At 40.1% G+C, this 72,089-nt stretch overlaps 1 long non-coding RNA gene across 1 annotated transcript; it reads right to left on the bottom strand.

Annotated features, from left to right (window-relative positions):
* Positions 1-995: 995 nt before the first annotated feature.
* On the bottom strand, positions 996-18,729 carry LOC138893341 (uncharacterized). Its single transcript, XR_011408675.1, has 2 exons — positions 18,454-18,729; positions 996-2,221 (listed from the first exon to the last, which is right to left on the bottom strand). It is a non-coding gene; the product is annotated as an uncharacterized lncRNA (long non-coding RNA).
* Between the last annotated feature and the right edge of the window lie 53,360 nt (positions 18,730-72,089).

A 72,089-nucleotide genomic window follows, 5' to 3' on the forward strand; every position in this document is an offset into this window, starting at 1 on the left:
GTTTGGTTTTGAATACCACATTACTGGAAAATAGGCCTATAGCGACGGTCAGTAAACCGTTGCCATAGATTTATTGGAACGGTACAGCAACCGTTCCACCAGGCCACATGCCAATAGAGCTAGAGGAACGGTTCTTGGAATGATTCACGATATCATTGCTATAGTACTAGCTATCACAACGGTTCTTCCTCTGTCTGAAGCAACGAGTATTCTCTTCCATTAGGCCGCGTGCCAATAGAGCTAGATGAACGGTTCTTGGAGCGGTTCACCATATCGTTGCTATAGTACTAGCTATCACAACAGTTCTTCCTCTGTCTGAACCAACGAGTATTCTTTTCTACTGCAATGGTTGAAAACGGTTGCCATATATATAATACAACGGTTTAAAGCTGTTACCATATAATTTACTGCAACGGTTGAAAACCGTTACCATATAATTTACTGCAACGATTTTGTAAGCTATTACCACGACGACTAAGAGATATTCAAATAGTTTTATCATGCTATCGTAACGGTTTTATTTCCTATTGCAACGGTGGTGGAGGATCACCTAATCACCTCATATGGTGGAGGATCCAAAGATGAATACGTGAACAGAGAAAACATAGAGCTGCCAATTTCTGTATTGCGCTGACAATATTTAACAGAAAATCAAGGGAAAAGCACCTAGAACACCCTTGTTTTTGTATTGTGCTGGCAGTTACTTTCACAGCAGCAATATTCATCACCTAGCAGCAAATTCATTAATTCTTTCATATCAATTATTCTCCAAGAATATCCAAATATAATAATTCACCAACATCTCCTCCAATTAACACCATCGTCACAATACAGAAAATCGCAAAGGGTGTACACTTGACAATCTCAATTTCCAAATCAGAAATCAAATTATTTTAAAGGAAACCCAAGTGGAAATGAAAAAGACCCAAAATAATCTAGTATCTTTGGACTTTTTCTCAAAATAATCTTGTTTCTTTTACATGGAGCACTAATAGTAAAATTCTAAAGGAAAAATAAATAAAATATTATTACAAAGATATAAACAAGAGTAATTATAAAATATTCATAAAAAGTATTATAACTCACTCAAAATAGAATATATTTAAAAGAATTTCAGAAGTTTTTCTTTAATCATCTGCTTCCATCCAGTCCCAATCAATATCATCAAGCTCATCCTCCTCTTTCGATGTTTCTATAATTGTATCACGTGAATGTTGTACATTAGATGGGATATCAACTATATCAACGGGTACATCATCTCTTGATCATCCAACGTCAACATAAACTAATCCATTTAAGGAACCAATGTCATCATTTGGCTCCCTCCAAAATGCGTCTTCAATATTGGGGCAATTCTCTTCCTCTAAATCATACAAATCAACATGGACTTTATTCCTTGCATAATAAACATATTTCTCAACTGGATCCTCCACAAAAAAAACTTGATAAACTTGTGAAGCCAATACAAAAGGATCATCTATGCAATATAATTTCTTAAAGTATGCACGAGTTAACCCATATTCATCTATTTCATGATGAAATCAATCACATCTAAATAGTACAACGCTAAAACAAAGGAAAATCTATTTCATAATGAAGATTCAAATCTTTTATCATGTTTCTAGCCTTGTTGAAAGACTCTGGCAGCTGGGCAAAGGAAAATGCCTCTTTTAACAATTCTAACATGTCTGAAAAAGCCACATTACTCAATCCATGCAACGATTTCAACAAGTACAACCGGATGGTGAAACTCAGTTTAGTGAAGTTTTCACACCCCAGATACAATTCTTGTTTTTCTTCCTCTAATAATTTAAAAAATCTCTTAGCATCTTTAGATAAAGCCTCTCTCATCCCTTCTCCTTGCTTTGACTCGTCTTCTACATTTCTAAATGTATCATGAAGTAATCCATCAATATCATCACGCATGTTAGAATTTTCATCATCGTTGCGTTGATGAGGTATATTTCTAGAGGAAAATCCTTCCCCATGGAAAACCCATTTGGTGTAACCATCAACAAAGCTATTAACAACTAAGTGATCCTCCACCACATTTCTATAATGCCAATAGCGATTAATACATTTTTTACAAGGGTATAATATTTTATTTCCTTGGAAAGCTCGTTCAAATGCCTTATCAAGAAAATCATTCACTCTAGGGATATACTCATCCGTCCATTTTAGGCGATTCATCCAATTTTTATCTGCATTATCCATTAAAATCCTATACGACAAAAGTAAATCACCAAAATTAACCAAAATAAACCAAGGTTCATATTAATTTAACATTCAACAAAGGATAAACTTTAATAATAATGGTTTAATACAACTAATTTCCTAGGCATAGTACTTCTAGGAGCCAACAAACAAAATTAACTCATCAAAAGTCCAAAATGAATAGAGCTTTTCAGTGTTCTTTCTGAATTAAACTTCACTCTCTCTCCTCTCTGAAAGATGAAAAACTAATATTTTGCTTTGTCACGTAGTTTATGTTTTTGTTAGTCCTTTAGAACATCCTGTTTTAATAATCTCATACTTTAGTTCATTATTTGTATTTGATCAGACGCTTACATGTTTATTGTTTCCAAAATTTATCCCTTAGAATCATGCTTACATCTGATACTTAAGTTCATACCTATTGGTCATACCTAAGGGTTGCGTTTTTCTTTTACTTCTAAAAGAAGAATTAGTATTAGAATTGGATCATGTAAATTTTAAGATTTCCATCAGTAGATTGAAAATGACTGCCATTTTGGGATAAATCATTGTGCTTACTATGTTTGACTCAAATTGTATTATTAAGTCTTTTATATCTGGATATAATATGCATCTAACAGAAGTATGCTTCAGCTCCTTTTGTTTACACATAAATGCCCTTGTGTTCCTCCCCCACAAATAATGAAAGAGAAAATCAGAATAAGCAGTGAATGATCTTTTAATCATCTATCACCTTCGATACCACCCGAGAAAGGTTTTGCAGTTCAACAATTCTACTACTATTTAGTTTCGAGAAAACCAGACTTGGGAAAGAGTAATTTACTTAATTTTTCCATAGAATTCTATAGTTTAATGATTTCTACAAATCCACTGTCACGACCCAAACAAACCCCTGTAGTGATGGCGCCTATAGTGGAACTAGGCAAACCGACTCATTTCCAAAACAAACCGATATTTTCATTTCAAAGATAATTTTAGTGCTATTTAACATAAAAATCTTCGCAAAGGAGTTCAAATCAAAACAAAAGTGTGGAAGAAAAAGCCCGACATCGGGGTGTCACTAGTCATGAGCATCTACTACAATCTGTCTAACAATATCAAGGCTAACTCAGCCTAGAAAATAGCTAAATACAACTAGAGGAAGATAAGAGGGAGAAGAGCAGGGGCTGCAGTCGCCAAGCAGCTACCTTGCTATCCCCGAGAAAATCTGCAACCAAAATAATTAACAACCGCTACCGTGTTCAGCTACACCTGGATCTGCACACAAGGTGCAGGGAGTAACGTGAGTACGCCAACTCAGTAAGTAACAATAATAAATAAAGACTAAGCAGTAGTGACGGGCAATAAAGCATATAACATTCATATCAGAAAATCTCGGTAAAATACCACATGCTTTTAAAATCAGGATTTAAATCAAAATATCTCGTTTAAACCCAGTTCCAGTAAAACTCATTTAAAGATATTTTTCAACAGTTTTCAAACAGAGGAAAAATGCAAAGGTGAGCAAAAATGATGAGATCATAAATAGCCCCTCGGGCAAAACATCACTCATATACAGCCCCTCGGGCAAACCTTACAGTCACTCGTGCCACTCGGGCATACCTCACCATCACTCTTGCCACTCGGGCATACCTCACAATCACTCATGCCTTCCAGTCACTCAGAACTCAGCACTCGTACTCAGTAGGTACCTGCGCTCACTGGGGGTGTGTACAAACTCCGAAGGGGCTCCTTCAGCCCAAGCGCTATAATCTGCACGGACAACTCACGTGCTGCACGGACAACTCACGTGCTATAATAATAATAAAGTATGCTGCAGACGGACAGCCCCGATCCACACTCATCCTCATAATCAGTCCCTCAACCGATATCAACATGCTGCGGCGTGCAACCCGATCCCATAAATATCCTCACAAATCAGGCCCTCGGCCTCACTCAGTCATAAACCTCTGAAGCCCCTCGGGTATTTTAGTAAAACAGGGTATTCGGCCCAAAACATTTATATGCATCAAAATAGAGTCATAAAACTGAGTTATGCGGTAAACAAGTATAAACATGACTGAGTATTGATTTTTCAATCGAAAACAATGAGAGGATAGTAAGAAAAAAACCCCTAAGGGTCCAAACAACACTAGCGCAAGGCCCAAACATGGCATTCAGCCCAATTTACAGAAACTCTTTCTAAAACATATAAGTATCATATAGTTTCAATAAAGTATGCAACTTTACAGTTGCTATGGGACGGACCAAGTCACAATCCCCAACAGTGCACGCCCACACGCCCGTCACCTAGCATGTGCGTCACTAAAAATAGTAGAATGATATAAAATCTGGGATTTCGTACCCTCAGGACTAGATTTACAATCGTTACTTACCTCAAACCGGTCAAATCTCTACCCAACAATGCTCTTGCCTCAGGACTCGGCCTCCAAATGCTCCAAATCTATTCACAATCAGTACAATACTATCAATATATGCTAATGGAATGAATTCCAATGGAAAAGCTACAAAATTGGACCAAAACCCGAAATTGGCTCAAACTCGGCCCACGTCTCGAAATCTGACAAAATTTACAAAACTAGAAAGCTCATTCACTCACAAATCTAACCATACTAAATTCATCAAAATCCGATATCGTTTGATCCTTCAAATCCTTAAATTAAACTCCTAAAAATTCCAAGCCCTAACCCCCTACTTTCACTCCAAAATCCTACTAATTAATGATGAACAAGGCCATAGATTCATGAAATTTATACCATTATGGGTTATAATCACTTACCCCGACGTTTCTCCTTGAAAACCTTCGAAAAATCGCCTCTCTCCCAAGTTTCTCAAATCCAAAAATGGAAAATGAAGACATAACACACGAGCTGGGGCTTTTCTGCCCAGCACAGTCGCACCTGCGGCCATATGTCCGCTCCTGCCGAACCGCAACTGCGGTCGAATTCTCACACCTGCGAGAACCACTTAAGCCCTCAATTCCGCACCTGCGACCCCAGGTTTCGTACCTGCGGTTGCGCACCTGCGTAACATTTCTGCTTCTGCGGAACCGGCCCAACTCTTCCTTTCCGCATCTGCGCTCAAGGCCTCGCACCTGCGGGTGCGCAGATGCGGCCAATACTTCGCACCTGCGTTCCTAGCCTTGGCCTTCCATTTCCGCATCTGCGGCTTCCCCAAACGCACCAGCGGCCTCGTACCTACGACTCTTTCTTCCGCAGGTGCAAAAATAGCAGTAGCAGCAGCTTCAACTGCATTTTCCAACTTCGACAAATCCGTTAACCACCCGGAATCACCCCGAGGCCCTCGGGACCTCAACCAAAAATATCAACAAGTCATATATCAACATACAAACTTAGTCGAACCTTCGAATCACTGAAAACAACATCAAATCATCAAATTACCCTTGGATTCAAGCCTTAGAACTTCTAAATTTCCAAATTCGACAACCGATGCCGAAACCAACCGAACCACGTCCGAATGACCTCAAATTTTGTACACACATCACAAATGACACTATGAACCTACTCTAACTTCCGGAATTCCATTCCGACCCCGATATCAAATTTTTCACTGCCGACCAAAATTGCCAAATTTCCAATTTCGCCAATTCAAGCCTAATTCTACCACGGACCTCCAAATCACATTCTGGACGCGCTCCTAAGTCCAAAATCACCTAACGGAGCTAACGAAACTATCAGAATTCAAATCCTAGATCATTTACATATAGGTCAACATCCGGTTGACTTTTCCAACTTAAGGTTCTAAATAAGAGACTAAGTGTCTCATTCCACTCCGAAACCACTCCGGGCCCGAACCAACTAACCCTGTTGTCATGCCCCAAAATTGAGGAGCGCGACCGGTGCTCAACCGAGTGAACCCGACCGAGCAAGCCTGTTAGATTCCTTCTACCTAAATTCATTCGTGAATAAATAGGAGATGTACTCCGTTAATCAAATACTGAAGAGATTTCATTAACCGCTTCCATTTCATTCCCATTAATAGCATCATTCAATATTTACAAAATAGTATGACTTTATAGATTTAATGAAAAACATGTTGCCAAATACCAACAGTTCTAATACAATTCCCAACATCAAATACCACCCACAACCTATCTACGGAGCCTCTAGGTACAACTGAAGAGTAATATGAAAATGCCGGATACAAGGCCCCGGCTATACCTCAACCACAAAGTACATGAGAAACAAAAGATACCTGACCCCGAAATGAAGTGGGGCTCACCAAATCGGCTGAAAGGAGTGTACTGCTATTACTGATCAATGCCACCTGCTGTAGAACCACCTGCATCCATTAAAGATGCAACGCCCCCGGCAAAAAGGGACGTTAGTACTGTCCAATAGCACTAGTATGTATAGCTAGAAATCCTCTTTCAAAATAGAATGCCCATATGATCTATACGTGGAACACATAATATAATGTAATTGAAATAACCTGTACAAACAAGGACAACAAAAGGGGCACCTATTGTCTGCATTAATAATGTGTCTTATTAGACCGTCCTTAGTGTTCATTCATACCGTACATCTATACCTCTTATACACAATGCACCTATGTGTTTCATAGACCATCCACAGGATTTCATATCACAATGGATTTCATAACACAATGTACCTATGCGTTCATAGACCGTCCACAGGATTTCATATCGCACTGTACATATGTGTTCATAGACCGTCCACAGGATTTCATAACACAATGTACATATGCATTTCATAGACCGTCCACAGGATTTCATAACACAATATACCTATGCATTTCATAGACCGTCCATAGGGTTTAATAACACAATATACCTATGCGTTTCATAAACCGTCCATAGGGTTTCATAACACAATATACCTATGCGTTTCATAGACCGTCCGGTTTCATAACACAATATACCTATGCATTTCATAGACCGTCCATAGGGTTTTATAACACATTGGAAACAAAAGTACAAATACGTACATCTCATAACCTTTCACACCACATATCACCTAATCCGTACTTTCAACCACTTACAACATTAATATTTCATTGGCTCTCTTGGCCATACATATGATTCTTTATTCATGGTGCAATGGCCGTATTTCATATTCCACACTCTCATTTCTTCCCTTTCATAGATCATCATCATAATTATCAACAAGTAGAATATTCCGGAAATCACAACTTTAAATTCATTAGTAATGAAGGCTTTAAACACAATCGATTTCTTTCCAATAAATTGAGTAAAATGATTGGCAATCGAAGTACAAGTTAAAATCATACACAATTTCCACTTACGAATATGTAAGAACGCAAAACACATTGAAAATTACTTACAAAGCATAGCATTAGCTAAAACAGCCACATATGGGCATCACTTGAGTTTATAAACTTTTAGCCGATTATATTGTCGAAGTCAATTTTGGAATAGTTGAGTCAAAGCTTATTTCATAATCTTTCTCACATTATTTTATTTCATTGACATCATTGGTCACAAGTATAACTTTCACTATTGGCACGTTGGCCACACTTTTTATTCCCAATTTACTGATTTCACTTCCAACCATCTTTATAAGTTATTAACAATAAGACATTCCCAATCAAGACTTTAGGTACACTTATGAGCAATTAAGAGTCTTAAGAATATTGAGATTTTCTCACACAATTTGGCATACTAGCTTTCATTTGAAATACGATTCAAGCCACCACATTTTAATACGCAACCTATACTTTGAAACTCACAGAAACATTATGGAATTCAATTCCAAGAGAGAAAGTTTAGCCAACATACCTCAATTAAGCTTTCCTTAAATTACTACAACGTTCTGAAAATTCTAGCAATCACAATCTCTTAGATGAAGAACTTGTGGGTTTTTCCTTGTTAATCTTCTAAGATTTGAGCAAGACTTGATGAATAATTAGCCTAGGGTTTTCTCTCTCTCTAAAACACTCTCCTTTCTCTCTAAAACATCAGAATATTTGCTCAAAAATGACCCTTTGCGTGTATTTAACGAAGTAGGGTCAGATTTTAAAAACCAAAAAATGAAGCTCCGAAATAGGTTCTGCGGTCGCATATGCGACCACATAATGGTTATGCGGACCGCATAATTGGTGTCCATAATAACCAAAAATCTGCCTGAGTCTGCGGTCACTATGCGGTCCGCATAAATGTTCTGCTGTCGCATAGTACACCGCATAATAGTTATGCGGTCGCATAGTCGATCGCATAATTGCCTCCAACTGACCCATTTAACTGCCTCAGTCTGCGTCCATTATGCGGTCCGTAGAGTGATTCTACGGTCTCATAATGGACAGCAGAAATGCACTTTTCCGCAAAAAAAAGTTTCCTTTACTTTCCCGTGCATTGTTCACGTAATCCTAGTCCGGCACCATGAAATATTATTTTCTTTGCAAATTTTACCGGGCTTTACACTTAAGTTCTTCAATTTTTTTTCCGGGGTGTTACACCGATAAGATCATAAAGGAAACAGAAATGGGGGAAATGAGGCTATAACTCCCGAAACGACCGGCCGAGTCGTTACATCCTCCCCACTTAAACATACGTTCGTCCTCGAACGTGCCAAGAGTTGTTCCAAAAGCCAAGAAATGGCTATGTAACTTTCCCATGCACATATCCGGGGGTGATCCCACGTCACCCTATCCCATACAGGTATGATAGCATAGCATAACTGAAGTTTCTCAGTTCAACCTAGCCCACAAACCTTCGAATCAAATTTCCAACATCCGAAATTTCCTATAAGATCAGAGGTCCGCATCTACATACCGTATAAGTCTGAACAAGCTGTACCAAAAGCCGTAACCATAACTCAAATACTCAAATTCAAATACCGCATAGCTCGAATGCTCGAAGCAATGATTTCAAATCACAATATCGACTCAAATCAACCCAGTGCTAGTAATAAACCTCATATCAGACAAAACCTCATTCTAAAACCTTCGTACACTGCCGATGGTGAAAGAAACACACAGAATTCATAACCATTCATTAGAGCAATAGGTCATGGAGCTCCCGTTCCTTCTACAAGAACTATAGCCAATTTCAAAGCCGACTTCCGATATTATCCTCCCAATTATCCCACAATCAAATCAGATAGCATCCATTCTAGGCCCAATGACCTCGTCTCATCCAACACGACCACTCTAGTGACATGACACGTCAATATAATCTAAAGCCACAACTCGTGCAATCCGTGCACCAGATAGCAACATTCCAAATGTACCAAATCGTAACAATGACCCAAACAGGAGAACCGTTTCGCAAGCTCGACGAGTACCACCCCGACGCAATGCTAAGAACCCATCACACACCGCAGGACCATAACACACAAATCTTACATGAGGGATCATATTTTCACATAACTCTGCTGCAATACGCGATCCTATCCAAATACTGGTCCATATGAAACACCTCAAGCCACCCTACTAAAATCAATAACCATGCGCAATTCGACATCAAGTACCCAAAGTGCATTACCATAACCACGGAGAAGCAAACGACACCATGCCACATAAAACCTGAAAGAACATAACCAATACGTCATCAACCAAGCAATATCCAATACTCTTCTCGCTCAAATTCCGCTATAAGGCCACAATAGAACCGCACCATATGTGCATATAACCAACGAATCACAACTCCTCGTAGCATAGAAGAGTAACTCACAGATTATTTTAGAACATAAATAAGCTTCACATCAATCGAATGGCATATCCTTCAATAATAGCAGTATAAAGCCAATCAATCCGGCTCGGTGTAGAATACACATCCTAATTGGGCCTACCAATGGGCCCCAAATCAACTATAGTTAGCCACTAATAGATAAACAACCTCCGAAAGTCCACAATGACGAAATCATAACACCTTCTATCATCTGGCTAGCTCCGGCCACAACTTCTCAGTCCACAACCATGAAACAATCTGCTCCTGAGAGCTCCCAATATCTAATTCCATAGAACACATGAATCACCATATTTGATTCCACCTCCACCGCCCGAATGCTTAACACCTCTCTCATACACAATCATCCCACAAGAAATACTTTAAAAATTCTTCCGTGCCACCTGGCAAAAATTTGAATATCAATAGTCGATCAACCAGGAGAGTGCCGCAATACCAGCGAAGTACCCATAAATCAAAACACACTGCCCCTTCTGAAATGTACACTCTCATCAAGCTATACCAAATAGTAATATCATTTACCTGGTCATCGGAAACCGTTTATGCTGCCTAAGAATTTATGTCCTTCCCTTCAAAACTGAACTGTGACCTTGTACATGTAAATCCTATTCCCGCACAACACACCACATCTATTATGCCATCATGTGACAAGCATAAGAATTCCATTATCAACTCTGAGTCACTAGCAAATTACATACCTTATTAGTCAGAAACCTCTTTCTTGATTCTTTCTAGGAGGAAATCATAACACACAACACGTTTCGTACATTGGTAGAAAATATCCGGTTCAAACCATGGTAGAACCCATCATGAACACTTTAAAATCCATTCGCACATAACCAAGCTGTCCTATTTCTCCAAGTTCTTTCTAAATTGCCTTCAAATTGCTACTTTTTCCTTGTTAGAACACTACTATCCTTAACTAAAACTTACCCCACAAACTCTAGCATAGAATCATGCCGCCCTAAGGCTTATAAGCCGCCGAATTCCCTTTTTATGTATCCCAAAGGTTCCATAACCAAAAATGCTTACTCCGAACAGACTTTATGTGAACCTAAAACTGTTTTCTCCACCTTCTTGATACTGAAATGCATAATTCACAATGATATAAGATGCCACGAGTCTCAACACCATTCAATGCAACTCCCAGATTTCTAGCCATATTTATAAATCTTGAATCCATTGGAACCATTCTCGAGATTCTTCCACTCTACTCAAATCTCGAATAAACCGACCAAACGGACCGAAACGACCTGTGCCCCATTAGCACACCAACACCCTAGGGAATAAAGAGTTACCCACACTCCTACGCAACCGAGCAAATTCCCGCTCCATGTACACTACATTCTCTGTGAATAACCACTCAATTATTTTATGGTCCTCCTATAACCATAGAGTGTAATACAACTTGTGTCCAGAAATTCCTTTACCTGAGTCATCCTTGATCTCGACCTCTGCAAGTCATAACTGATTCACCAGTATACCCCAAACCGAAACTAATATGACCCATAACCAAGCAATCAACTCGTCGATAGCAGACTCCCCCACTTAGCCTTAAGCTGCAATTATATAAATTTAGAACCCGTAAGGATTTCTCCTTCTCAATTACCAAGGTCTCGCACTGTTAACCTGCCAGACTTCTCGAAGTCTTTTATTAAGCCTTTCATGAACATTCTGAATCTCTAGCCTAAATCACACACGCGACCTCCTACCGGGTAGCAAGTAATATTCCTCGCAAAAGCTTTATCAACATCATGCCACCGCTAGCTGCACACAGGAGATAACCCATATGCGGAATTCCTTACCGACATCTTCCAATGACACTGCACTGAGTGCAACAACCACTAAATCCGTAAATTCTCCTGAGTTCATGCTCGCCCACCATTTGTATAAGTCTGCACTTTCCCTATTGACATCAACTGTACGTCAACAATACCTTCCAAACTCAAGTCATATTGCACCTGACACAATAATCATATCTTCACGCCTCTATTCATTTCAAACACACTCATTTCTGCCATATTCAATTTTCCTTTGTACACTAATCATCACTCCAAATAGAGTCTGCAGGCCGATTCACATACTAACACGATTCCAAACCATTCTACACTTTCTCAAGGCGCACGACTACCCTACTAGTGAATTCATATGCTAATCTGCCACTCTTACTTCGGTTAAATCATCTCCTTTAAGAAATTTTTCAACCTCTACTTCTCCTACTTGACCTGCTAGTACTTCAACCACCGCGAAACACTTCCCGTCATGTCTTCCCTCATACTTTGCTACCCAACTGCTGCATCAAATCGAAATGTATCTCTGTCGCACCTGAACCAATAAAATGTTACCGACTCTAAGTCTCTCCGAAAAATCATCTTTCTCGAGCCATCAACATCAAAAATACCCATTCGCAACCATAATTACTACACAATCACTTACTCTTCTTGAGTCCAAACTCATTGACAAGACATGAGAATTTAATTTGCCCCAAAATTTAATAACGTGAAAGATCCTTCAAAACATTCACACTCGAGACCGTACGTCACATATAAACAAAAATCAAGCGCCCAATGGCCTTCCTTTACATTTCAAGGACACACTTCTTGTCACATTCAAATCATCTTAACACATCCCGCAGTTACATCATACTCATCACAAAGCCATTCCACCGCTCATCGAGCCACGAATTCCACTCGTAGCGGCATTACTGGACATATGAGTCCAAATGTACAGGTTGCAACTGAAGCTACCGAGCCAAAACTATGATTTAAACCTGGCCTCAAGTCCTCCAGACTAGCCCATCACCAAAACACATAATACACATATCGAACCTCGTTCATAGAATCACAAGTCGGCGATGCACAACTGATATCGAGTGCTCATGTGCGCATACGAATGCGTGGAAGGAATTCAAAGAGTTATGTTTCAAGCTGAATCAATTTCGCACGATAGAATACAAGAAAGTAAAATTTTCCTAAGGGTTCTGTAGCCTCTCGAAGATAAGTACAGACGTCTCCATACCGATCCGCAAGGCTCTACTAAACCCGCTCATGACTCGTGAAACCTATGTAACCTAGGCTCTGATACCAATCTATCACGACCCAAACAAACCCCTGTCGTGATGGCGCCTATCGTGGAACTAGGCAAGCCGATTCATTTCCAAAACAAACAGATATTTTCATTTCAAAGATAATTTCAGTGCTATTTAACATAAAAACCTTCGCAAAGGAGTCCAAATCAAAACAAAAGTGCGGAAGGAAAAGCCCGACATCGGGGTGTCACTAGTCATGAGCATCTACTACAATCTGTCTAACAATATCAAGGCTAACTCAGCCTGGAAAATAGCTAAATACAACTATAGGAAGATAAGAGGGAGAAGAGCAGGGGCTGCGGTCGCCAAGCAGCTACCTTGCTATCCCCGAGAAAATCTGCAACCAAAATAATCAACAACCACTACCATGTCCAGCTACACCTAGATCTGCACACAAGGTGCATGGAATAACGTGAGTACGCCAACTCAGTAAGTAACAACAATAAATAAAGACTGAGCAGTAGTGACGAGCAATAAAGCATATAACGTTCATATCAGAAAATCTCAGTAAAATATCACATGCTTTTAAAATCAGGGTTTGAATCAAAATATCTCGTTTAAACCCAGTTCCAGTAAAAATTATTTAAAGATATTTTTCAACAGTTTTCAAATAGAGGAAAAATGCAAAGGTGAGCAAAAATGATGAGATCATAAACAGCCCCTCGGGCAAAACATCACTCATATACAGCCCCTCGGGCAAACCTCACAGTCACTCATGCCACTCGGGCATACCTCACCATCACTCTTGCCACTCGGGTATACCTCACAATCACTCATGCCTCCCAGTCACTTAGCACTCGGCACTCGCACTCAGTAGGTACCTGTGCTCACTAGGAGTGTGTACAGACTCCGGAGGGGCTCCTTCAGCCCAAGCGCTATAATCTGCACGGACAACTCACTTGTTGCACTGACAACTCACGTGCTATAATAATAAAGTATTCTGCAGGTGGGCAGCTCCGATCCACACTCATCCTCAAAATCAGGCCCTTGGCCGATATCAACATGCTGCGGCGTGCAGCCCAATCCCATAAATATCCTCACAAACCAAGCCCTCGGCCTCACTCAGTCATAAACCTCTCAAGCCCCTCGGGCATTTCAGTAAAACAGGGCATTCGGCCCAAAACATTTATATGCATCAAAATAGAGTCATAAAACTGAGTTATGCGATAAACAAGTATAAACATGACTGAGTATAGATTTTTCAATCGAAAACACTGAGAGGATAGTAAGAAAAAAACCCCTAAGGGTCCAAACAGTACTGGGGCAAAGCCCAAACATGGCATTCAACCCAATTTACAGAAACTCTTTCTAAAACATATAAGTATCATATAGTTTCAACAAAGTATGCAACTTTACAGTTGCTACGGGACGGACCAAGTCACAATCCCCAACAGTGCACGCCCACATGCCCGTTACCTAGCATGTGTGTCACTAAAAATAGTAGAATGATACAAAATCTGGGGTTTCGTACCTTCAGGACTAGATTTACAATCGTTACTTACCTCAAACCGGTCAAATCTCTACCCCGCAATGCTCTTGCCTCAGGACTCGGCTTCCAAATGCTCCAAATCTATTGACAATCAGTACAATACCATCAATATACGCTAATGGAATGAATTCTAATGGAAAAGCTACAAAATTAGAACAAAATCCGAAATTGGCTCAAACTCGGCCCCCGGGCCCACGTCTCGAAATCTGACAAAATTTACAAAACTAGAAAGCTCATTCACTCACGAATATAACCATACCAAATTCATCAAAATCCGACATCGTTTGATCCTTCAAATCCTTAAATTAAACTCTTAAAAATTCCAAACCCTAACCCCCTACTTTCACTCCAAATTTCTACTAATTAATGATGAACAAGGCCATAGATTCACGAAATTTATACCATTATGGGCTAGAATCACTTACCCCGACGTTGCTCCTTGAAAACCTTCGAAAAATCGCCTCTCACCCCAGTTTCTCAAATCCAAAAATGGAAAATGAAGATAAAACACACGAGCTCGGGATTTTCTGCCCATTACAGTCGCACCTGCGGCCATATGTCCGCTCCCGCGGAACCACACCTTCGGTCAAATCCTCGCACCTCTGAGAACCACTTAAGCCCTCAATTCCGCACATACGACCCCAGGTTCCGCACCTGCGTAACATTTCCACTTCTGCGGAACCGGCCCAACTCTTCATTTCCGCGTCTGTGCTAAAGGCCTCGCACCTGCGGGTGCGCAAATGCGGCCAATTCTTCGCACCTGCATTTCCAGCCTTGGCCTTCTATTTACGCATCTGCGGCTTCCCTAAACGCACCAACGGCCTCGCACCTGCTACTCTTTCTTCCGTAGGTGCGAAAATAGCAGTAGCAGCAGCTTCAGCTGCATTTTCCAACTTCGACAAATCCGTTAACCACCCGGAATCACCCTGAGGACCTCGGGACCTCAACAAAAAATATCAACAAGTCATATATCAACATACAAACTTAGTCGAACCTTCGAATCACTGAAAACAACATCAAATCATCAAATTACCCTCGGATTCAAGCCTAAGAACTTCTAAATTTCTAAATTCGGCAACCGATACCGAAACCAACTGAACCACGTCCGAATGACTTCAAATTTTGCACACACATCATAAATGACACTACGAACCTACTCTAACTTTTGAAATTCCATTCTGACCCCGATATCAAATTTTTCACTACTGGCCGAAATCGCCAAATTTCTAATTTTGCCAATTCAAGCCTAATTCTACCACGGACCTCCAAATCACATTTCGGACGCGCTCCTAAGTCCAAAATCACCTAACGGAGCTTACGGAATAATCAAAATTCAAATCCAAGATTGTTTACACATAGGTCAACATCCGATTGACTTTTTCAACTTAAGATTCTAAATAAGAGTCTAAGTGTCTCATTCCACTCCGAAACTACTCCGGGCCCGAACCAACTAACCTGGTATATCATAATATAGCTTAAGAGCATAAAGGAAACAGAAATGGAGGAAAAGGGGCTATAACTTCCGAAACGACCGGCCGAGTCGTTACATCTACAAGCTACAGCTCAATAACAGCTCTAATGTATACCGCAAACATGGAAGAAAATAATTCTATAGTTGTACAAACTATAATTCAATAGTATAATTTTATTATTTTTAAACTACAACTCAATCAGCGAACTGCTCTTTACTCGGATCGAAATCCAAGATTTATTACTAAAAATAATTGTTGACTTTAGCCAGAGAACCTCAAAGGGCTCTATTTATATCCAAATTTATAGCTTCTAATAAACACTCACAAATAGACCTCTCTTTTAATTATACTGTTTCAATTTATTTTCTCCCCAATTTTATCCCAACAAATCAAATCAGCAATGGCCAAGATTAAACTAATTTTGTCATAGGTATGAAAACAAACTTGGACCCAAACTACCCAGATTAATAGCTCATGCAACAGGAAATTCAACGTAACTTTCCAGAGAAATTTAGTTCAAAGTATGGCTGTCCAACGGGACGGGACGGGACGGGACAACATTTAATCAGAACGGTGGCGGGACAGGAAGGGACAAACGGGATAAAATGGTAGGTCCATCCCGTCCCGCTAACAAATGGGATGGGACGGGTTTGCGGGCCTTAAGTGCCGTTTTAAAAAAAATAAAAATTATTTAAGCATTAAATTTGGCAACGGCTAGTTTTTTGACAATGGCTAAGTTTTTAAAGTTTGCAACGGCTAGTTTTTTGACTTATTTAATAAACTTAAAAGTTAAACGAAAATTAGAAAACTAAGTAAAGAATTATAAAATATTAAAATAAAAGACTTGTAATGAAATATTCTAGTAATTATAAATTTATAATAGAGTTATAACTTATTTAATATAATTTCAAGACATTAAGTAACTAAGTAAGAGTGTAAGACAATTCATAAAAAAAATTCAACGCTTAGAGCTTTTTATTTTATTAATAGAACTTTCAAATCTCACATACAAATATAATTCTTTTGAATAGCACCTAATCTACACAGCCACCTTCTAGGAAGGGTTCTGTTTGAACTAGGCCTCTTAGTAGCCAATTACAAATTATCATACTAATATTTGTAAGCTCCTATATAACTTCGTTGTAACTTATCTATAATTTCTCTTGGACATTGTTCTGGAATTGGCAATGTTGATTAATGTTCCATGAGTTCCATGCCGTCATCGCTCCAGATCGAGATTGACTCTGAGTTAGAGCTTGTGTTGCGGGACTAGTGGGTGTTTCATCTAATTCTTCTTCCTCATTTTCTTCATCCTCATTTTCTTCGTTCTCAACAAAAATATTATTGCCAAATTATCTTTGTAAAGTTTCATGATCTAATTGTGCTCCAAAATTAATATTATAACATGCGATGGGTTGGAAAAATGAAGTTTCATCAATATGAGTCATTTCATCTATATGTTTTCTAATTCTAGAAGAAGGGTTAGGATTAGGACTAGGATTAGGATTACTACTACTTTCACCTTTATTGCTTTTTTTTACTAATTTTTTTAAATACGTCAAATACATTTTTAAGTGCCATAATTTAAATACGAAATTAAATTAAAAAAGTTAATATAAAAATTAAACACACAAATGAAATAAAAAAATAGAACACGTAAAGTAAACACAAAAATTAAGCACTAAAATGATGCGCAAAAAATATATATTAAAATTAGGAGATGGAACGAGTGCACTGTGATTAAATATTGAAACTTGAAGAAATTGCCCAAACTATTGCTCCAAATATTTGACGAATTAATTTGAAGCTTGAAAGTTGCTCCAAATATTTGCCCAAATACTTGAAACTTATCACTTGATTTTGAGAAAATTGAGAGAATAATATAGATAGAATGTAAGAGATTTGAGAGAGAATGATTGACTTTTGTGGGAAAAAATGAAAAAGGATGAAGGTATTTATAGTAGAAAATAAGGCCAAAGTATAATTTAATAAACTTAGTGGTTATATTAAAAGTTTGGGGGGGGGGGGGGGGGGGGGAGGGCCAAATATGGCTGTTTTTGGCCGTTGGGAACGACTATTTTTACAATTGAAGTCGTTGCCCAACGGCTATAATTAAAAAAAAGAAAGAATGCGGGACAAGCGGGACGAGACGGGATAAATGGGACGAAATGGGATAAGATAAACGAGACGAAATGGCCATCCCGTCCCATCCCGTATTCCGTTTAACATGGGTCGATCCCGTTTAGAATTAAGTGGGCCGGGCCGGGCCGGACGGGACGCCCCGTCCCGTTGGACGGCCTTAGTTCAGAGAAGAATTCACAATATTTACCGAAAGAAATTTTGACCCACGTTATCCATACGCAAATGAAAATTAAACCCAAATAATTTGGGTTCAAAACGTCAACAGAACGAAAGAAATCATATACACTGCTCACACCATAAAGCTTAAAGAAAAAAAGAGCGGTTAACGAAGAAAATTCCCAAATTAGAAAAGAAAAATTACCTGAAGTTGATTTATCACAGATTGCCTTTTGGGTCGAAAATTTCTCGCGATTGAAATATTTTTTTCACATGTAATCGCTTCCTTTAAATTATTCCTCTGTTCTTTATCTCCTTCGCGTAAAACAAATGGATTTTGGGACTTTGGGGATTTGGGAGTTTTGGGTTAGCAATCGATTTGTGTACTTGGGAATTTAGGGTTAGCCACTGAAAAGAGATGATGATTTTTCAAAGTAAAATGGGTATTTGAGAGCTTTGGAGGTGTCGACAGTAGTGTGAGTTTTGTGGGGGAGATGGATGGAATCTTTTATTATTTACATTAATAAAATATATAAGAAATAAAAGGAAATAGGGGTTATGTTGGCGGGTTTAGCAAAATTCGGGGGGGGGGGGGGGGGACGAGGAGGCAACAAATACCCGTTCCGATATAAAAGAATTTTCTAAAACTGGTACTAGAAATAGATCTATTGGGACAGTTTATAAAACCGTTCCTATTAAAAAAAATCTATGGTAACGGTTAAGTGTCAATTGGAACGATTTAATATTTAAAGTGTGTTGATTTCATCCAAATGCAATTGTAACGGTTATAACCGTTACAGTATCTACTCTATCGCCATGGTTTTATAACCGTTGCCAGAACAATTATTTCCATAGGCCTATTTTCCAGTAGTGCCCCTAGCTTAAAGCCAACTAGGGGAGTCTACCGTCGATGATTGGGTCATATGATCATATGTTTTTATAGTTTCTGGATTTCGATACGTTGGCGAATTAGTTATGACTTGAGTAGGAGGACATCAGGGGTAACTTGAAACGAATTTGATAGATGTGTGTTACATTTTGCCTTATCGATTTATGGGGGGAGGGGGGGGTAGTAGGACGACTCAGATTTGATATTCCTTTGTGGATGTGATGTGCAAGGGAAATGATTCATTTAGTAATTTGGAGTATTCATGTGCTAATGGAGCACTAGTCATTTTGGATTGTTTGACTATATATTGGGACTAGGTTAGAGTGGGCGACTCTTAAGGATGATTCTGGTGGGTTCAAGATTAAGGTGTGATGCCTACGGATTTTTGGGTTTGTTGCGTGGCTAAAGATTGAGTTTTGTAGCGGATTTTGAAAACGATTTGGAGTATTTCTATATCAATATCTGGTATGCATGTAGTGTTATATAGATTATATAGATATTAGTAGTATTTCTATACCTATTTTGGTATGATCTGAATCAGTTTGGAGGTCCACTAGTAGGCCTAAGGTGAAGGTGAATTCTACAATAGCTCGAATCTATTTATTCAGAGCAGCATTTGTCCATGAAGGAGTCATCGAGTATAATGGATGTTATACATGTCATCATCTGTTTCATGCGTTAACCTTTTATGCTATGTGAGTTGTCAGGCGACTTGATTATTTACATGCGTGTTGTGCTCCTATGTAGGCTTTGTGGTGTTATATGAGCGAGGTGGCTTTTGATGCTTATTTGTTTATTGCACCTTAGTCGTGCTTGGCGTTTTCCATAATGCTTTATGCTATCCGTCTCCCCATGGTTATGTTTATGCACTTGGTGTATTTATTATTGATGTACATGTGTCTAGTGAGTGTGAGCATTTTAGCTAGATGGGTATTCCTATGAAGAGTTTTATATGTGAATCGGGTGGCACGCCATCACGAGTATGATGTTCGGATCGGGTTTTACACCGGAATAACAACATGTGTGGATCTGGTTGCACGTCGCTATAGTGAGATGTTGGGTACGTGTCACGACCTAAGATCCACGTGACCGACACTCGGCATACTACCCGACCCGAACGAACCAAACCCATATATAAATGCTCTCCTTTATGCATGCGGAAGCCTTTTGAAATATAAATATGTTAAACAATAAAATCCATGCATGAAAATTAACCTTTAAAATAATTCTCTTCATTAAACAAAATACAAAAATGTAATTGTTCATTCATGCATGCCATATGAGTAACTATAGTATACAACTCAAAAGAATAAACTAATATTATCTATAGAATCTCTATGACACAGAATGAATGTAGTCGACCGAGATAGACCCCGACGATCCAAAAGCATAAAGCAAATGTTACACCACGACAGTAAGGGTGGAGCCTCACCAAAAGTATCAACTGGAAATGTGGAGTTGTCCTATCTACGAGGCTCGCACTGCTTAGAACCGGTGTCTAAAAACAGAAATGAAAATTTGGCTGAAGGGCCTAAGCTCCACATGCCTAGCATGAATCATGAACCGTTTCCCCAAAGAGTGGGACAAGATAAAAAAAGAAGATCAAGAGATATGCAAAGCATTGATATAACAAGGAAGCATTTATATCAATTCATAAGTTAAACAAGGAGATGAAACAATATTGTAAAACATAATTCAAAGTCATCTCCTTTAGCATTTAAATTCAACCAAAATCATGTGAGGTTTTACCTTTAGTGAGATCCCTATACCGATACCGATATAATAGAAATAACACTTGGTAATCAACCTAGCCACAAATATTTGATCTTACTTGTCCAGGAGGCTTCCCGTAGTACCGTACGAGTCGACTTAACTTCATTATATTTAGTAATGACCATTTGCTCATAAATTAGTGGACTTTATCCCACAAACCTCGGCTCAACCTTGGAATGTGTCCCTACACCAGTACATGTAGTTCCATAGTAACGAATTCAAAATTCAAACCAATCTCGGTGGTTTCCACTAGTAACTCCCCAAATATTTGACTTTTCTAAAATAGATTCATAGCTTATAAGCCTCAAAGAAATCTACTTCAAATCAATTTACTTTGTTCATAACCGATCCAACCATTTGAACAAAAATCAAATAAAAATCTTCGTCAATTTCATGTAAAAAGGAATTAACAAAATGAGAATTTATTTTTTATTTCAACAAGTTCCACTCCAACATGTAAAGATATTTCAAAAATTTTACACTTTATATTTTTCGTAAAATAACTCATGAATAATACTTAACCATTTGTAATGCAAGAAATGGTGTAATTCCAACCCGCTCATCCCTAAGAGCTAGGATCCACAACTAGAAGCCAAGTTCTAAACTATTTTACAATATGCGATTTGGAGGAAAAACTCCATGAAGTAGTAGGTTTCAACGTACCTCAATATGCTCCCAAAACTTTACCACAAGTATCCAAGGTATTCAACCAATCACAATCTACACAATTATATCCAACATGAGTCAAGAGTTATTCAACAATACCTAACAAGACCCATTTAGGCCTTTACTATAGGTACTTAGGTTCATCTTTCCTACCAAATGTGTTCATCCACTCTTAACAATCTCGTTTATAGTATTTAATAGTTCATTAGGGTTATAAACAACTAAACAATCTCATTTAATATCATGAATACCGTATATACACTCATTTATATCTCATAAATGAGGTTGGAGTAGAAGAATTTACCTTTTGAAGGAAACCCTAGAAAATCTCGTCTTTGGTGTTCTTGGTGATTCTTCCCGATTCAAGTGAATTTTTATGGATTGGATCCATGTATGTGTTAGTTCTAACATATAATGATGTTATAACATCATAGATGTACCAAGAAATCATACCTTGAAGTATATTAGATGTGGGTGTTGACCCTTTCTCTCTCTAAAATATCAAAGCTTCAAAAACCTTGCTCAAATTTTCTCTTCCCGCCTCCTTCTATTAATAGAAAATGGGGTGCGTAGCTACGCACTATAGCTATGCATCTGAAGCCCCTCTTGTCTTCCCTCTAGTTTTATCTACGCATGCTAGCGTAACTACACACCCTAGCTACGCTTGGCTTGCGTAGCTACGCTCCCTAGCTATGCACAACTCAAGCTTCTCCATTTCCTCTTCTATTCTTCCCGGTTTTATCTACGCATGCTAGCGTAGCTACACATCCTAGCTATGCCTGGCTACAAGAACTCTCTTCCCCCTTGATTTGTGATGAGCTCGAAATACATACTTAAATTATACTTGCTAGTCAAAGATAGTATAGTATAATATCGTATCTACATGGATTGGAGTTAAACAGTATTTTCGCAGTTTCTAGATTGATTGCTATCTAGGAGAATCAACAATTGAGATTTATATGATTAATAACTAAAATTAACTAAGAATCTAAAGCTATTGACTAATGAGTATCGCAACAAAGGTAAGTAAGGAAGTTATCAGTGGGAGAAAAATAGGGGTTGATAGGATAGGTGCAAGATAATTATTTGTGATATAACTCTAGATAATTCACTTCTAATGTTTAAGTGAGTCTCTCGAATTCACTCAATTATTAGTTCAAACGTTTAGCAGAAACTCCTCTCTCGATTAAGTCTCAACTTCTAAAGATGAACCAATTTAAGCACGTGAAGATATGCAAGAATACGTAGTGGATTGGTCTTTAGGAAAATCTTTTTCGATTATTCTCCTAACTAGGTTTAATCAATGATTCAACTAGCTTCTTTCGATTACTAAGAAGAATTAATGAACTCAACCAACAAGATAATGTAAAGATATCATAAGTTAAGCCTCTCTCGATTACATGAACAAGTAAATATAGATGCAACAGTTAAATCATCCAAAATGCTTCAATACATAAAACTAGAGTTATAATCCAGAAACAATCATCAATATACCAAATCCATTAAACCATAAAGAGAACTACTCCATAGATATGGAGTAATTCATCATAAATATAATTAAAGTATAGGAAAACATAAATTCAAACCAAACTCGGGTCTTGAGCGAGGAAGGAATGATGAAATTCTTGTGCTTTTTCTCCTCCAACTCCTCCTTAGCTTCCTTAGGTCTAAAGTATGTCAAAAGTTCTGAAAATAATATTTTTCTATGTATTTATACCAACTAGGGTCTAGCCCAAACGAAATCACCCTTTCCTAGCTGAAATAGAAAAACTTGCAAACTTATTGCTTTTCATGCGTCGCACTGTGCGTGGCAGGGTGCGTAGCATTAGTGTTTTTTCCTGACAGATCACAAAAACCCAGTCTCTGAACCTTGTCAATTTCTGACATATTTTTACCTTGATGTGTCGCACTGTGCATCGCCCAGTGCGCCGCACTAGTGTATTTCTTCAGCAGTTGCTTCTTCCTTGAATTTTGACGTCCATAAGTGATCCTTAACCCCCGAACACGATCTTGGCTTAATCCTTTGGGCTTTTACTCAGACTTCAAATCTCCAAATAGCTCGAATTAGTTCCACAACATCTACATAACTCGAAATCACTTCTACAGGGCATAAAATATACAATAAGTGCAAAACACTAATAATTAAAGCTCGCAACGAATAAAGTGCAGTAAATTGGAGTGCAATAAGCGACTAAAATACGAGATTATAGCCTACTATCAATTTGCTAATCCATGCATTTAGCCACTCAACCTAGGGACCTCCGACCCTTATGACCTTATGCTCAAGTATCCCAATGACCCCGCTACCCTCGCATGGGTCTGTACATACTTCGAAGTCTCACTAGTTATTCTCTTAAGCTTGAATTAGGCTCAATCGTATTAGAAAGCTTCTGAGGCTTTAGAAACATTCATCCTCGAATGTCAAACCGAAGCCATAATTAAGTTCAAATATCCAACCATAACCATCCTAGACATCGACACCAAATAACCTCTTATTAGTCATCCTTTTTGACTAACTCTCCAACTTCTCAAAAAATTCGATAGGGTCTCCTTTATAAATAGGACTATCCCAAGATTTTTACATTTTAGATGAGCACAAAATATTTTTATATAGATATATATATATATCAAGGTGGCCCAATACGGCTCGCATTCAATACATTGTATCCCTATGTTCCAACAAAGCAATCACAAGTGATTACAATGAAAGTCTTAAAATAAAATTGTGATGACCCAAAATATCATCTTTAAATTTAATAAGTAAATATGTATTCTAAGACCTCGAAAAGCACCATTTATCATTTCTCGACTTGTGTGCACAGTTCGTATAATTTTTCAGAAAGTTTTTATGTAAAAAATAGATTAAAATGTGAAATAAAGCTTTAAAACTCAATTGAGTTGACTTTGGTCAACATTTTTAGCAACAAGATCCGGATCAGTGTTTTGACAATTCCAGTAGCTCCATATCGTGATTTGGGACTTGGGCGTATGCCCGGAATTTAATTTGGAGGTCCCTAGCTCAAGTTATGACCATTTAACGAAACTAGCAATTTAAAGGCTAAAGATTTCCAAGTGTGACCACGGGGTTGACTTTTTGATATCGGAGCCGGAATCCGATTCTGAAATTTTGAACAGCTCCGTTATGTCATTTATGACATGGGTGCCAAATTTGACGTCATTCTGGATTCATTTAATATGTTTTGACACGAGATTTGCAAATTGAAAGTTTAAAACTCAAAGTTTGAATCGGGGTGTGAATTGTAATTTCAGCGTTGTTTGGCGTGATACGAGACTCCGAGTAAGTCCGTATTATGTTATTGGACTTGTTGGTATATTTGTACGGGGTCCCGAGTACCCCGAGAGTGATACGGATTGAAATCGGATCAAGAATTGGACTTAAGCAAAATCTGTATTTTTCCTTCTGCTGTAATCGCAACTGCAGATTTTTCTCGCAGGTGCGAGCTCACATAAGAGAGCCTTCGATCGCAGATGCGCTTGGGCGTGGCTGGGCAAAAGTCCGCAGGTGCAAAAACCTGCACGCACCCGCGCGTCCGCAGAAGTGGACCAAATGATCGCAGAAGCGAAGGCAGCGCAAGTGCGCATTTTTCCTCCGCAGGTGCGAGGCCTCGCCTGGCAGCCCCATTTCGCAGATGCGAGATTTTTCTCGCAGATGCGAGCTCGCATGTGCGAGCCCAGGCACCGCAGGTGCGGAAATGCCTGGGCAGTGTATATATCGAAGAGTTCGATATTGATTATATTTCATGATTCCATACTCGTTTATATCATGAATCCGTGAATTTATGAAAGAAAATTAGATTTTTCTAAAATCTTCCAAAAAATAAAAAATTTAGATTTGAAGGTCCATTTGATATCGGAATTGGACAATTTTTGTATGGTTGAACTCGTATCAGAACAGATGATCGGATTTCGTGAGTGTTTTCGGGATTTGAGACGTGGGTCCCACTGTCGAATATTTAAATAAATTTTGAATTTTTATCCAGAAAATTTGTAAATTCATATGGAATTAATTCCTATGATTAGTATTGAATATATCGAATTATTTGTGAATAAATTTGAAGCTTTTGGAGACAAATTTAAAAGGGAAAGCTGTGGTTGAGTAATTGATTGAATTTGCAAATCGAGGTAAGTGTCGTGGTTAACCTTGACTTGAGGGAATAGAACTCTTAAATTATTTGTTATGTAAAAAGCATCTGAACGACGTATAGAAGAGGTGACGAGTGTCTATACGTCGTGAAATTAATTGTTTGCGTGTTTACCTGAAAAATCATAAATTATTTTAAATCATAAATTAATTATTATAATAATTGTTTCTCTCCTATTCTTTGTCATATATTAATTCTTGAATTCCTGCATTAATTGTTACATGCTATTTGAATTATGTGATTTAATTGTTATTTAATATTTAGCAATTTAAATATTAAATTACCTATTTTCTCCCTGATTTTCATAATAATTTGCTATTTGTCATTGTTTGTTTCATAATTAAATCATAATTATTGAATGCTTGTTGTCCTATAATTTTATATTAATTGCTGCATTTATTGGAAAAATTTCTTCTATAAGAATTGATTGAAATGGATATATTGGAGGATCGGGTTGCACGCCGCAACAGACTTATTAAAAACTCCATATTGGAGGATCGGGTTGCACGCCGCAACAGACTTATTAAAAAGTTTATATTGGAGGATCGGGTTGCACGCCGCAACAGACTTATTAAAAAGTCCATATTGGAGGATCGGGTTGCACACCGCAGCAGACTTATTAAAAAGTCAATATTGGGGGATCGGATCGCACGCCGCAATAGACTTATTTAAAAGTCCATATTGGGGGATCGGATTGCACGCCGCAACAGACTTATTTAAAAGTCTATATATATACTTGATTGAAATAAATATATGACAGACTTGATTAAAAGGAATATATCAGGAGAGCGGGTTGCACGCTGCAACAGAATTGAATATGAATATATTGTGAGAGCGGGTTGCACGCTGCAACAGAATTGGTTGAAATAATAATGTATTATGACTGCTGAGTTGGCTTCAATTATTAAAAATGAGTTACCTGATTAATTTCTATTATTTGTTGTTGTTATTAATAAAGCGTACATGTTAATGTAAGTGAACCGCCTTAGCCTCGTCACTACTTCGTCGAGGTTAGACTCAGCACTTACTAGTACATGGGGTCGGTTGTACTGATACTACACTCTACACTTTTTGTACAGATTTTGGAGTTGGTCCCAACGACGTACCATAGACTTGCTCGGATTTCAGCTACCAGAGGAGACTTGAGGTATAACTGCATGGCGTCCGCAGTTCTGAAGTCCCCGTCTATTTTACTTTAGTTGTGTGTTTATTTTCAGACAACTTTATTTTATTCAGACCTTTATTTGTATTTATTCTAGAAGCTCGTGCACTTGTGACACCAATTCTGGGATGGTATTTAGGCACCATTATTTTTGTGGATTATTTCACTATATTTCAAACTTTGCTTCCGCTTTTGGTTCCTTGATTATTAATTATGTAAAGATTATTTAAAAATTGGTTAATATTATTCTAACGTTGGCTTGCCTAGCAAGTGAAATGTTAGGCGCCATCACGGTCCGAAGGTGGGAATTTCGGGTCGTGACAGTTGGTATCAGAGCACTAGGTTACATAGGTCTCACGAGTTACGAGCAAGCTTAGTAGAGTCTGAAGGATCAGTTTGGAGATGTCTGTACTTATCTCTCAGAGGCTATTAAGTTTAGGAACAATATCACTTCTTTCTTATTCTGTCATGCGATTTTATTCTATCATCGATGATTGAACCATTCTACTCTTATTCTCTCGCAGATGGTGAGAACATGTAATACCTCTACCGATGGACAGGGACCAGAACCCCCGATGGCAACTATGGCCAGGGGTAGAGGTCGAGGCCGAGGTCGTGCTAGAGGCCGAGGAAGTGGCCGAGGTAGAGCTCAGTCCAGAGCTCGAGCAGCTGCACCTGTTGAAGAACCTCAGGTGGACCTTCAGGAGGAGGTTCCAGTTCAGAATGTACCAGTTGGACCAGTTCAGGTCCCTGAAAGATTCATAGCCACTCCAGTACTTTAGGACGCTTTAGTCCGTTTGGTAAGTCTTATGGAGGGCGTGGCCCAGAATGGTACATTTCTAGTGGCACCAACCATCTCACAGGCTGGGGGAGGAGCACAAACTCCCACTACTTCCGCTCTGGAGCAGATGGCTCTCCAGAATCAGGCTCCAGCAGCCCTGCCAGTTGGGGTAGTTCAACCAGTTGTTACGGCAAAGATCGATGATAGGACCGCCATGGCTTTTGAGGCCTTATTGAGACTGGATAAGTTTACTAAGCTCTTTCTAATTCACTTCAGTGGTACACCTTCTGAGGACCCACAGGATTATCTTGAACGCTGCCATGAGGTGTTGCGGAACATGGGTATAGTTGAGAACAATGGGGTCGATTTTGCTGTATTTCAGATGACGGGTTCCGCCAATAGGTGGTGGAGAGATTATACATTGACCCGACCAGTCGGATCTCCTGCACTCACATGTGAGCAGTTCTCTCAGCTATTTCTGGAAAAGTTCCTCCCTATCACCCTGAGAGAGGAATTCCGCAAGCAATTTGAGCATCTACAGCAAGGCAGTATGACTGTTACTCAGTATGAGTCCTGTTTTGTGGATTTGGCCCGTCATACTCTCCTTTTACTACCTATGGAGGGATATAGAGTGAGGAGGTTCATTGAAGGACTCACTCACCCTATCAGACTTCAGATGGCCAAGGAAATCGGAAGTGAGATTTCTTTTCTGGCGGCTGCTAATGTCGTAAGGAGAATTGATATAGTTCTTGCACAGGAGAGAGGGCAGAGGTCTGATAAGAGGCCTCGTCAGTTTGGTGGTTACAGTGGTGCCTCGTCTGGAGGCAGAGGTAATTTTGGTAGGGGTCATCCTCCCAAACCGTTTCATTCAGCACTTCATGCATCTCCCGGTGCTTCAGGGAGTCACGGTCCTATTATGCCTTACTCTAGACAGCCAGCATTCAGTGCACATTCAGCTTCTATCAGTGCACTACCAGTACGGAGTTACTACAACGGTTATCCGACCCATTTAGGTCAGCTTCAGCTTCAGCAGCCACAACATCAGGATAGGTGTTATGAGTGTGAGAGCATTGGTCACATTAGGAGGTATTGCCCTAGATTGGCAAGTAACAGATCTCGGCAAGATTCTCATGCCATTATACCGGCACCGGTTGCTTTACCGCCTACTCAGCCAGCTAGAGGAAGGGGTCAGGCAGCTAGAGGTAGAGGTCAGGCCGTTAGAGGTGGAGGCCAGCCAGTTAGAGGCCATCCGAGAGACGTAGTTCAGAGTGGTGGGGCCCAACCCCGATTTTATGCTTTTCCAGCTAGGCCTGAGGCCGAGTCATCTGATGCTGTGATCACAGGTATTATTCCAGTTTGCCATAGAGATGTTGTTTGATCCAGGATCTACTTATTCCTATATGTCCTCCTATTTTGCTTCATATTTGGTTGTGCCTTGTGATTCTCTGAGTTCTTCTGTGTGTGTATCTACACCAGTGGGAGACTCTGTTATTGTAGATCATGTCTATCGTTCGTGTGTGGTAACTATTGGTAATCTTGAGACTAGAGTGGATCTTCTACTTCTTGATATGGTAGATTTTGATGTCATCTTGGGTATGGATTGGATGTCTCCTTATCATGCTATATTGGATTTTCATGCCAAGACAGTGACCCTAGCTATGCCGGGGTTACCTCGGTTAGAGTGGAAAGGAACTCCTGGCCATTCTGCCAGCAGGGTTATTTATTATATGAAAGCTCGACGTATGGTAGAGAAAGGGTTTTTAGCCTATTTGGCTTATATTCGCGATCCCAGTGCGGATGTCCCTTCTATGGACTCAGTACCAGTTGTTCGTGAATTTTCAGAAGTATTTCCTGCAGATCTGCCGGGGATGCCACCCGACAGAGATATTGAATTCTGTATTGATTTGGCTCCGGGCACTCAACCCATTTCTATTCCACCATACCGTATGGCCCCGCCAGAGTTGAAAAAATTGAAAGAGCAGTTACAAGACTTGCTTGACCAGGGATTCATTAGGCCCAGTGTCTTGCCCTGGGTGCACCATTATTATTTGTAAAGAAGAAAGATGGCTCTATGAGGATGTGTATAGACTATCGGCAGTTGAACAAGGCCATTATCAAAAACAAATATCCGCTGCCAAGAATTGATGACTTATTTGATCAACTTCAGGGTGCCAAGGTATTTTCGAAGATCAATTTGAGGTCTGGTTACCATCAGTTAAAGATTAGGGCTTCTGATGTCCCTAAAACAACTTTTCGAACTCGGTATGGGCATTACGAATTCATAGTGATGTCATTTGGGTTGACAAATGCCCCAGCGGCATTTATGGATTTGATGAATCGGGTGTTCAAGCCTTATTTGGACTCTTTTGTGGTTGTATTCATTGATGATATCTTAATTTACTCCAGTAGTCGAGAGGAGCATGAGCAACATCTTCTAAATGTGCTTCACACTTTGAAGAATAATCAGTTATATGCCAAGTTTTCAAAATGTGAGTTTTGGTTAGACTCAGTTGCCTTTTGGGGCATGTGGTATCGGCAGAAGGCATAAAGGTGGATCTTACGAAAATTGAGGCTGTTCAGAATTGGCCTAGACCTACTTCAGTTACATAGATTCGGAGTTTTTTGGGTTTAGCAGGTTATTATCGTCGGTTCGTGGAAGGGTTTTCATCTATAGCAAGCACTCTGACCAGATTAACCCAGAAAGGTGTCCCATTCAGATGGTTAGACGAGTGTGAGTTGAGCTTTTAGAAGCTCAAGACCGCTTTGACTACGGCGCCAGTGTTGGTATTACCCACATGTTCAGGATCGTATACGGTATATTGTGACGCATCTCATATTGGGCTTGGTGCAGTATTAATGCAAGATGGCAAGGTAATTGCATATGAGTCGCGGCAATTTGAAAGTTCACGAGAAGAATTATCTTGTTCATGACTTAGAATTGGCAGCCATTGTTCATGCGCTGAAGATTTGGAGGCATTACCTCTATGATGTCTCGTGTGAGGTATTTACTGATTATCGCAGCCTTCAATAAATGTTCAAACAAAAAGATCTTAATTTGAGGCAAAGAAAATGGTTGGAGTTGTTGAAAGACTATGATATCACCATTTTGTATCACCCCGGAAAGGCCAATGTGGTGACCGATGCTTTGAGTAGAAAGGCTATGAGTATGGGCAGTCTTGCGTATATTCCGGTTGGTGAGAGGCCATTAGCTGCCGATGTTCAGACTTTGGCTAATCAGTTCGTGGGGTTAGATGTTTCAGAACCCAGTCGGGCTGGGTTCTAGCTTGCACAGTCGCTCGGTCTTCTTTATATGAGCGCATTAGAGAGAGGCAGTATGATGATCCTCACTTACTTGTCCTTAAGGACACGGTGCGGCACGGTAATGCCAAATAAGTTGTTATGGGGGAAGATGGGGTTCTACGAATGCAGAGTCGTATTTGTGTGCCTAATGTGGATGTGCTTCGTGAATTAATTCTTGAAGAAGCACACAGTTTCAGGTATTCTATTCATCCAGGTACCGCCAAAATGTATCAAGATTTGCGGCAACATTATTGGTGGAGGAGAATGAAAAAGGATATAGTTGCATATGTATCTCGGTGTCTGAATTGTCAGCAAGTTAAGTACGAGTATCATAGACCTGGTGGTTTGCTTCAGAACTTAGAAATTCCTGAGTGGAAGTGGGAGCGTATCACTATGGATTTTGTTGTTGGGCTCCCATGGACTCTGAGAAAATTTGACGCAGTTTGGGTCATTGTGGACAGGTTGACCAAGTCAGCACATTTCATTCTAGTGGCAGTTACCTATTCTTCAGAGAGGTTAGCTGAAATTTACATTTGTGAGATTGTCTGCCTTCACGGTGTGCCCGTGTCTATTATTTCAGATCGAGGTACGCTGTTTACCTCACATTTCTGGAGGGCTGTACAGTGTGAGTTAGGCACGCAGGTGGAATTGAGTACAACATTTTATCCACAGACAGACGGATAGTCAGAGCGCACTATTCAGATACTGGAAGATATGCTCCGCGCTTGTGTTATAGACTTTGGAGGTTCTTGGGATCATTTCTTGCCACTTACGGAGTTTGCTTATAATAATAGCTACCAGTCGAGCATTCAAATGGCTCCATATGAGGCATTATACAGAAGGCGATGTCGATCGCCAGTTGGTTGGTTTGAACTGGGAGAGGCTCGGTTGTTGGGTAGCGATTTGGTACAGGATGCCTTGGATAAGGTCAAGATTATTCAGGATCGACTTTGCACAGCTCAGTCTAGGCAAAAGAGTTATGCCGACCGTAAAGTTTGTGTTATTGCATTCATGGTTGGAGAAAGAATATTGCTCCGGGTTTCACCTATGAAAGGTATAATGAGGTTCAGAAAGAAGGGCAAGTTGATCCCTAGGTATATCGGACCCTTTGAAATTCTTGAAAGGGTGGGTGAAGTAGCCTACAGGCTTGCATTACCACCTAGTTTATCAGCGGTTCATCCGGTGTTCCATGTGTCTATGCTCCAGAAATATCATGGTGACCCGTCCCACGTGTTAAATTTCAGCTCTGTCCAATTGGACAAGGATTTGACTTATGAGGAGGAGCCGGTAGCCATTCTAGACCGGCAGGTCCAACAGTTGAGGTCTACGAGTTATCCTTCAGTTCGGATGCAATGGAGAGGTCAGCCGGTAGAGGCATCTACCTGGGAGTCCAAGTCGGACATGCGGAGTAAATATCCACACCTTTTCTCCAGCTCAAGTACTTTTTCTAACTCCGTTCGAAGACGAACGTTTGTTTTAGAGGTGGAGAATGTAATGACCCAAAATGTCATCTTTAAATTTAATAAGTAATTCTGTGTTCTAAGACCTCGAAAAGCACCACTTATCATTCTTCGACTTGCGTGCGCAGTCCGTACAATTTTTCGGAAAGGTTTTATATGAAAAATGGATTAAAATATGAAATAAAGCTTTAAAACTCAATTGAGTTGACTTTGGTCAACATTTTTAGTAAACAGATCCGGATCATTGTTTTGACAGTTCTGGTAGCTCCGTATCGTGATTTGGGACTTGGGCGTATGCCCGAAATTTAATTTGGAGGTCCCTAGCTCAAGTTATGACCATTTAACGAAACTAGCAATTTAAAGGCTAAAGATTTCCAAGTTTGACCATGGGTTTGACTTTTTGATATCGGAGTCGGAATCCGATTCTGGAAATTTGAACTGCTCCGTTATGTCATTTATGACTTGGGTTCCAAATTTAAAGTCATTCCGGATTCATTTAATATGTTTTGACACGAGATTTGCAAATTGAAAGTTTAAAACTCAAAGTTTGAATCGGGGTGTGAATTGTAATTTCAGCATTGTTTGGCGTGATACGAGACCCCGAGTAAGTTCGTATTATGTTATTGGACTTGTTGGTATATTCGTATGGGGTCCCGAGTACCCCAAGAGTGATACAGATTGAAATCGGATCAAGAACTGGACTTAAGCAAAATCTGTATTTTTCCTTATGCTATAATCGCACCTGCAGATTTTTCCCGCAGGTGCGAGCTCGCAAAAGCGAGCCTTTGATCGCAGATGCGCCCGGGCGTGGCTGGGCAAAAGTCCGCAGGTGCGGAAACCTGTAGGCACCCGCGCGTCCGCAGAAGCAGACCAAATGATCGCAGAAGCGAAGGCAGCGCAAGTGCGCATTTTTCCTCCGCAGGTGCGAGGCCTTGCCTGGCAGCCCCATTTCGCAGATGCGAGCCCAGGCACCGCACGTGCGGAATTGCCTGGGCAGTGTATATATCGAAGAGTCCGATATTGATTATATTTCATGATTCCATACTCGTTTATATCATGAATCCGTGAATTTATGGAAGAAGAATTAGATTTTTCTAAAATGTTCCAAAAAACGAAAAATTTAGATTTGAAGGTCCATTTGATATTGGAATTGGACAATTTTTGTATGGTTGAACTCATATCGGAACGGGTGTTAGGATTTCGCGAGTTTTTCTGGGATATGAGACGTGGGTCCCATTGTCGAATATTTAAATGAATTTTAGATTTTTATCCGGAAAATTTATAAATTCATATGGAATTAATTCCTATGATTAGTATTGAATATATCGAATTGTTTGTGAATAAATTTGAAGATTTCGGAGACAAATTTAAAAGGGAAAGCTGTGGTTGAGTAATTGATTGGAATTTGCAAAGCGAGGTAAGTGTCGTGGTTAACCTTGACTTGAGGGAATAGAACCCTTAAATTATTTGCTATGTGAAAAGCAAGTGAACGACGTATAGAAGAGGTGACGAGTGTCTATACATCGTAAAATTAATTATTTGCCTGCTTACTTGAAAAATCATAAATTATTTTAAATCATAAATTAATTATTATAATAATTATTTCTCTCCTATTCTTTGTCATATATTAATTCTTGAATTCCTGCATTAATTGTTACATGCTATTTGAATTATGTGTTTTAATTGTTATTTGACATTTAGCAATTTAAATATTAAACGGCCTATTTTCTCCCTGATTTTCATAATAATTTGCTATTTGTCATTGTTTGTTTCATAATTAAATCATAATTATTGAATGCTTGTTGTCTTATAATTTTATATTAATTGTTGCATTTATTGGAAAAATTTCTTCTATAAGAATTGATTGAAATGGATATATTGGAGGATCGGGTTGCACGCCGCAACAGACTTATTAAAAAGATCATATTGGAGGATCGGGTTGCACGCCGCAACAGACTTATTAAAAAGTCCATATTGGAGGATCGGGTTGCACGCCGCAGCAGACTTATTTAAAAGTCAATATTGGGGGATCAGATTGCACGCCGCAATAGACTTATTTAAAAGTACATATTGGGGGATCAGATTGCACGCCGCAATAGACTTATTTAAAAGTCCATATTGGGGGATCGGATTTCACGCCGCAACAGACTTATTTAAAAGTCTATGTATATACTTGATTGAAATAAATATATGACAGACTTGATTAAAAGGAATATATCGGGAGAGCGGGTTGCACGCTGCAACAAAATTGAATGTGAATATATTGTGAGAGCGGGTTGCATGCTGCAACAGAATTGGTTGAAATAATAATGTATTACTGCTGAGTTGGCTTCAATTATTATAAATGAAGTACCTGATTTATTTCTATTATTTGTTGTTGTTATTAATATTGCGTACAGGTTAATGTAAGTGAACCGCCTTAGCCTCGTCACTACTTCGTCGAGGTTAGGCTCAGCACTTACCAGTACATGAGGTCAGTTGTACTGATACTACATTCTGCACTTCTTGTGCAGATTTTGGAGTTGTTCCTAGCGGTCTACCATAGACTTGCTTGGATTCCAGCTACCAGAGGAGACTTGAGGTATAACTGCATGGCGTCCGCAGTTCTGAAGTCCCCGTTTATTTTACTTTAGCTGTGTGTTTATTTTCAGACAATTTTATTTTATTCAGACCTTTATTTGTATTTATTCTAGAAGCTCGTGCACTTGTGACACCAATTCTGGGATGGTATTTAGACACCGTTGTTTTTATGAATTATTTCACTATATTTCAAACTTTGCTTCCGCTTTTGGTTCCTTGATTATTAATAATGTAAAGATTATTTAAAAATTGGTTAATATTATTCTAATGTTGGCTTGCCTAGCAAGTGAAATGTTAGGCGCCATCACAGTCCTAAGGTGGGAATTTCGGGTCGTGACAGAAATGCAAAGTACATTAGTACAAAATTCAAGTCTAGGCTTCATTCTCTTGAAATAAATTAGGGTGTCTTTTCTTCGTGTCGTCCTCCGCTTCATATGTTGCTTCCTCAACATCTTGACTCCGCCATAGTTCTTTAACTGATGCTACCTCTTTTGTTCTCAGCTTTCGGACTTGTCTATCAAGTATAGAAATAGAAAGTTCTTCATATGTTAGTCCCTCATATATTTACATGGTTTGTGGGGAAATGACATGAGAGGGGTCTCAAACATTCTCTCATTATCGATACGTGGAAAACTGGATGTATAAAAGATAACTCTTGTGGTAGTTCTAATTCATAGGCTACCTCTCCTATTTTCTTCAAATTCTTGTAAGGCCCAGTGAAACTTGGGTTCAATTTTCCCTTATTGCCAAAACGCATCACACCTTTCATTGGTGACACTTTAAAGAAAACAAAGTCACCCTCCTTAAAGGTTAACTCCCAATGTCGAACATCCGAATAGGACTTTTGACGACTTTGAGCCATTTTGAGTCTCTCTTGGATCACCTTTATGTAATGACCCATCCGGTCATTTTGTATATTGTATCCCCATTCCACTATTTATTGCTTCTTCTATGCTTGTTTGTGTTAATGTAACTTTTCGAGGTGGTTGGGTTGGTTTTAGGGATATTTCGGAGTGAATTAGTACACTTAATCCCAAGGTTAAAGGCTTAAGTTGAAAGAGTTGATTGGAGTTTGACTTTTGTGTAGACGACTTAGGAATGGAGTTTTGATGGTTCCAATAGATTTGTGTGGTGATTTTGGACTTAGGCATATGCACAGATATTGATTTGGAGGTCCGTAAGTTGATTGGAGGTTTTTTGGCAAAAGTTGGAAAGTTAAAGGTTTGGAAGGTTGAGAGATTTGGCCGAGAGTTGACTTTGTTGATATTAGGTTCGGAATTTTGGTTACGGGAGTTGGAATAGGTCCGTTGTATCAATTGGGACTAGTGTGAAAATTTTGAGGTCATTCGGAGTTGATTTGATATGGTTCTACATTGGTTTTAGAAGTTGGAAGTTCATTAGTTTCATTAGGCTTGAATTGGGCTGTGATTCGTGATTTTGATGTTATTTTATGTGATTTGAGGCTTTTTCTAAGTTTGTATCGTGTTTTAGGATTTGTTGGTATATTCGGGCGAGGTCCCTGGGGGCTTCGGGTGTGATTCAGATCGAAATCGGATTGATGTTTGAACTTAAGGAAATGTTGAAGCTTCAAGTGCTAGTGTGATCGCACCAGCGAGATTATGACCGCAGGTGCGAAGCCGCAGAAGCGGCGGATGTATCACAGAGGTGGTGTTAAGCTTGGCAGAGCAGTGGTTGCAGATGCGGATGTGGAGACGTATTTGCGAAAGTGCAGATGCCCTTGTTTGTCCACAGACGCGGAAGAGGCTAAGGGCCTCAGAGACCGCAGACGCGGTGGGTATCCGCAGAAGCAAAACTTTTTCCGAAAAAGTGAAAAGGGTTGGAGGCTATTGGAGCGCAGATGTGACTTTTGGACCACACCTGCAGAACCACAGATTAGAAATTTGTGAATTTTGTCAGGTTCCGAGGCATGGACACGGGGTTGACCTTTTGGATTGACTTTGCGTATTTGATTCAAGACCTTAGCTTTATCTTTTGGAATTGTGTACTATAGCTATTATTGATGATATTAAGTTGTTTGTAACTAGATTCGAGTCATTCGGAGGCCGATTCACTAGGCAAGGTCTTGTTGGAGTGTTGAGTTGCACGCTTTAAGGTAAGTAACACATCAAAACTTGTATTTGAGGGTATTTAACTTTGAGAAATACGTTATATGAAAGATATTCGGGTGATGTACATGCTAGGTGATGGACGTGTGTGCGTGCACCTGTGTGTTCATGGTTTGGGGAGGCCCTTAGGCTATTACTTGGCTTGTTTTGCTATCATATCTTATTTTCCCCGCATTTTCCCTACTTTAATCATTTGAACCGTGATTCATGTTAGACATCATGTCTAGGCTAACTGCTATTTGTTTGAAACTTGATAGGGCTATTCTTGATGTCTCAGAGCTATATGCTTTATTTGTACACATGTTCTCAGTCATGATGCTATATCCGTGTATGACATCTCTATCTCAGTATTTCTTATTTGATTACTCACATGTTGTTGATCCCTCTTATGTGTAACACTGTTAAACTGAGCATTTTGAGATGTGTTTATCTGAGACATGAATGGTAAATGACAGAGTTGGGCCATAGAGCTAGTTTGGTATTGATTTTTAGGTGACGCGTACGCCGGACCCATATTGGGCTAAATGTTATTGGTTTGGGGCGACGCGTGCACCATGCCTCACTATTGGGATAAATGATTATGATTAGCACGCTTGGGCAAGATCCGCCCCTCCGGAGTCTGATATGCCAGCAATAGGTAGGCACAATGTTTTATATACGTGCTTTCCGAGGCGTGGGCCCGGGGTTGACCTTTTGGTTGACTTTGCGTATTTGATTCAAGAACTTAGCTTTATCTTTTGGAATTGTTTCCTATAGCTATTATTGATGGTATTAAGTTGTTTGTAACTAGATTCGAGTCGTTCAGAGGCCGATTCACGAGGCAAGGTCTTGTTGGAGTGTTGAGTTGCACGCTTTGAGGTAAGTAACACATCGAAACTTGTATTTGAGGGTATTTAAACTTGAGAACTACGTTATATGAAAGATATTGGGGTGATGTACATGCTAGGTGACGAACATGTGTACGTGCACTGGTGTGTTCATGGTTTGGGGAGGCCCTTAGGCTATTACTAGGCTTATTTTGCTATCATATCTTGTTATCACCGCGTTTTCCCTACTTGATTAATTATTTGAACTGTGATTCATGTTAGACATCATGTCTAGGATAAGTGCTATTTGTTTAAAAGTTGATAGGGCTATTCTTGATGTCTCAGTGCTATATGCTTTATTTGTACACATGTTCTTAGTCATGATGCTATATCCGTGTATGACTTCTGTATCTCAGTATTTCTTATTTGATTCCTTACATGTTGTTGATCCCTCTTACATGTAACACTGTTAAACTGAGCATTTTGAGATGTGTTTATCTGAGACATGAACGGTAAATGACTGAGTTTGGCCATAAAGCCGGTTTGGTATTGATTTTTAGGTGACGCGTACGCCAGATCCATATTGAGCTAAATGTTATTGGTTTGGGGCGACGCGTGCACCATGCCTCACTATTGGGCTAAATGATTATGATTAGCGCTTGGGCAAGATCCGCCCCTCCAGAGTCTGATATGCCAGCAATGGGTAGGCACAATGTTTTATATATGTGCTTTGATGATGGACAGTTATGCTAGGCACCCGTAAAGTGCTAAGTGTGAGTATTGATGGATCCACCATAATATTGTTGATTGACATGTAGGCATAGAGGTATACCTTCCACATACTAGCTGTTAAATAAAATATTTTATCTGTGTTGGGCTTTAAACATTGTACTTGAAAGCATGCCTAAATTTCTGAAATGTGAACAAGCTGAACATGATATCATTGAGCTACTTGTTTCTACGTTTTTTCCTTTATACTCATTGATATTGGCATTTGACTATTATTTTGAGCTCGCCACCACTTTCAGCCCAAGGTTGGTGTTGTTACTTATTGAGTACATGTGGTCGGTTGTACTTATACTACACTCTGCACTTCGTGTGCAGATCCAGGTACATCTGGTCGAGGTGATTTCTAGACTTGAGTTGTTGCAACCTTTGGGAGACTACGAGGTAGTTGCTATGGCATCCGCAGTCCTTGAAGTTTCTTTTTTTAGTTATCTCTATCTTTACTGTTCTATTGTTCAGACAGTTGTGTTAGAATATTTTGCTTGTATCTTGTTATTTACTAATGATCGTGTACTCATTGGCACAAAATTTTGGGGATGGTTGTAGCAGTTTAATGGTTATATCCTCAGATATTTCATCTTATTTTTCCGCTATTAGGTTATTGGACCATGTTTATTCGATTTCATTGTTGTTATATAGCTGTTGGCTTACCTAACGGGTTGGGATTAAGTGTCATCACGACCAGTGAGTTTCGGTCGTGATAAGTTGGTATCAAAGAATTAGGTGGCTTATGTCTCATGAGTCACGAGCAAATTTAGTAGAGTCTAGCGGATCAGTACGGAGACGTCTGTACTTATCTTCAAGAGTGTACCAAACTATTAGGACTTTTTACTTTCTTGAATTCTTATCGTGAAAATTTGTTTTCTGAAGTTTGAACCTTGACACTTTTGTTCTCTCACAGATGGTGAGGACACGTGTGATCGGATCAGACGGACGACCACTAGTACCACTAGTTAGGGCCGTGAGAGGCCGTGACCGTGGTAGAGGCCGAAGTGTGGTCGTACTACAGCCAGAGTACATGTGGAGCCACCATTCGCTCTAGCTGAGGAGCAAGTACCAGATGTTGTTGAGCAGGTGGGGCCAGCTCAGGCGCCAGCATTGCCCATCATTATTCCTGGCCTTAAGGAGGACTTATCCCAGATTTTGACTGTGTACACGAGCCTGGCTCAGGCAGTTTCAGTTCCAGCTGCACCAGCCACTTCATAGGCCGGGGGAGGTGCCCAGACCCCTGCCACCCATACTCCAGAGCAGCTAGCTCGGGGACTTCAAACACCGGTGGTACTACCAGATCACCCGGTTGCTGCTGCTCAGGTCGGGGTTGGTGCACCTATGAGTGATGAAGAGCAGAAGAGACTAGAGCGGTTTAGGAGGCTTAAGCCTCAAGGGTTCATTGAGGAGGAGTCAGAGGATGGTAAGGATTTCCTAGACCGGTGTTAGCAGATTCTTTACACAACGGGTATTTTGGAGACCAGTGGAGCTGCATTTACCACTTTTCAGCTGACAGGGGCAGCCTACAGATGGTGGCAAGCCTATGAGTTAAGCAGGGCAGTTGACGCAACGCCACTTTCATGGCATGTGTTCTCCATTTTCTTTTTAGGGAAGTTTGTCCCACAGACTCGTAGGGAGGAGCTTCGTAGAGATTTTGAGTAGCTACGCCGGGGGAGGGGGGGTATATGACTGTGACTGAATGTTGACCACCAATTTTGACACTCCTTTAAAAAATTAATTTATCTATACTTAATAATTTCCAATAAATATGTTGAAGATATTTTCTAATTAATAATACCTATTTTTATAAAATTAATGGTCTTAATTAATAATTTAGTAGTTATATAATTATAAACATATTAATTGTTCTATTTTATTATTTTTGAAACTATTAAAATAACTCCCATATTCATAACATAGGTTTATAATTAATATAATAAAGTTATTTATTAATAACCCATTATTTCAAAAAGCCCGAATTAGTGTCACCAATAGAAAATATGATATTTAGTAATTAATTAACTAATTATAGTAATTAGTAGTGTATTTGATTATTATATTTCTTTTTGCATTTTGTTGAAATTATCTAAGTTCATTTAAATTAATCTTTAAAAGGTTAAAGATCAAAAGGCTACAATTACAATTGCACAACTAAATACAATATGGCTATTTATCAAATTAATTCCAGCCCAAAACACTGACCCAAATCATTTGACCCAGTCCAGGTCCACCCCACCATTCCAACTTGGCGATCCATGGCCTCCTTTCCGTGCCAATCAAAACTCGCCACGTCACCCCTTTCATATCACTCACAAAAGAAACACAATCAATCTAAGCCGTCTATCCTTTAGATCAACGGCCCATGATTTATCCCAATTTCCCTTTAATTTCAACACCCATCAGATTTAATCCAGTCTTCCAAATCCAAAGATCTAACGACCTCCACAGTTCTTCATTTTAATTATTTAACCCCTGAATTATTAGGGCCGTTGATCTAAAGATCCAATGGCCCAGATTATACCATTAGAGACTAACCCAATCTCCCCCAAACCCTAATCATTTTTCTATTGACCTGCTGCCCCCTTTCCTCTTCTCTCCGTCGCTCTCCACTATCAATTTCAATTCTGTTGAACCCTAGAGGACTTGAAATGCCACTATAAAAGGGAACCTTCAATGCTCTCACCTAACAACACAAGACACACACGAAAATCATCTAACAAACAGAGAAACATCAATTTTAAGTTTTGAGTAGCAAAATCAAGCTAGGGTTTCTACCTAACCCTTTGATTTCTTTCCGATTTTGAGCTCTACGCTGGTCGGAGTTTGAGTTTCTAATTCTTAATAGTTGAGAAAGACTCTCATTTGGTTTGCTTCCCAAAAGAAGGTTAGTGAACCTCGACCTTTCTTCTCTTTTAATCATTTAATTAAAATCATGTTTGTTCTGTTGTTTTCTTGTTAATTCACTCTATTTTTCTGACATGTTATATTTAATTACCTCTATGTGTTTTGTCATTAGCTCATAGTTGATTATTAAACTTTAGAGTATCAGTTTCTTTAATAACCTGAAATCATAATCATGTGCTAATCGGTTATTCTGGTAATCTTATTGAATATGTCTTTGAATAACTTATACATTGTTAAGCTTCTGAGATTAATAAAGAAGCTTTCAAATAATTTCATATGCTTATCCTAATTATTAGACCTTCTGATGTTATACTGTGATTCTCATGTGTGCCATATTAGTTTTACTTAGTGTTATTGGTATGATTCACTTGATAACTAGCCTAAGTGGATATGAACCCTTTAATGATAAAGATAGGATTGTCACCTTAGCCTAGGTACATCAGCTCATGACATTTATATCAATTTATTCTTTCAAATGTGCTTCTTGTGACTCTATTAACTCTTGAGATGTCATTAGCCTTCTATTGAACCTCATGACTGTGTAATCATGTCTGGGATTTCATTGCATAAACATGTTCTAAAACTTACTGTATCCTTGTACTTTCCTTCTGTGTATTCTGAAATTACTCCACATTTAGCTTAAGTTATAAAGCCTTATTAAGATATATCTGTGGTGTATGAGTTCATCTGTTGTGCTAAAGTATCAAAATTAAACTTCATCATGACTGAGTTTTTATACACAGCTTGTATGACAGATCCTTAATGTAATATTCTCATTGACTTCCACTTAGTAACACTGTTAATTTGATCTCATGATATTCAACCATGTCTTCCATGTTGTGATCCTGTAAGATTGTCATATGTGTGTTTAAATAGTACCTTTGGGATTTTTGCATTCAATTTGTTCTTGAACAAGCTCTGTTTGTCCTACCTACTCATACATGTGTCCCTGATATCACCTAGCTTTATTAAGTCAACACGAGTTAACTGTATTCATTATAAACTTAGGAGAAGCTCCTTGATAATTGTCTGCTTTGTTGAATATAGGACTGTGTATTTAACTTTTAACCGGCCCAGATGGAATGAAAGATTTCTTTAGAAGTCATATCACTTGTTAAGTAAATGTATTTGCTTATCCCTATCTTTTAGGAAGTTTGAAGTAGACTGTTAACCTTTACACTTAGTAAGAAGTGGAGTGCTAATATGTGTGTAGACTTCATTAAGTGTATACATGATTATGTATATGATTACAGTTGAAAATCCACTTAAGTATGAATCTGCAAGTGGGACTAGTGAGGTTAATACACATGATATCTCCTCTGCTCCTTTGAACTACATGACTTACTTGTTCTGAGTTCTTGTATTAGCATGCTGGTGTTCTCATTACTTACCAGCACCTGTAACTGATTCTTCTGAGTACTCTCAAGCCTGTTAAAATACAAGATAGTATATTATATGCTTGTATGTGAACTATGATCTCTTATGGTATTTGCAGTATTCTGAACAAATATTTACAAGAAATATACATCTCCTTGTGTATTGTCAAAACTGTTGTATTGGAATTTACATTGAGTGCCTCAATAGCACCTAAACCTGTAGGGAAGAGTAAGTGTGAGTAGTTAGGGGTATTTGGGAGTAGAGTTTAGTTCTTGGTTGAGATATTCTCTCTGACACAAGTACTGCTCGGGGTTGTTGATACCCTTGTAAAATTTGAAGTGCCGGGGATCAAAGGGTATCTTGGCCATGAATGAAATTTTACCCTAAAACTTTAATTATTGACATTTGCTAATCTCTTTAGGTTTAGCTTTAAATGGAAATAAATATTTCACTATAAATTGCTTTACTCTGTGTTACTTCACATTAATTTGCATTCCTAACTACTATTGATTATTATAGTTTTGTCTTGGGCCTATATTGGTGTTAGTAAAGTTTAAATATTATATTGAGCCATATATCTAATAATGTTCTTCTATTTTTTTTTTTGCATGTGTCTGAATTGGGCCTGCCGATTTCTCAATGAACTCAAGCCCAAATTCTTTGACTGAACCTTGGAGTTACCTGAAGCTGCCGTTGTTCGCTCATTGTCTGCTGGGCTGAATTCCTCTCAGGCCCAAACCATTTCCTTTTCTATATTGCTTTTATAAGTCTATTGTTGTTCTTATATGTATATAACACTGATGATATTGATTGAATGCTTTTCTTCCAGTTCTTAGAGTTATAATAACAATGTAGGCAAGCATTAAAGAATGTAGGTAAAAAAGAAGAGTAGTATTGCAACTTAGCAGTAATTAACTCTAGTTGTTAATCACTTATATTATTCAACTTCCGTTATTATTACTAACAATTTTCATGAAGTTTGAAACTAAGAAAGATTTGCAAAGCCAACAGCCTTCTCTTTCTAAAACAAGAAGAAACCGAAAACCCACAAATGATTTTCAAAAGTGGGTTGTCCAAACAATGTTTCAATTAAGGATCTTTTAAATTGTTTGAATTCAAATATGAGATTTGAAATCAAATTTCCAAGGTATATCTAAACCCCGTTTTCTCAAACGGTTCTTACTTTATACGAATAGCCACTTTGTTTCAAAGTTAAAGGTTTTAAACTTAACCTCTATTTATTAGTAAAGTAAGTATTATAAATTTACCTTTTCTAAACACTCTTTTAATACGAAGTTTTACAAAGACTATTTCTCTCAAATAAAACCTACACCTTTTCAAGGCATATACATCACTTCTCTTTCAAAATTGATTAGCTTTTAAAACATTGCATAAGGTAAGCCGCATATTTTAAGCACTACTTAAGTAGATGTAGGCATCTAAATTCTCTGAACCTAGTCTAAATCCTATGGAGATACCTTAGGTAGATTCTAGGGGGTGCCTAACCCCTTCCCCTAATAAGAACAAGAATCCTTATCCAAAATCTCACTAGTTAGCAGACTAATAGGATAATGATCTTAATAATTAAATAGGTACCCTAGTATACCTCTTAATATTAGGCGGCGACTCTCTATTATCATCAACAGGGAAACCACTAGTTGAATATTGTTTTGACACATGCAAAATAGGGTGCAACAATGTGATGACCCAAAAGGTCATCTTATATTTTAGAATTCGATTCTGCGCTCTTAAGCCTTCAAAAATCTTATTTTTATCCTTTTCAATTTGCGTGCGCAGTCCGGGCATATTTCCGGAAAGCTTTTATGTTGAAAATTGACGAAAATAAGAATTTTTACCTTAAAAGTTAATTTTTGTAGACTTCGGCCAACATTTTTAGTAAACGGGCTCGGATCTGTATTTTGACGGTCCCGGTGGGTCCGTATCAAAATATGAGAACTGGGCATATGTCCAGAATCAAATTCGGTGGTCCCTAGCTCGAGTTATAAATTTTTGATGAAAATTAAAAGTATGAAATTTAATAGTTTTTAAGAATTGATTGATGTTTGGCCTTGTTGATACCGGATCCGTATTTTAGTTCCGAAGCCTGGTATATGTCCAAAATAATATTTATGACTTATCTGTGAAAGTTGGTGAGAAATGGAGTTGGTTTGACGTGATTCGGACGTCCTGCTGTAAAAATAGAAATTTTAAAGTATTCTTGAGAATTTCATTCGATTTTGTGCTAAATTCGTAGTTCTAAGTGTTATTTTGGCAATTTAATCGCACGAGCAAGTCCGTATGATGCTTTTAGACTTGTGTGCATATTTGGTTTGGAGCCGAGAGGGTTCGAGTGAGTTTTGGATAGGGTACGAGATGTGTTAGACTTAGAAAATATGGTGTGTCTATGCTGTATCTGGTGTCTGATATGTTGTGCTTCGTGATCACGTAGTCACTCTCGCAAACGTGAAGAGGAACCTGGGCTAGGGAGGATTTTACTCTACACAAACGCGAAACCATGATCGTGAACGCGGAGCATTGGGGGAGTTGCTCTACGCGAACGCGACCCGTCGAACGCGAATGCGTAGGTTTAGCTAGGCTGGGCAGGGGACTTGGGAAACACTATGCGAACGCGAGCCCTGTCTCGCGAACGCGAAGGTAAGGCGGGTTAAAACTTCGCGAACGCGTAGAGCCTCCCACGATCGCGTAAGTCCTTAGGAGGCTGCTCTTCGCGAATGCCACAGTGTTCACGCGATCGCGATGAACCCTGTCGCCCAGCACTTAAAATAGAATCAAAAACGGATTTAGCCATTATTTCAAGTTTTCTAGAACCAAATGGGCTAGAGGCGATTTTCAAGAGATGGTTTCTTCCTCACAGTGTTGGTAAGTAATTTTAAACCATTTTCTTTCAATTACCCATTACATTTCATGAATTTTCAACAAAAAATCTAGAGTTTTCATGGTAGAATTGGGGGTTTTGGGTAGAAACTAGGGATTTCGAAATTTGGGGATTTAGACCTCAATTTGAGGTCGAATTCCAAAACCAATTATGTATCCGGGCTCGAGGGTGAATGGGTAAATGGATTTTGGTCCGAACCTTGGGTTTTTACCGAGCGAGCTCGGGGTCGATTTTTGACTTTTGTAGGAAAATTTGGGAAATCTAAATTTATGCAATGTAATAGATTCCTTTAGCAATATTTGATATTATTGAGTTGTTTTTGAATAGATACGGGTGGTTTGGAGGTGGATTCTAAACGAAAAGTTGTGATTGAGTATTAAGTGGGCCTCGGAGTGAGGTAATTTTTGTGGTTATCCCTGAATTGAGGGAATTAGGAACCTCAAACTATTTGCTATGTGAAATTCATGTGAGCGGCGTATATGTGAGGTGACGAGTACTTATGCGCCACCAATTTACCTATTTTTCTTTGTTTCTCCCGTTTTTCTCATATTGTCTCTTTCGTATGCCTAATTGCTACGCGTTCACAAACCTTGAAGTCCCCGTCTATATTTTCTGTTTTACTGTTTCTTTCATCCAAACAGTTGTAGTTCTTTAAGACTATTACTTGTAGTGAATTCTAGAATGCTCGTGAATTGTGACTCCAGATCCGGGTGGTAGTAATTAATGCAGTTCTTATATTATTCCGCACTCACTATACTTCATCTTAGCTAATTGTTTTTAATTACTGAATGGAACCAGGATTGGTTTAATGATTCTCTAACGTTGGCTTGCCTAGCAAGTGAAATTTTAGGCGCCATCTCGGTCCCGACGATGGGAATTCCGGGTCATGACAAGTTGGTATCAGAGCACTAGGTTGCCTAGGTTTCACGATTCACGAGCAAGCTTAGTAGAGTCTGGAGGATTGGTACGGAGATGTCTGTGCTTATCTTCCAGAGGCTATGGAGTCTAGGAACAAATATCACATCTTTTCTTCTCTGTCGTGCGATTTTGTTTTCTCAATACTGATTGAACTCTTCTACTCTTATTCTCTCGTAGATGGCGAGAACACGTACCGCTTCCTCAGTTGAGCAGCAGCCAGAGCCTCCAGTGGCAGCTCCTATGCGGGGCAGAGGTCGAGGCCGAAGCCGTGCCAGAGGCCGAGGTAGGGGCAGGGCTCAGCCTAGAGCCCGAGCAGCAGCCCCAATAGTGGAGCCTTAGATAGAGGTTGACGAGGAGGTTCCAACCCAGACTGTTCCTACCAGACCAACTCAGGTTCCGGAGGGGTTCATTGCCACCCCAGTACTTTAGGACGCTTTGGTCCGTTTGGTGTGCCTTATGGAGAGTGTGGCCCAGACTGGCGCATTTACCATGGCACCAACCGTCTCTCAGGCTGGAGGAGGAGCCTAGACTCCCACTACTCCCGCTCCGGAGCAGATAGCCCCCCAGTATCAGGCTCCAGCAGCTCAACCAGTCGGAGTAGTTCAGCCGGTGGTTGCGGCACAGGCCAGAGATGGGCCAGCTATGTCCTCTGAGGCTTTGTGGAGATTGGACAGGTTTACCAAGCTCTTCCCAGTTTACTCCAGTGGTGCTACTTCAGAGGATCCCCAGGAGTATCTCGATAGCTGTCACGAGGTTCTACGGAAGATGGGTATAGTGGAGACCAATGGGATTGATTTTGCTGCATTTCAGATGATTGGTACCTCCAAGAAATGGTGGAGAGATTATTTGTTGACCAGACCAGGTGGGTTGCCTGCTCTTACTTGGGACTAGTTCTTTCAGCTCTTCCTAGAGAAGCTTCTGCCTATCATATTGAGTGAGGAGCGTCGCCGTCAGTTTGAGCGTCTCCAGCAGGGCAATATGACTGTTACTTAGTATGAGACCCGTTTTGTGGATTTGGCCCATCATACTATTCTTCTGCTTCCCACAGAGAGAGAGAGAGGGTGAGGAGGTTTATTGATAGACTTGCTTAGCCTATCAGATTGCAGATGGCTAAGGAGACTGGGAGTGAGATTTCTTTTCAGGTGGCTGCTAATGTCGCCAGATGAATCGAGATGGTTCTTGCTCAGGGAAGTCAGGGGTCTGACAAGAGACCTCATCATTCTGGTGAGTTCAGCGATGCCTCATCTAGAGGCAGAGGTACTTTTGGTAGAGGCCATCCTCCTAGGCCATTTCATTCAGCACTCCAGGCATCCCACGGTGCCTCAGGTGGTCGTGGCCCTCAAATGCATTATTCCGACCAGCTAGCCTACAGTGCACCACCAGCTCCTATTAGTGCACCTCCACTCCAGAGTTATTAGGGTGGTTACTCAGGTCGATAGAGTTTCAGGGCTAGCAGTCACAGCAACCGAGGTTATGTTATACTTGTGGTGATTCGAGGTATATTGCTAGATTTTTCCATCAGGCAACGGGCAACTCACATCATCAGAGTTCTTGTGCCATGGTTCCGTCACCAGTTGCTGCACCACCTGCTCAGCCAGCCAGAGGCAGGGGTCATGCAGCTAGAGGTAGAGGCCAGACTGTTAGAGGTGGAGATCAGGCCATTAGAGGTGGAGACCAACCAGTTAGAGACCATACCAGGGATGTAGTTCAGAGTGGTGGGGCCCGGGGCCCAGCCCCGGTGTTAAGCTTTTCCAGCCAGGCCTGAGGCTGAGTCATCTGACGCTATTATCACAGGTACTGTTTCAGTTTGCAGTAGAGATGCTTCAGTTCTATTTTATCTGGGATCTACTTACTCCTATGTGTCATCCTATTTTGCTCCATATTTGGTTGTGCCCCGTGATTCTTTGAGTGCTCCTGTGTATGTGTCCACGTCAGTGGGGGGATTCTATTATTGTATATCATGTTTATCGTTCATATGTGGTCGCCATTGGGAGTCTTGAGACTCGTGTAGATCTTCTACTTCTCGATATGGTTGACTTTGATGTCATACTGGGTATGGATTGGCTGTCTCCCTATTATGCTATATTAGATTGTCACGCCAAGATGGTGACCTTAGCCTTGTTGGGGTTGCCTCGATTAGAGTGGAAAGGGACTCTTGGCCATTCTACCAGCAGGGTTATCTCTTATGTGAAGTCTCGGCATATGGTCGAGAAGGGGTGTCTAGCTTATTTGGCTTATGTCTGCGATTCTAGTGCGGAGGTTCCTTCCATAGATTCAGTGCCAGTTGTTCGTGAGTTTCCAGAGGTGTTTCCTGCAGACCTGCCAGGGATGCCACCCGACAGGGATATTGATTTCTGCATTGATTTGTCCCCGGGCACTCAGCCCATTTCCATTCTGCCATACCGCATGGCCCCGCCAGAGTTGAAAGAATTGAAGGAACAGTTGCAAGATTTGCTTGATAAGGGCTTCATTAGACCTAGTGTCTCGCTCTGGAGTGCACCTGTGCTATTTGTGAAGAAGAAAGATGGATCAATGAGGATGTGTATAGATTAGCGGCAGTTGAACAAAGTCACCATCAAGAACAAGTATCTATTGCCAAGGATTGATGATTTATTTGATCAGCTTCAGGGTGCAAAGGTGTTTTTGAAGATCGATTTGAGATCTGGCTACCATCAGTTGAGGATTAGGGCATCCGATATCCCTAAGACAGCTTTTTGGACTCGGTATGGGCATTATGAGTTTCTAGTGATGTCATTTGGGCTGACAAATGCCCCAGCATCATTCATGGATTTGATAAACCGAGTGTGCAAGCCCTACTTGGATTCCTTTGTGATTGTGTTTATTGATGATATATTGATCTACTCCCGCAGCCGAGAGCATGAGCAGCATCTCCAGATCGTTCTTCAGACTCTGAGAGATAGCCAGTTAGTTATATGCTAAGTTCTCAAAATGCGAGTTTTGGTTGAGTTCAGTTGCTTTCTTGGGTCATGTTGTATCAGCAGAAGGAATAAAGGTGGATCCTAAAAAGATTGAGACTGTTCAGAATTGGCCTGGACCTACTTCAGTTACAGAGATCCGGAGTTTCCTGGGTTTGGTAGGTTATTATCGTCGGTTCATGGAAGGGTTTTCATCTATAGCAAGCCCATTGACTAGACTGACCCAGAAAGGTTCCCCATTAAGATGGTCAGACGAGTGTGAGTTGAGATTTCAGAAGCTCAAGACTGCTCTGACTACAGCGCCAGTATTGGTATTACCCACAGGTTCAGGATCTTATACGGTATATTTTGATGCATCTCACATTGGTCTTGTTGTAGTATTAATGCAAGATGGCAGGGTGATTGCATACGCGTCGCGACAATTGAAAGTTTACGAGAAACATTATCCTGTTCATGACTTAGAATTAACAGCCATTGTTCATGCGTTGAAGATTTGGAGGCATTACCTCTAAGGTATTTCGTGTGAGGTATTTACTGATCATTATAGCCTTCAGTATCTGTTCAAACAAAAATATCTTAATTTAAGGCAGAGGGGGTGGTTAGAGCTATTGAAAGACTATGATATCACCTTATTGTATCATCTCGGGAAGGCCAATGTGGTGGTCGATGCTTTGAGTAGAAAGTCATCTAGTATGGGTAGTCTTACTTATATTCTAGTTGGTGAGAGACCGCTTGCATTAGATGTTCAGGCCCTGGCCAACCAGTTCGTGATGTTAGATGTTTCTGAGCCCAACCGTGTTCTAGCTTGTACAATTGCTCGATCTTCTTTGTTTGAGTGCATCAGAGATCGGCAGGATGATGATCCTCATTTACTTGTCCTCAGGGACACAGTGTGGCATGGTGGTGCCAAGCAGGTTACTGTTGGAGATGACGGAGTTTTGAGGATGCAAGGTCGTATTTGTGTGCCTAATGTGGATGGACTTCGTGAGTTGATTCTTGAGGAGGCCCATAGTTCCCGATATTCTATTCATCCGGGCGCCGCCAAGATGTATCAGGACTTGCGGCAGCATTATTGGTGGAGACGAATGAAGAAAGACGTAGTTGCGTATGTAGCTTGATGTCTAAATTGCCAGCAGGTAAAGTGTGAGCATCAGAAACCTGGTGGTTTACTTCAGAAGATAGAGATTCCTAAGTGGAAGTTTGAGAGTATCACTATGGATTTTGTTGTTGGACTCCTACAGACTCAGATGAAGTTCGATGTAATTTGGGTCATTATGGACAGGCTGACTAAGTCAGCACATTTCATTCCTGTGGCAATTACCTATTCCTCGGAGCGGTTGGCAGAGATTTAAATCCACGAGATCGTCCATCTTCACGGTGTTCTCATGTCTATCATTTTTGATCGAGGTACGCAGTTCACCTCGCATTTCTGGAGGGTAGTACAGCGTGAGTTGAGCACATCATTTCATCCTCAGACGGATGAAAAGTCCGAGCTTACTATTCAGATCTTGGAGGATATGCTCCACGCTTGTGTCATAGACTTCGGAGGATCGTGGAATCAGGTTTTGCCACTTGCAAAGTTCGCCTACAACTATAGCTATCAGTCGAGCATTCAGATGGCTCCCTATGAGGCATTATATAGTAGGCGGTGCCGGTCTCCAGTTGGGTGGTTCGAGCTGGGGGAGGCTCGGTTGTTGGGCACAAACTTAGTACAGGATGCCTTGGATATGGTCAAGATTATTCAGGATCGACTTCGCACAGCTCAGTCTAGGCAGAAGAGTTATGCCGACCGCAGAGTTTGTGATGTCATTCATGGTCGGGGAGAGAGTGTTGCTTTGGGTATCACCCATGAAGGGTGTAATGAGGTTTGGAAAGAAGGGAAAGTTGAGCCCTAAGTATATCAGACCTTTTGAGATTCTGGAGAGAGTGGGAGAGGTGGCTTACAAGCTTGCATTGCCACCGGGGTTATCATTAGTTCATCTGGTATTTCATGTGTCCATGCTTCGAAAGTATCATGGCGATCAGTCCCATATGTTGGATTTCAGCTCTGTCCAGTTGGACAAGGATTTGACCTACGAGGAGGAGCCGGTGGCTATTCTAGCCCGACAAGTTCGCCAGTTGAGATCAAAGAGTTACCCTTCAGTTTGAGTGCAGTGGAGAGGTCAGCCTGTTGAGGCAGCTACTTGGGAGTCCGAGTCCGATATGCGGAGTTAATATCCCCACCTTTTCACCAGCCCAGGTACTTTTCTATGTTTGTTCGAGGATGAACAATTGTTTTAGAGGTGGAGAATGTGATGACCCAAAATATCATCTTATGTTTTAGAATTGGATTATGCTCTCTTAAGCCTTAAAAATCTCATTTTTACCCTCCTCGATTTGCGTGCGCAGTCCGGACGTGTTTCTGGAAAGCTTTTATGTTGAAAATTGATGAAAATAAGAATTTTCCCCTTAAAAGTTGATTTTTGTTGACTTCGGCCAAAATATTTGGTTAACGGACCCGAATCCGTATTTTGACGGTCCCGGTAGATCCGTATCGAAATATGGGACCTGGGCGTATGCCCGGAATCGAATTCAGATGTCCCTAGCAAGAGTTATGATTTTTTGATGAAAATTAAAAGTTTGAAATTTAATGGTTTTTAAGAATCGATTGATGTTTGGCTTTGTTGATACCGGGTACGTATTTTGGTTTCATGAGCCTGGTATAGGTCCAAAATAATATTTATGACTTATTTGTGAAATTTTGGTGCGAAATGGAGTTGGTTTGACGTAATTCGGACGTCCGGTTGTAAAAATAGGAATTTTAAAGTGTTCTTGAGAATTTCATTCGAATTGGAGCTAAATTCATAGTTCTAGGTGTTATTTTTGCTATTTGATCACGCGAGCAAGTCCGTATGATTGTTTTAGACTTGTGTGCATGTTTGGTTTGGAGCCCCGAGGGCTCAGGTGAGTTTTGGATAGTCTACGGGATGTGTTAGACTTAGAAACTCTGGTGTGTCTATGATGTATTTGGTGTCATATATGTTGTGCTTCACGATCTCGTAGTCACTCTCGCGATCGCGAAGAGGAACCTGGGATGGGGAGGATTTTACTCTACGCGAATGCAAAACCATGGTCGTGAACGCGAAGCATTGGGGGGAGTTGTTCTATGCGAACGCGACCCGTCGAACGCGAACGCGTAGCTTTAGCTTGGCTGGGCAGGGGACCTGGGAAACTCTATGCGAACGTGAGCCCTGTCTCGCGAATACGAAGGTAAGGCGGGCTAAACCTTCGTGAATGCGTAGAGCCTCCCGCGATCGTGTAAGTCCTTAGGAGGCTGCACTTCGCGAACGCGATAGTGTTCACGCGATCGTGATGAACACTGTTGCCAGCACTTAAAACAGAATCAAAAACGGGATTTAGCCATTATTTCAAGTTTTCAAGAAGCAAACGGGATAGAGGCGATTTTAAAGAGATGGTTTCTTCCTCAAAGTGTTGGTAAGTGATTCTAAACCATTTCCTTTCAATTACCTATTACGTTTCATGAATTTTCAACCAAAAATCTAGAGTTTTCATGGTAGAATTTGGGGGTTTTGGGTAGAAACTAGGGATTTCAAAATTTGGGGATTTAGACCTCAATTTGAGGTCGAATTCCAAAACCAATTATGTATCCGGGCTCGGGGGTGAATGGGTAAATGAATTTTGGTCCGAACCTTGGGTTTTTACCGAGCGGGCCCGGGGTCGATTTTTGACTTTTGGAGGAAAATTTGGGAAATCTAAATTTATGCAATGTAATTGATTTCTTTAGCAATATTTGATATTATTGAGTCATTTTTGAATAGATACAAGTGGTTTGGAGGTGGATTATAGAGGAAAAGTCGTGATTGAGTATTAAATGGCCTTTGGAGCGAGGTAAGTGTCGTGGTTAACCCTGACTTGAGGGAATTAGGAACCTTAAACTATTTGCTATGTGAAATTCATGTGAGCGGCGTATCAGTAAGGTGACGAGTACTTATGCACCGCCAATTTACCTGTTTTTCCCTGTTTCTCCCATTTTTCTCATATTGTCTCTTTCCTATGCCTAATTGCTACGTGTTTAGACTAGTGTTTATAAATTGATCGTTCTTATCATGTTTACGGATCTTCTGGTGATAATTGAGTATTTATTTCAAAGTTGAGATTGATATTGTAGAACCAAATGTTAAAGTAAGGCTTGTACATGTTGTTCTATCTCCCTGTTTTTAATTGTTCATTGCATTATGGTAAGGGAGAGTGTTAATGCACGAAGGGTGATGTCATGCCATATTGTGAGTGTTAATGCACGAAGGGTGATGTCGTGCCATGATATGAGAGTTAATGCACGAAGGGTGATGCCGTGCCGTTTCTATTGATTTTATGGTGAGGTTGAGAGTAAAGCATGAAGGGTGATCCCGTACATTTTTCCTTTAATGTATCCATTATTCCTGTTGCTGTAGTTCTTTATCTTGTATTCCCCTTAGGATGTTTCCCCCTCCCGATATTACCTGTCTAGCTTTCATTGTTGTTATTTGTATATACACTGTTCAATTGTACAAGTTGATTTGTAGTTGTCTTGTCTTAGCCTCGTCACTACTTCATCGAGGGGCTCGACACTTACCAGTACATGGGGTTGGTTGTACTTATACCGCACTCTACACTTTCTGTGCAGATTTTGGTACTGGCTCGAGTTGATCGAGATTTGTGCTGTTGGACCCGCTATCCGGAGACTCAAGGTAGATCTGTCGGCGTTCACAGACCTTGAAGTCCCCGTCTATCTTTTCTGTTTTACTGTTTCTTTCATCTAAACAGTTGTATTTCTTTCAGACTATTACATGTAGTGAATTCTAGAATGCTCGTGAATTGTGACTCCAGATCTGGGTGGTAGTAATTAATGTAGTGTTTATATTATTCCGCACTCATTATACTTCATCTTAGCTAATTGTTGTTAATTACTGAATGGAAAAAGGATTGGTTTAATGATTCTCTAAGGTTGGCTTGCCTAGCAAGTAAAATGTTAGGCTCCATCACAGTCCAGATGGTGGGAATTCCGGGTCACGACAAACAACATGGTGACTCTGCTGGGGAATACACTTAGGTTCTGACCTTAGCAGATTTAGACTAGACCTAAAATTTAGGAACATTTGTTTATGTACTGCTTTAACTATGCTTAATTTGAAAATATGTACTTACCTGCCTTACTTGTTCATCTTGTACTTATCTGGTCACTTTAATGTTATCATCGGTACCCCACTATCTGCTACCATTTTACATATGCTGTCATCACACTCTTTCCTATCGATTCTTGGCCGTACACTATCACACACAATGGCATACGAGGGTTATCTTTTACATCCCTCCGAATCTTTTTTCAAAATTCTTTAGTTTCAGAGAATGGCTCTATCAGGTCAAGTAACATAACTTCTCACGGTATTCAGTTTAACTCCGAAGTTAGGAAACACTGTAATCTAGCAAGTATAGGTCATACTGCATAAACCTTAGGTTATTCGATCCTTGGCATCAACAATAAATATGGAAATCCACCCTAATGTAAACGGGTTATGCACCTAATGATATGCCTTTTGTGGAACGACGAACCAATCATGTTGAGACACTAATGATCCGGAGCAAATACTTATCAAACCCTTTTCTACTTTCTTCAGAAATGGAAATCAACCAGAACATCCCCGAAATCAATATGGTCATGGCAGCACAGCATAGGTTGAAGCAATGGTGGAAGAACATCTGCTGAGAGCATGGAGACGAAATCATGACGCACTTAAGAGCATTGACTGCCTTACTGAACATCTGGGTTGACAGGGTGCGTACCTGTTTGCTGATAGAATTCTGGGATATGACCAAAGTGGTTTTCAAGTTTGTTGACTGTGAATTGGTGCCAACATTGGAAGAAGTTACCAGATTCATAGAGCTTCCATTTACTAGGAGAAGACCGATACTACCGGTCATCATGCTCGACTACAGGTTTCCCGATGCTTTGGCTTTGGCAGGTAGTAAGATTTTGAGGAACACTGAAGATGGATGGGTAAGCTTGGACCAATTATTTGACAGGTTTGGACATTGAGAGAGCTACATGTAGTACCTGGCAGAGTTTCAGTGTGATCAAGATACCTGGGAAAGTCTCCGCCATAAAGCCTTCTCTTTGGCGCTTCTAGGATTGTTGGTCTTCCCACAAAGGAGAGGAAGGATCAACATCAACTTACTACCCATGGTCTTGGCAACATTCCAGGGTAACATCCAAGCCACATTAGTGCCTATGATATTGGCAAAAATTCTCAGAGCACTGTCCGCATGTTCCTAGGGATATGATTTCTTGAAGATCTATAACCTGTTACTCCAAATATGGGCCACAGAGCACTTCTTTCAATGAGAGGCCACGGTTGATTACTTTGTAGGTGTTAGCAATATGATTCAAAGTCACAATGAGCGAATGAGGCACTGGATCTCCCCGCACAGGCAAGAATAATCTAAAGAGATGTGCACTGACATAGGGTCGAATGCGCGAACCATAGATGTATCTATTTAATCTACCGAGGCGTTCGACCTGTTCCACAAAAGATAACACATTCAAATAATCAATCAAGAATTCATCAAGGGGTAATTATCCAAGAAAAGGCAATTTCTCTTTTAAAAGTCAAGCAAAATGATGTTTAACTTTTTTGAAATTCATTAACCAAGTTCGATATGATTTAAGCAATTTACATTGACAATGAGGTTACAAATATCGCAAGTATAGCATGTTTTTTGGTCCTAGACTACCTGGACTTAAGCATAACAGTAGCTACGCACGGACTCTCGTCACCTCGTGTATACGTAGCCCCCACAAATAGAAGCATGTATTGATTTAATTCACCTATGGGGTTAATTCCCTCTTACAAGGTTAGAAAGGAGACTTACTATGGGCTATAATTAATATACCAATGATGAAATTTAGTATGGGCTTCGTAGAACGGCTGTAAGCCCAATATGATGAAATGAGTACACAATTCTTTTATAATTAAGAAATCTCCAAATTTATTTTCATCTTTTAACAATTTATATCTCCGGCCAGTGAGGCCATATCAATTATCATAAATTTCAAGGCAAGCAATACAAGCATGCACAAATCATGCCGAGGTTGTACGACCCGTTCCAATATAATATTTAAATTGTGCACTGCCAGAGGGTCGAATGGCGCGAACCATAGATGCATCTATTTAATCTACCGAGGAGTTCAGCCTGTTCCATAAAAGATAACACATTGAAACAATCAATCAAGAATTCATCAAGGGGCAATTATCCAAGAAAAGGCAATTTCTCTTTTAAAAGTCAAGCAAAATGATGTTTAGCCCTTTTGAAATTCATTAACCAAGTTCGATATGATTTAAGCAATTTACATTGACAATGAGGTTACAAATATCGCAAGTATAGCATGTTTTTTGGTCCTAGACTACCCGGACTTAAGCATAATAGTAGCTACGCACGGACTCTCGTCACCTCGTGCATACGTAGCCCCCACAAATAGAAGCACGCATTGATTTAATTCACCTATGGGGTTAATTCCCTCTTACAAGGTTAGAAAGGAGACTTACCTCGCTTTGAAGTTCCATAACCGGCTCCAAAGCCGCTCCAATAACTCAAATTGAAGTTCGTTGCTCCAAAACTAGTCGAATATGACGCAACCGAATCAAAATATACTATAATACTCATAATTAGTCATTTTATAACAATTTCCAACTTCGTTCGAAAAATTGATAAAATCACCCTCGGGCCCACGTGCTCGGATTTCGAAAATATTCAAAGATAAACATTACCCATAATATTACAAACTCAAATATATAATTTATTCTCCATTTCATACCCGATTTTCATGATAAAAGTCCAAGAATACCAATTTCTAGGTTTTTCTTCAAAACTCCAAATTTCTATAAATTTTCATGTCTAAATCCATATATAAACTATGTATTTAACTTGCAATAGGTGTGAATCACTTACCTTGACATATATGATAAAGATGGAGCTCCAAATTCGCTCCAAGACCGGCTCCCTTGGAGGAAATGAAGTGCAAATGAGCCAAAACCTCGACTTTTAAAAGAACACTGCCCAGGTCTTTTCCCTTCGCGATCGCGGAAATCCACTCGCGATCGTGAAGACCAATCAACTACTGCCTAAAAGTTTCTCTTTCGCGAACGCGATGCCCAGAACGCGATTGCACTGCTCATCCCCTTCCTCTTTCGCGACCGCGAACCCCTCTATGAGACCGCATCGAACAAGCTTCACCAAACGGGCCAGCCCCGACGCGAATGCGAAGAACCTCCAGCTCGACCTTCCGTGAATGCGAACCATTATACGCGATCGCGTAGTGTAAAAATCCCACCAGTCCACTTTGCTCTTCGCGATCGCGTCCTCCATTCCGCGATCGCGATGCATACCCGATACACTAGAAACCAGCAATCATAAATCTAAGGAAAATGGTCCGACACCATCCCGAAACACACCCGAGGCCCCCTGGACCCCATCCAATCACACCAACCTATCCCACAACATAACACAGACCTGCTCGAGGCCTCAAATCACAACAAACAATATGAAAATCATGAATCGTACCCCAATTCAAACTTAATGAACTTTGAAACTTCAACATTTAAAATCGATGTTGAAACCTATCAAATCACGTCCGATTGTCCTCAAATTTTGCACACAAGTCACATTTGACATTATGGACCTACTCCAACTTCCAGAATCAGATTCCGACCCCGATATCAAAAAGTACACTTCCGGTCAAACTTCTCAAAAACTTTCAAATTTCTAGCTTTAGCCAAATGACTCCAAAATGACCTACAGATCCGGACACGCTCCCTAGACCAGAATTACCATACGGAGCTATTCCCTAACTCGGAATCCCAAAAAGATATTGATAATATTGAAATATACTTCAACCCAAATTTATGAAAGTCTTCCAAAATGCCAACTTCCACAATAGGCGCCGAAAGGCTCTCGGGTCATCCAAAACCCGATCCGGATATACGCCCAAGTCCGAAATCATCATATGAACCTGTTGGAACATTCAAATCCTGATTTTGAGACCGTTTACTCAAAAATCCAACCTTAGTCAATTCTTCCAACTTAAATCTTCCGAAATGAGAATTTTCTTTCCAAATCAACTCTGAACTTCTGAAATTTCAATTCCGACCACGCGTACAAGTCATAATACCTAAAGTGAAGTTGCTCATGGCCTCAAACTGCTGAACGATGCGCCAGAACTCAAAACAATTAGCCGGGTCATTACATATAGTCACCTTGTTAAGTTGCTAATAGTCATACACATTCTCAAAGACCAATCTTATTTTTCACAAATAAAATTGGTGCACCCCACGGCGAGACAGTTGACCTAATGAACCCTTTCGAGTAAGTCCTTCAATTGCTCCTTCAATTCTTTTAACTCTGGTGGGGCCATTCTATATAGGGGAATAGATATTAGTTGTGTATCTGGCATTACATCTATCCCAAAATCAATAATCCAATCCGCCAGAATACATGGAAGTTCATCGGGAAAGACATCTGGAAACTCACAAACAACTAGTACAAATTGAAGAGTTGGTATCTCAGCATCCATGTCTGTAACTCTAACTAAGTGGTAGAGGCATCCATTGGTAATCATCTTCTTCGACTTAAGATAAGAAATAAACTTACCTCGAGGTTCGACAATATTGCGCTTCCATTCACGAACCGGCTTATTGGGGAATTCAAACCTGACCACTTTAGCACAATAATCAAGGGTGGTATAACACTTGAACAACCAGTTCATCCCCATGATTACGTTAAAGTCAACCATTTCAAACTCAATAAGATCTGTTGTAGTCTCTCGATCCTAGACTATAACTACACAACCCCTATAGATGCGAGAAGCAATAACATAATCTCCAACCGGAGTGGACACAGAAAATGGTTCAAGTAATTGTACTAGATTTACCCAAAATTCAAAGCAAAGTATGGGTAACATAGGAAAACGTTGATCTAGGATCCATAAGAGCATAAGCATCAAGTGTGCAAATAGTGAGTTATACATATGACAACGATATCTGAAGCCTCTACAGCAGGGCGAGTAGGCATAGCATAGAAACAAGGCTAAATCCCCAGAGAAATATCAGCTGTTTGATGTGTCTTTCATGTATTACGACCACCATGGTTCCCATTTCCTCGAGGTGGGGGTGGTGTAGCTGAAGTAGTAGCCGTAGAAGCTATCGGCTGGGACCTCGATCCTTGTTGCCTATTGGGACAAAACCTCTTCATGTGGCTTGTTCGACCACACCCATAGCATGGGGCTCGAATCACTGGAGAAGAGTCAAAATGTCTGAAACTTGAGTCTACACTACTTTGAACTTGTTCAGTGGTCCTGCGGTCACTTTGAGTTGGTCTAATCTAACCTCCATGTCCTGAACTATAAGCCACTAGTGGGACATTGAAAGTGGTCTGTACCATAGGTTGTGGTGGCCCAGATGGCCCCCTACTATTTTGACCCTTGCCTGAATTGGGCACTGCACTAAAAGTACCAAAGGTATGAGCCTTCTTGTTCTGTTCTCTGTTAACCTTTTCCTCTTGATGAATACTCTCAAGATCCATAGCCAAGTCCACAAAGTCAGCATAAGTAGTGTTCCTCCTTCCACTAGCCGCATCCTTTCAAATACTCAGAATCAATCCACGAGCAAAACGATCAATCTTGTCATCATTCATGGGGATAATGTGGGGGCATAACGAGATAACTTCTTAAACTTGATGTTCTACTCTAAAATGGACATAATATCCTTCTTTAAGGTCTCAAATGATACTACTAGAGTGGCCCTAACTCCCGGCGGCAACCACTTCTTGATGAATATCTTGGTGAATTATTCCCAAGTTATTGGAGGTGCATCCTCCAACCTATTTTTATCCACTCTTTTGAACCTGAGGTCGGCCGCATCTTTCAACTGGTAGGCTTCTAACCTAACAACTCGATGATCATTCACTCCTAGAAATGAAGTGGCCTTCTCTGTCTCCCCAAGGAAGTCTTGGGGATTTGCAAGAGGATTCGTTCCTATGAATGCCGGTGATCCGAGCCTCATAAACTTCATGGAAAATTGTGCCATATCCTTAGTCACTGGTGCTCTCATGCCTCCCTTATGGAGAGCTTGAATACTCATCTATAGGTTTTGTTGAGTCTGCATAGCCATGAACTCAGCAAAGTATCCATGGCCTTCTTTATGCCGAAAATGGTCTCATCTAAGCGGTTTGGCATTGAAGGTGGGGCAGGTGCCTCATAAACTTCTTCCTCATGCTTCTCCATAATTTTGGGAGTTACAGGAGCTGGCATAGTCCATGCCTTTTCAGCCTTTGGAGGTCGTCCCCTAGGTCTTTCGAGTGTTCCTCCCAAAGTCGCATCGAGTATAGGAACAACTTCTCTATTCACATTACTACAGGGTGTGTTCACCATGTTCTGCAAATCAAGATAATGCATGAGTTAAAAAAACTCTTAGATTCAAGCTCTACTATACAATCTAGAATAGGGAGAAAGAACAAAACCTTTCTATAATGTCCATGTAGCCTTCCCGATATAAATGTGGTGCACAACACACTGATAAAGAGAACTCTACTAGACACTATTCCATAGATATCCTAGGACTCAACTTAGAACCGAGTACTCTAATACCAAGTTTGTCACCCAAGATCCACGTAACCGACACTCGGCACACTACCCGACCCGAGCGAACCAAACCTATATATAAATCCTCTCTTTTATGCATGCGGAAGCCGTTAGAAACATAAATATTTTAAGCAATAAAGCCCATGCACGAAACTTAACCTTTAAAATAATTCTCTTCATTAAACAAAATACATAAATTTAATTGTCCATTCATGCATTCCATATGAGTAACCATAGCTTACAACCCAAAGGAATAAACTACTACTGTGTATGGAATCTCTATGACACATAATGAATATAGTCGATCGAGACAGACCGCGACGACCCAAAAGCATAAATTAAATGTTAACTCCATGACAGTAAGGGTGGAGCCTCACCAAAAGTATCAACTAGAGATGTGGATTTGTCCTATCTAGGGAACTCGCAGTGCTTAGGACCGGTGCCTGAAAAAAGAAATGAAAATTGGGCCACATGACCTAAGCTCCACATGCCTACTATAAATCATGGGCCATTTTTCCAAAGATTAGGACAAGATAAGAAAAGAAGATCAAAAGATATGCAAAGCATTGATATAATAAGGAAGCATTTATATCAATTCATAAGTTAAACAAGGAGATGAAACAATATTGTAAAACATATTTCAAATACATCTCCTTTAGAATTGAAGTTCAACCAAAATCATGTGAGGTTTTAACTTTAGCGGAAGCTCTATATCGTCACTAACATAATAGAAATAATACTAGGTGATCAACCTAGCCAAAAATATTTGACCCTACTTGTCCAGACGGTTTTCCGTAGTACCGTACGAGTTGGATTAACCTCATTACATTTAGTAATGATCATTTGCCCACAAATTAGGGTACTTTATCCCACAAACTTCAGCTTAATCTTGGAATATGTCACTATACTAGTACGTGTAGTCCATGGTAACGAATTCAAAATCTGAACCAATCTCGGCGGTCTCCACTAGTAACTCCCAAAATATTTGACTTTTTTAAAATAGATTCATAGCTTATAATCCTCAAATAAATCTACTTCAATCAATTTATGGTGTTCATTATCGATCCAACCATTTGAACAAAAATCAAATGAAAACCTTCTTCAGTTTCATGTAAAAAGGAATTAACAAAATGAGAATTTATCTTTTAGTTCAACAAGTGCCACTTCAATATGTAAGGATATTTTTAAAATGTTACACTTTATATTTGTAATGAAATAACTCATGAATAACACTTAACCATTTATAATACAAGGAATGGTGTAATCCCAACCCGCTCGTCCCCACAGGCTAGGATCTACAAGTAGAAGTCAAGTTCTAAATTATTTTACGATATACAATTTGGAGGGAAAACTCCATGAAGTAGTAGGTTTCAAAATACCTGAATATGCTCCCAAAACATTACCACAAGTATCCAAGGTCTTCAACCAATCACAATCTACACAATTATATCCAACATGGGTCAAGAGTTGTTCAACAATACCCAACAAGACCCATTTAGGCATTTACTCTTGGCTTTAGGTACTTATGGTTCATCTTTCCTACCAAATGTGTGTGTCCATTCTTAACAATCTTATTTATAGTATTTAATAGCCTATTAGGGTTATAAATAACTAAACAATCTCCATTTAATACCCCAAGTTACTATTTATGTCTTTCCCAACCACTAACCATCAATATCCAACTAGGGTTTCATAATTACTCACATTAAACTACTTTCTACTATCATGAATACCATATATATACTCATTTATATCTCATAAATAAGGTTGGAGTAGAATAATTTACCTTTTGAAGGAAACCCAAGAAAATCTCTCCTTCGGTGTTCTTGGTGATTCTTCAAGATTCAAGTGAATTCCTATGGATTGGATCCATGTATGTGTTAGTTCTAATATATAATGATGTTATAACGTCATAGATGTACCTAGAAATCATACCTTGAAGTGTATTAGATGTGGGGGTTGACCCTTTCTCTCTCTAAAATATCAAAGCTTCAAACACCTTGCTCAAATTCTCTCTCCCCGCCTCCTTCTATTTATAGAAAATGGGGTGCCTAGGAGCTGTGCGTAGCTATGTACTCAAGCTATGCATATGAAGATCCTATTGTTTTCCTCTAGTTTCAGCTATGCATGCGAGCGTAGCTACGCATCCTAGCTACGCCCGACTGCGTTGCTACTCTCTCTAGCTATGCACAGTTGAAGCTTCTCCTTTTCCTATACTCTTCTTCCTGGTTTTAGCTATGCATTCTAGCGTAGCTACACATCCTAGCTATGCCTGGCTACAATAATTCTCTTCCTCCTCTATTTTAAAAACCCTCAAAGTCATGCATTTAACCACTCAACCTAGGGACCTCCAACCCATATGACCTTATGCTCAAGTATCCCAATGACCCTGCTACTCTCGCATAGGTCCGTATATACATTGAGATCTCACTAGTGTGACGACCCGATAGGTTGTTTTGAATACTAGCCTTTATTTCAGTTTTTCGAGACCTACCATAGCTTTATTTGATGTTTATTGGTTTGTGTGCGTGGTCTATATCATTTTCCGGAAAGCTTTTACGTAAAATTCTTAAGAAAAAATAATTTTTAACTTAAAATGAGGGTATAGTTGACTATGGTAAACGTTTTTGATAAACGACCTCGTATCAGATTTTTGATGATTCCGGTAGGTTCGTATGATATTTTAGAATTATACGCACATTTTGTTGGGGTCCTAGGTGACCCGAGTGCATTTCGGCATTTTATGTGAACAATTGTGAAAAATGAGTTTTTTTAAAGTTGAAATCTTGAGTTTTGATGATCTATTATTGATATTTGATTTTATTTTAGTGATTTAGTTAGCGAGAGAGTTTGTATGATGTTATTACACTTGTGTGCATGATCGGATTGGAGCCCGAGGGGCTCGGGTGAGTTCGGATGTGTTTTGGAAAAACTTTGAACTGCTAATGCTTTATCTGGTGCTTCAGGTCTGCAAGTCTTGCAATTGCGATGACCTATTCGCAATTGCGAGTCCCTATGTTGCGAAGTTGGGATTGCAAATGTGATAAATAGGGAGGGACTGTTGGCTTCACAATTGTGAAGATGGTATCACAATTGCAATCCTGTGGGCTACACTGTTGCGGTTATTGTGTCGCATATTCGACTAGAGCTTAGTTGGGCAACTTTCGCGAATGCGCATGTGGAATCACAAATGCGAATGGGTGGAGGTTCGCAAATGAGAATTTTGTGTTGCTTTTGCGTCCACTGATGGCTTGACAGCTATTCGCTTTTGCGAACATCACAATTGCGAGCAAGAGTTTGTAATTGCGACGTCTACAGCTGGGTAAAATACGGGAAAGTTAGGACTTAGCTATTTTACACAATATTTCAACCCTAAAGACTCTAGAGGCAATTTTTGAAGAGGACATTCTTCCCAAATTCATTGGTAAGCAACTTTAACTAGTTTTCAATCAATTTCAATTACTTTTCCATAAATTTTAACACCAAATCCATAAATTTCAAGGTATAAATTAGGGTTTTGGTAAAATGGGATTTTGTAAAATTGTGATTTAGACGTCAAATTGAGGCCGAATTTCGAAAGAAATCACACAACTAAGCTCGGAAGTGAATGGGTTATCGGGATTTGGTCAGAATCTCGGATTCTAACAAAGCGGGCCAGTGGTTGACTTTTTCAATTTCATTAAATATTGAATCTTTTTCACTCGTGGGTAGTTTCGAGATCTTATTTTGAATTTTTTGAAATATATTTGGCTAGATTCGATTAGTTTGGAGGCTTGTTCTAAAGGAAAAGCCATGGTTGAATATTGATTTGGTTGCGAAAAGAGGCAAGTATCGTGGTTCACCTTAACTTGAGGGAATTAGGACTTGCTTGGTCTATTTGCTAATTGATTTATATGTGGGGATGGCGTATAGGAAAGGTGAACAGTGTATATACATTGTCATGGGTTAAGCGTGTGGCTCGGCTACTTAGTTGATTGTCTTCAATTACTTCATGCCTTCATTTATTCCATGTTACTACGTGTTAAGTGCTTCAGTTGTTACTTTCCCTTGTTAGTTAAATTCATGCTTTTGTTCATTACATGCCTTAATTTGCCATATGTCTCCTTGTATCTGTGTCTTTGTTTATTAACAGCCTTTACTTGCCTCATATTTTGTATGCTGTTAGATAGCCTGCTTTATCTGTATTATGTCATTATTTGTTTAATTCCTTTATTGCGTTACATTATGGAATACACCATAGTATGTTGTTGTTTTGTACAAACATGTTATATATTTGGGACTGGGTTGCACGCTGGGATCAGGGTGCCCGCCGCAATGGATATCGATATTGTGATTGCGATCGAGTTGTACACTGTAACTGATACTGATATGTTATTTGGGATCGGGTTGCACACCACAACAAATACTGATATGTTATTTGGGATCGGGTTGCGCGCCGCAACAATATTGGTATTGTTATAATATGTGTGGATCAGGTTGCATGCCGTAATAGAGAAGATATGTTATGGTTGTTTTTGACTGTTGGTTCCGTATATGTGTAGTATTTTGAATTTGAGCATAGATGATATTCCGGGGCCCTCTGTTATGTATTTTCTATTCCAGTTTTCATGTTAGTTCTTGTTTCTCTATTCTGCTATACTCGTATAATTTTATAGTGAGTGCCTTGTGTTAGCCTTATCACTATTTCGTCGAGGTTAGGCTCAGCACTTACGGAGTACATGAGGTCAGTTGTACTTATACTATACTTCTGTACTTCTTGTGCAGATTCTTCTATGGCTCCCAACAACATTTAGTGGAGGCTTGCGAAGACTATCATTACTCAGAGACTTGAGGTAGAGCTGCACGACGTTTGCAGACCCTTAAGTCCCTTCTTATCTTTCGTACTGTTTATTTCATTCAAATATTTGTATTTTCATTTCTGACCATGGTTGTAGTATTTTTAGTAGCTCATGTACTTGTGACACCTGATTTCGGTATTAGACTGGACAATGTATTTGGAGTTTATTATATATATTTTGAATATCTACATATTTACCTTCTTATTAGCCTACTTTTAAAATTGTTAAACATGAATATTGTGTAGCTAATATGGGCTTGCCTCGCAAGTGGACGTTAGGCGCCATCATCACCCCCGTGGTTAGGATTTCGGGTCATGATGAGCTGCTATCAAAGCACTAGGTTGCCTAGGTCGCACGAGTTATGAGCAAGCTTAGTAGAGTCTAGAGGATCGGTACGGAAACATCTATACTTATGTTCTAGAAGATATAAAGCTTTAGGAAATTTCACTTCTTTCTTTCTCTATCGTGCGACTTTATTCTATCATTGAGTTTGAATCATTCTATTCTTTTTTTCTCACAGATGATGAGGACACGTACATTATCCAAAGTTGATCAAGAGCCGAAGCCCTAGGTTATAGCCACTACTAGGGGCAGGGGCAGGGGCCGAGGCCAAGGCCGAGGGAGAGCCCGAGGTAGAGCTCAGCCTAGAGCACGCGCAACAACACCTATAGTAGAGCCTCAGATCGAGCAGGAGGAGGAGATCCCTGTTCAGACTATGCAAGCTGGACAAGATCAGGTCCTAAAGGGGTTCATTGCCACCCCCGTACTTCAGGATGCCCTAATCCGCCTGGTGAGCCTTATAGATAGTGTATCCAGGCCGGCGTGTTCCCTATGGCACCAACCCTCTCTTAGGCTGGGGGAGGAGCCCAGAATCCCACTACTCACACTCAAGAGAAGATGGCTCACAGATATCAGACTCCGGCAATTCCTCTAGTTTGAGCAGTTCAGCCTATTATTGCTACACATTTCGAGGAGGGACCCACGATGTCGTCCGAGGGGTTGAAGAGGTTGGACAAGTTCACCAAGTTGTTTCCTATTTGCTTTGGTGGTACACCTTCTGAGGACCCCCACGATTTCTAGGACCATTGCCATGAGGTATTGCGCAACATGGGTATAGTGTAGTCCAATGGAGTCGACTTCGCAGTATTTCATATGCATGGTTATGCCAAGAGATTGTGGCAGGAGTATGTTCAGGGCAGACCAGTAGGTTCATACCACTCACTTGGGATCAGTTCTCACAGTTATTCTTAGATAAGTTCATCCTCCTCACTTAGAGAGAGGACTTTCGCAATCAGTTTGAGCACCTCCAGCATGGCAGTATGATTGTTACCCAGTACGAGACCAGATTCGTGGATTTATCCTGCCATGCAGTTATCTTGATCCCTACTGAGAGGGAGAGGGTGAGGAGATGTATAAATGGCTTTACTTATGGTATTAGGCTAAATATGGCAAGAGAGATTGAGGATGATATTTCTTTCACTTGAGTTATGGAGATCGCTAGGCGAATCAGGAGGATTCTTGGTCAAGGTAGAGAGGTGGCATCTGATAAGAGGCCTCATTATTTCGGTGGTTTCAGTGGTGCCTCATCTGGAGGCAGGGGTTCATTAGGTAGAGGCCATCCTATCAGGTCGGTTCAGTCAGAGCTTCAGGCATCACATGGTGCTTCGGGCAGTCGTGGTTCTTATGGGTCTCGTCCTAAGCATCTAGCCTTTAGTGCACCTCCAGTTCTCATCAATCCACCATTTATTCATAACTATCATAGTGGTTATCCGGAGCGTCAAGGTGAGCCCCATATTCAACCGCCATATCAGCAGAGAGAGTGCTTTGAGTGTGGAGGTAAGGGTCATATTAGGAGGTACTGTCCTAGACTTCAGAGCAGTATGCCACAGCCGGGTACTCATGCCATGATTTCGGCATCGAATGCTCCACCATCCACTCAGCCAGCCATAGGCGGGTGTCAAGCAGACCGGGGTGGTGGTTAGGACAATAGAGGAGGAGGCCAGCCAGAAAGAGGCCGTCCGAGAGGTGGAGGTCAGATTAGTGGGACTCCATCCCATTTCTATGCATTCCCAGCTAGACCTAAGGCGGAGTCGCCTGATGTGGTCATCACAGGTGTTGGTTCGATTTTCCATAGAGATGCATCAGTTTTATTTGATCTGGGTTCCAATTATTCGTATGTGTCATCCTATTTTGCTTCATATTTGGACATGTCTCATGATTCTTTGAGTACCCCTGTTTATGTGTCTACGCATGTTGGAGATTTTATTGTGGTAGACCATGTCTATTGTTATTATGTGATCTATATTGGGGGTTATGATACTAGGGTAGACCTTTTGTTACTCAATATTGTGGACTTTGATGTAATTTTGGGCATGGATTTGTTGTCACCATATCATGCTATTCTGGATTATCACACTAAGACTGTGACGCTGGCTATGCCGGGGTTGCCAAATTTGGAGTGGAGAGGTTCATTAGGTCATGTTCCTAGTAGGGTGGTGTCTTTTCTAAAGGCACAACATATAGTTGAGAAGGTGTGCTTGGAATACTTAACTTTTGTGAGGGATGTTAGTGTTTATACTCCTACCATTGAGTCAGTTCCGGTAGTGAGAGAGTTTCCAAATATGTTCCTAGAAGACCTACCAGGCATGCCGTCCGATAGGGACATTGATTTTGGTATTGACTTCAGGAGTTGCTTGATAAGGGTTGATATCTAATGTAACTAGTAGAGTTGAAGAAATTAAAGGAACAACTTCAGGAGTTTCTTGATAAGGGTTTCATAAGACCACGTGTTTTGCCTTGGGGTGCTCTAGTTCTCTTTGTAAAGAAGAAAGATAGCTCTATGAGGATGTATATTGAGTACAGGTAGCTGAACAAGGTTACTATCAAGAACAAGTACCCATTATCGCGTATTAATGATTTGTTTAATCAGCTTCAGTGTGCTAGGGTATTCTCGAAATTGATTTGAGATCGGGATACCATCAATTGAAGATCCAGTGTTCAGATATTTTGAAGATGGCTTTTAGGACCCGTTATGGCCACTATGAGTTTATGGTGATGCCTTTTGGGCCGACCAATGCCCACCAACTTTTATGAACTTTATGAACAATGTGTTTCAACCGTAACTTGATTCATTCATCATCGTATTCATTGATGATATACTTTTGTATTCTCGCAGCTGGGAGGATCATGAGCAGAACTTGAGTATCGAGCTCCAAACTTTGAGAGAGAGTAAGCTATATGATAAATTCTCCAAGTGTGAGTTTTTGCTTGATTCAGTTGCATTTTTGGGCCACGTAGTGTCAAGTGAAGGGATTAAGGTTGATTCGAAGAAGATTGAGGTGGTTCGTAGTTGTCCCAAGCCTTATACAACTACTGAGATCCGGAGTTTCCTTGAGTTGGGTGGGTATTATCGTCGTTTCATGGAGGTTTCTTCATCCATCGCAGCTCCTATGAGTAGATTGACCCAGAATGGTGCTCTTTTCAGATGGTCTGATGAGTGTGAGTTGAGCTTTCAGAAGCTCAAGATTGCATTGACTACAACCCCAGTATTGGTGTTGTCTATAGTTTTGGGATCTTACAAGATGTATTGTGATGCATCGCATATTGGGCTTGGTGCGGTGTTAATGAAAGACGGTAGGGTGATTGCCTATGTGTCTCGATAGTTGAAGGTTCATGAGAATAATTACCTTGTGTGTGACTTACAGTTGGCATCCATTGTTCACGTGTTGAAGATTTGGAGGCACTATCTATATAGCATTCCATGTGAGGTCTACACCGACCATCGGACTCTCCAGCATATGATCAAGCAGAAGGACCTCAATTTGCAGAAGCACATATGGTTAGAGTTGCTGTAGGACTATTATATCACTATACGATACCATCCTGGGAAGTCCAATGTAGTGTACGATGCATTGAGTATGAAGGCTGAGAACATGGGCAGTTTGGCATATTTACCGGCAGTGGAGAGGCCACTAGCCATGGATGTTCAGGCCTTGGCCAATCAGTACATGAGGTTGGATGTTTTGGAGCCTACCCAGGTTCCTGCTTGTGTTGTGGCACAATCAACATTGTTAGAGAGTATCAAGGCTCACTAGTTTAATGATCCTCACTTGTTGGGGTTGAAAGACACGGTGCGACGACAGATTAGTGTTCCAAATGTTGATGGGTCGAGGGAGTTGATCCTTCAGGAGGCTCACAGTTCGTGCTATACCATTAACCCATGGGTCACGAAGATGTACTATGACTTGAAACAACATTATTGCTGGCGGAGAATGAAGAAAGTTGTTGCTTATGTTTCTCGATGTTTGAATCGTCAACAGGTGAAATACGAGCATCAGAAACCAGGTGGGTTGACTCAGAGATTGGAGATACCAGAGTGGAAGTAAGAGCGCATCACTATGGATTTTGTAGTAGTCTTACCATGGACCTTGAGGAAATATGACGCAGTCTAGGTTATTGTGGACCAGTTGACTAAGTCTGCACACTTTATTCCAGTGATGACTTCTTATTCTTCTGAGCGGTTAGCTCAGATTTACATATGGGAGATTATCCTCCTGAACTGCATGCCCATTTCCATCATTTCTTATCGAGGCACGTAGTTCACATCGCATTTTTAGAGAGTCGTGCAATGTGAGTTGGGCACGCGGGTCAAGCTGAGTGCCGCGTTTCATCCTCAGACAGATGGACAATCTGAGCGTACTATGTAAATATTGGAAGGTATGTTACCTCTAGCAGAGTTCAGCTACAACAACAGCTATCAGTCGAGCATCCATATGGCTCTATACGAGGCCTTATATGGAAGGCGATGTCGTTCGCCGATTAGTTGGTTTGAGCCAAGAGAGGCTTGATTATTGGGTATTGATTTGGTCGGTGACGCTTTGGAGAAGGTTAAGGTGATTCAGGAGTGACTTCGTATAGCCCAGTCCAAGAAAGAGCATTATGCGGACCGGAAGGTTTGAGATGTGGCTTACATGGTGGGTGAGAAGGTTCTTCTCCGAGTGTCACCTATGATGGGTCTGATGAGGTTTGGGAAGAGGGGAAGTTGAGCCCGAGGTTTATTGGCCAGTTCGAGATCGTGGAGAGAGTTGGGGAGGTTGCTTATAGGCTTGCATTGCCTCCTAGCCTAGTAGGAGTACGTTCGGTATTTCACATTTCCATTCTTCGTAAGTATCATAAGGACATGTCACATGTTTTGGACTTCAGTATGTTACAACTTTACGGCAATTTAACCTATGAGGAAGAGCAGAAGGCTATTCTAGCTCGACAAATTCATAAGTTGAGAGCTAAGAGTTTTCCTTACGTGAAAGTGTATTGGCGAGGTCAGCCGATCGAGGAGGCTACGTGGGAGTCTGAGTCCAATATGCGGAGTAAATACTCCTACCTACCAGTCCAGGTACTTTTCTATGTCTATTCGAGGATGAACGTTTATTTTAGAGGTGGAGAATGTGATGACTCGATAGGTCGTTTTGAGTACTAGACTTAATTTCTGTGTTCCGAGACCTCTTATAACTTCATTTGAAATTTTGCGTGCATGGTCCGTTAAGTAAAATTTTGAAGAAAAAGTGATTTTTGACTTAAAATCACGCTAGAGTTGACCACGTTCAACGTTTTTGGTAAACGACCTTGGATCGGTGTTTTGACTATTACGGTAAGTTTGTATAATATTTTTGGACTTGTACGCATGTTTGGTTGGGGTCTCGGTTGAGCCGATCACGTTTCAGCATGTGAAAGATTGTGAAAATGGGGTTTTAAGTTAAAATCTTGAGTTTTGATGATCGGTTCTAGATATTTGATGTTATTTTAATGATTTGAGTTAGCGAGCGAG

This window comes from Nicotiana tomentosiformis, chromosome 6 (assembly GCF_000390325.3).
Source record: "Nicotiana tomentosiformis chromosome 6, ASM39032v3, whole genome shotgun sequence".
In the NCBI taxonomy this organism is placed as follows: Eukaryota; Viridiplantae; Streptophyta; class Magnoliopsida; order Solanales; family Solanaceae; genus Nicotiana; species Nicotiana tomentosiformis.